Raw genomic sequence first — 72,089 nt, forward strand, 5'->3', positions numbered from 1 at the left:
TCTTGCAGACGGGTTTCTATAATACCGTCCAGGAAATCATAGAGGCACAGAGGACTAACCAGCTTCTGCGCCAAACCCGAACACCCACAGGGCGAAACCTACTCCGAACTCTGGAGTGTGGGCCAAGCGGCACAATCCCGATAAAAGAGCCGGGGTTCCCCATTCGTGTAAGACTAACATGCAACTTGAACTGTTGCGACGAAACATGAATTCGCACCGCTATCCGGGTTGACGTAAGGCGCGGGCTGTTTAGTACGCCCGACGTTACCAAAATCGCGAAGACGTCCTTTTTGTCGACGCCGCGGCTGGTGCGCTCAAAGGAACGGTCACGGCCACTGCCATGACGGAGGACGGACGCATTAACATCTCTGCCTCGATTAAAACAGCGCGCACCGATGTGGCTAAGGGGGTCGCACTCGCTCTAGCAGTGGCGCATGCGGCTGCGGATACTACCAATACAGAAATCTGCACCGATTCACAAAGTGCATACTGTTAGTTCCTTCGAGGCGTAGCACCTAAGACGGTCACACACATTTTGAAAAATATGCCTTCGCTTCCCCACCAGGTGACTATCACGTGGGTACCTGGGCATGAGTGTGTCTCTGGAAACGAGTGCGTTAATGCGCATGTCCGAGGTCTTTTCCTCCAAACACTGGACGACCACTTACCCAATGCCCTGGAATAACCAGGAGTGGGGATCTGCACCTGCCACCTGATTACCATGTATTACAGGGATGGTAGACAAGATTTACCTCCCCTAACCATTCCCTTACCGCCACTCCGAGTTCAATCTGGCGTCGCATCCAGACCAAAGCATTCATTTCTCCCTATCTGGCACATTTATTTTACCCTGGTCTATATAATCCACAATGTACCACCTGCCGAGCGCCCCGGGTAGATTTTTTCCACTGATTGGGGAGCTGCCCCACGCCCATGGCGGTAGAGCCTATTCCCAACCCTTCTTTTTCCTCGTGGGAGGCTGCTCTTCGGGCTACTTAGTCGGATGATCAGCTCTGGCTGGTGGACCGTGCTTGCCTAGAGATGTCGGCCAGGGGGCTCCCGGACGTCTAGGGGCCCAACCACATTTAAATAGATCCAATAAAATTTTATCCATCCATGCATCCTTCAGATGCCGTCGCCGACTCCACCAGCACTGAAGGGAATGGAACTTGAAACACTGCACTGCAATGTTCTTCCGGCTCCCCCGACGTCTTATTCGTCATTACAGAGACAACAGGCGATACCACTACCACAACCTCCACTGGAGAGTCGACCTGTTTAGTTTCTTTTTGCGTGGTTGGTGTTTCAGGCTCAGGCACCCACGAGGAAAGATTAATGTTGCGAGGCTGCAATGTTTCTACAGCTTCATCCTCGTCCATGAGCGCATCTGTGTGGTCGTTCTCGCCATCTTCTTGTGTCATGGTAGCGTAAGTTCTGCTGTAGTCATCAGCTTCATGGCCAAACTTGTGGCATGCAGAACACCGCGGGATAGGACAATCCTTTCTTATATGGCCCGATCGCTTACATCTTAGACACAGGGAAGGTCTTCCAGGCACAATTACAAGAGTGCTTTTGCCCTGAATACGAACCTGATACCGGAGCGATTCGACAGTCAATCCGTGTCTCAGTCTCAAAATCATCGACCTAGATAAGGTTTGCGCTCCCTTGAATTTTCCGGTCAGCCACTTCCCTACTTATTTCCTCAGTTTTCCCATATGGTTCCAACGCTTCTCGTACGGCGTCGTCACTGATATGGTAAGGACGCCAATGAAGTTTGATTCTTACCTGACTGTCGTTGGGATGTTGACAAGACATCTTTACCTTTGATACACAGTTCGTTTCCTTCTCCGAGCACTTGCTTTGCAGCCATTGAATATGTCGTTAGGACAAAGACATGGTTCATCTGGTCGGCACCTATCGACGCTACATCCTTGACTACTTGTAGGCCCTCAATTCCTACTTCGAAATGGTTGATTTGCTATCGCCTAGCAGACACATCACAGTGAAGAAAAATATTGTTCTGGGAAGCGTTTCCAGTTAGCAGTTGGGGCAGAACAACCTTTTAGTTCTCAGCAGATACAGTAGAACGACGGTCTGCTTACTTGTTTCGCCCAGGTCAAAAAAGAACATAAAAAGAAATGAGGGGGTAAGCCCGTACCATCCGGAGGTATAACGGGCTGAGCAAGTCAATCAAAATATAAATGATGAACGGCTCATCATGAAGGACAATCCAAATGAAATATATTTACAAAAATTGCCTGTGGCTTGGCCCTGGTTAACCATGCTTGAATTGCGAAAGCAAAAGCTGCATGGCTACGCTTCTTCTGGCGTCTCTTGAGCGCATAGTCTCTTCCTCGCTTCGTTCTGTCGTTGTTGCGTCTCTTTCGTGCTCTCATAACGACTAAGTACACTGAGCCAAAGAGCATATATATATATATATATATATATATAAACCCCCACGAGCCGACACCTCCTCTCCCTCTACCCCAGCGGAGCACATCCGGTGGAGCGCGGCTGTGACATTGCTAGGCAACGGTGGCTTGATGTCGTTCGTCTGCCACGGCATATGGCATACGGCATACGGCTGCCTGCATACGGCATACGGCGCGGGGAGCCGAGATCGCTCGCTCGCTGGCGTAGTAAAGCTTTCGCTTTAAAAGTGAATAAGAAAAAAAGGTTTACGGAGCAGGAGCCAAAATATTATTATGCCAAAATGAGGTGAGGCGTGCAGACCGGACTCAAGAGTAGAGAAGTAGACAACACGAACGACGACTAATAACTGAAGGGAGCACCGAGGAGAAAAAAGAAAGAAGACACAAAACTCATCTGCCATTTGTGTCTTCTTTCTTTTTTCGCCTCAGTCGACCGGTTTAACTGGTGGTTTCTTGCCGCGCTGACAATCGCGGCAGGCCTTCCCGTACCATTGCACAGAAGAATAAAACCGTGGCCAGTGTTACTTCTGTCGTATCCTTGCTAATGTCTTAGTGAATCCCAGGTGTCCCGCGCATGGCTCATTATGGCAGGCTTGCAAAATGTCTTGGCGCAGCGCCGACGGCACGACAAGGAGGTACATATTGAGACCACTTCCGCAGTTTTTTCTGTAAAGGACGTTGTTATGCAAGTAGTATGATTATTGGCCGCGCACGAGCGAGCGGGGTAAAGCACCTTCCACTCCTTGAAGGTGGCCGATAAGCGGCAGCAGCTCACGGTCTGCGCGCTAGTGCTCAGCCATTTTTATGGCGTCGATAACGGCGACAAATGGCAAGTCATGGCCAAGGCCTGATGACGTCGTAGGGAGTGGTGCGCGTGACAGACAGCGTCACTGTGGTTCCTTCCAGATCGCTAGACAACTGTAATGTCGCACTCTTGTAGGCGCAGGCTCCAATGTGCTAGTCTGCCTGAAGGATCCTTGAGTTTGGCAAGCCAGCACAGCACGTGACGATCGTTCGCAGTCTTAAAGTGTCTACCGTACAAGTAGGGTCGGAATTTACTAATTGCCCACACAACCGCTGAGGATTATTTTTTATTGGTTGAGTAGTTTTTCTCAGCCTTGGTGATGCTGCGGCCTGCATAAGCAATGGGGATTTTTGTACCAGCTTGCCACTGCACAAGAACTGCGCAGATACCAAAACTGCTGCCGTCAGTATGAATTTCAGTGTCAGCGTCTTCGTCGAAATGAGCAAGTATTGGGGCCTCTTGCAACCACTTGCGCAATTCATTGAACGACTGCTGCTCCTCGTATGCCCAAATGAAAGGCACATCGTCGCGCGTAAGCTGTGTCAGAGGCTCAGCAAATCTCGAGAATCCCTCGACGGGACGTCCATAATATGCGCACAAACCAAGAAAGCGCTGGACAGCCTTCTTGTCTGTGGATGGTGAAAACTCGGCGACGGCAGCTAACTTGTCGGGGTCTGGTCAGACGCCTTGAGAACCAACGACATAGCCAAGAAATTTGAGCTCTTGGAAGACGAAGTAGCATTTTTCAGGCTGGATGGCGAGGCCGGCAGTACGGATCACAGCGAGGACACTCTCGAATCATGCGAGATGTTCGTCAAACGTGCTCGAGAACACGACGACGTCGTCCAAGTATCATCATCATCATCATCATAATCATAATCATCATCATCATCATGATCATCATCAGCTTGGGTATGCCCACTGCTGGGCAAAGGCCTCTCCCATACTTCTCCAACTACGCCGGTCATGTACTAATTGTGGCCATGTTGTCCTGCAAATTTCTTAATCTCATCCGCCCACCTAACTTTCTGCCGCCCTCTGCTACGCTTCCCTTCCCTCGGGATCCATACCATAACTCTTAATGACCATCGGTTACCTTCCCTCCTCATTACGTGCCCTGCCCATGCCCATTTCTTTTTCTTGATTTCAACTAAGATATCATTAACTCGCGTTTGTTCCCTCACCCAACCTGCCCTTTTCTTATCCCTTAACGTTACACCTATCATTCTTCATTCCATAGCTCGTTGCGTCGTCCTCAATTTAAGTAGAACCCTTTTCGTAAGCCTCCAGGTTTCTGCCCCGTACGTGAGTACTGGTAAGACACAGCTGTTATAAACTTTTGTCTTGACGGATAATGGCAACCTGCTGTTCATGATCTGAGAATGCCTGCCAAACGCACTCCAGCCCATTCTTATTCTTCTGTTTATTTCAGTCTCATGATCCAGTGCCTCACTACCTTCGTAAACTGCTGCTCTCTTGCGAGACTTTTAAACATTACTTTAGTTTTCTGCACATTAATTTTTAGACCCACCCTTCGGCTTTGCCTCTCCAGGTCAGTGAGCATTCATTGCAGTTGGTCCCCTGAGTTACTAAGCAAGGCAATATCATGAGCGAATTGCAAGTTACTAAGGTATTCTCCATTAACTCTTATCCGCAATTCTTCCCAATCCAGGTCTCTGAATACCTCCTGTAAACACGCTGTGAAGAGCATTGGAGAGATCGTATCTCCATGGTGACACCTTTCTTTATTGGGATTTTGTTGCTTTCTTTATGGAGGACTACGGTGGCTGTGGAGCCGCTATAGATATCTTTCAGTATTTTGGGGGAAGAAGAAGTTCGCGAGACGCTGGTCGTGCGTTGCATGGGCTCCGCATTTTTCGACCAATTCGGACCGCTAACCATCAACGAGCCATCAACCACTGGTTGTGTCTGATACCGCTCAAGTTTCCGACCACCTGGATACTGGGTTCAAGCCAATAGGCCCGTTTTTGGGGTTTCCATCGGACTTTTGAGGCCTCCCGCGTGGCCTGGGCCTGATGTTAGGTCCAGCGCTTTGACGGTGCTTACGGGCAGCAAGACCGACACCATGGCATCGACGCAGCCTGAAATCGGTCTCCGCCACGCGAATTTGCCGAATTCTGAATCAACAGTGAGCGGAGTCGCCGAAAATCCGCTCGAAGCTCAAGAAATGGAAGCCGACCACCTCGAGGCCACCTCCGACCTAGAGCCAGCGGAAACCGAAGACTACGAAGGCGCCTCTATGCTTCATGAAGCAGCGGACCCAACAAATCATCCGAAGAGTGAGTACGATTGGACACTCTTCCTGACCAAGCGCCAAATTAAGGCCCAAAAACGCGGTTTACGGAACGCCGCCATTTTGAAGAACGGAGAGCCCCAGGCAGGGGCAAACAATGGCAAGATGGCGCCGGCGAGTGCCGCCACAACGAGCGACCCAGCTGCCTGCGCGGAAAGCGCGAGCGCACCAAACTCAATCGGAGGGAGAGCAACGCAGCGGCCTAGGCAAAGGGCGCCACCGCTCCCGAAAAATGACGCGAAGATTATTATTAGACCGAAGGATGGATTGCCGGTGAAGGCACTACAAGCAGCCGATGTAGCGAAAGCCATCGATGCGGCCTGCGGAAACAATATTAGAGGCGGCAAGGACTTTATCATCAGATTGCGACTAGGCTGCAACAACATAATAGCGAGCACACCAAGTGACGAGACCTCGAAGATAATTCGAGGAATCATCAGCTTGAGGTTCGGAGGACGCTCCTTTCAAGTCAACACCTACGTAGCGACACCTGAAGATTGCAAGCGTGCCGTGATCCACGGGATAGGCGCCAGGACCACGGAAGAAGAATTGATGGAAAACCTGACACTGCGCACCCAGGGTGTAACCATACTGGGGGCCAGAATGCTGGGGAAGTCGAAGACAGCCTTCATTACCTTCGACGGACCCTTCATTCCCAGGATGGTCAACTGGTGGGGAGGCGAATAGAAATGCCACCCATACCGACCGACGAGGCAAGTGTGCTACAACTGCGGACAGCAAGGCCACAGATCTGACGTATGTCCGACGCCGGATGCCAAGGCCTGCAGGCAGTGCGGAGCACGGAACCCGCCGGAAGGACATCAATGCCAGCCAAAGTGCCTGGTATGTGGAGGCGACCATGCCACCGGGTCCAGGAAGTGCAAGGAGCGCCTGAAGCAGTTCAAGGAGCTTCGCGGGCTGGCCTATGGTGGGCGGCAAAGCCGCCAAAAGAGCCGTAGCGGGCAGAAGCAGCATCGGAAGAGATGGCTCAGCTCAGAGGGCGACCAGAGCCAATCCCGGAACCAGAGCGAGGAGCGGAGGGGGAGTTCGCGGAGCCGCTCACGGAACAGTTCACGAAGCCGATCACGGACCAACGCTCCCCAGTCGTCCCAAGGCATCAAGGGAGGCAAGCAACAGCCGCAGCAGCAGCGGCACCAGAAGAAGCAGAAGCCCAACAACAACATTAACAACGGCAAGGTGAGCTGGGATGCAGGCCCTCCGAAATCGCTTGTTCTGCACTCGGGTAACAATAGTCGAAATAACATCAGTACACACGAGACTCAGAAAAAGAAAATAAGGTCCTCAGACAGAAGGTACAGGAGCAGGATAAAAAAATTGAAGAGCTAATGAGAGCAGTTAGGGACCTCCAATCGGGAGCCCCTCACAGGGCATCGCATTCACAAGAACAGGCATCAGAAGCACCCGAATACTTTGTCAAGTTCATGGCAGAGATGAGACAGAAATTCAACATAATAGAGCAACGAATTGAGAGGCAAAACACAGACATACGCAACATGCGTAAACAAGAAAGAACACAAGGGGTCAAAACAAATTTGACCAGCGACGTCCAACATTAGGCCTGTATTCAGATAACTAATCATGGCCAGACCCAATAAAGGAAAAGGCAAAAACGAAAAACTTGAAATCTGGCAGTGGAATTGCCGAGGCTACCGAAGAAAACAAGGGCAATTACAACAGTACATCAACAAGCAGCTAATTCCGCCCGACGTCATTGCTCTGCAAGAGACCTGGGGCTTCACGCCAAAATTAGAGGGGTATACATGCCAAGCAAATGAGGTCACTGGTCGAACAGCCATTCTGATCAGCAACACCCTTGCCGCCATTGCACACGACAAGATTGCTGACACAGACATAGATCATGAGATTACCGAAATTATACCGAAAAAGGAGAAGGGGGGAAGTACTTTTATTGTAAACGTATACAGTCCTGCAAAGCAGAAGAAGGGCAAATTCACGCACCTTTTCCACGGTGTGAGCAGGGTGGCTAAAAACAACACGCTCGTAATCGTTGGAGACTTCAACGCCAAGGATCCTAGCTGGGGATACAAGACCACCGATAAAAAGGGTACGACAGTCAAGGAGGCGGCTGACAACATAAACTGCCAACTCTTAACGGACCCAGAGGTCCCCACCAGGATGGGAAACAGCGTCCCGGAGGACACCAGCCCTGACCTCACCTTCGTAAGAAGAGCGAGACAGGCGGTCTGGGAAAATATGCTGGAAAGCCTGGGTAGTGATCATTACATCATCAAGACGCATATCGGAATGGCTCACGTAAAGCGTCGGATAGGTACAGTGAAAATAACGGATTGGGATGCCTTTAGACGAGCCTGTGATGGACATCCGCTGGGCGCGATACTGTCAATCGAGGAATGGGGGAATATGCTGAAGGAAAGGCAAAGCGAGTACACCAAGGAGATTGACCGCACAGAGCAAATACCGGAGGTTGACTCTAGACTGCTTCGGCTATGGGAGGCAAGACAGAGCCTGATCAAAAGGTGGAGGAGACAGAAGTTTAATAGGAAGCTGAAGCTGAAGATTGCGGAAATTACGCAAAAGACAGAAGAGTATGCGGAACAATTAGCGAGAGCAAATTGGCAGCAATTTAGCAATTCCTTAAGCGGAATCCTGAGTACCGCCCGAACGTGGAGCATACTCAAAGCACTCCTGGACCCGACTAAAACCAAGTCGGAGAACAACAAGGCCATACAGAGGCTGGTTCACCAGTTTCAGGGCTCAGAGTATGAGCTCATAGAAAGAGTAAGGCACAAGTGCTTCGGGGACGGTGACCCAGCAGCCTACACGGAGTGCTACAAGGGGAAAGAAAATTCTGATCTGGACAGGCCTATAACCAAAGAGGAACTATACGCAGCAATAAGAAATACCAGTAGGAATACGGTTGCAGGCGCAGACAAGATAAAAAACGCGCTGATTCGCAAACTGAGTGATGAGCTGGTAGTCGAACTTACTGAATATCTCAACAAGCACTGGGCGGAGGAGACAGTACCCGAGGAGTGGAAGCATTCGGGGGTAGTGATGATTCCAAAACCTGGCAAAAAACTGCAAGTAGAAAATCTTAGACCAATCTCTCTCACGTCATGCTTAGGCAAGCTGTACGAGCGGGTGGTTACAATGAGGCTACAAAATTATATGGAGGACAACGAGCTGTACCACCCAGCATGTTTGGATTCCGCGCTAAATTATCGACGCAAGACGTGCTCCTCCAGCTCAAGGAGGAGGTGCTCAGCAACGTCCCACGAAACAGCGAACACGTCATCATGGCACTGGACATTAAAGGAGCCTTCGACAATGTCAGCCACGAAGCCATACTCACAGGAATGGATAGCCTGAACTGTGGCAGAAGGATTCATGGCTACGTCAAGGCCTTCCTCTCTAACCGGACAGCAACAATCGGCTTGGGAGCAATCAGATCAGAGAAGTTTCGCACCCCAAACAAGGGAACTCCTCAAGGGTCGGTCATCTCCCCCATCCTCTTCAACGTCGCAATAATCGGGCTAGCAAGACAACTCGAACAACTTGAAGGCATGCGGCACGCCATTTACGCTGACGACATCACGCTATGGGTGAACCAGGGATCGCTCAGCGAAAAAGAAGAGTGCCTGCAAAAAGCGGCCACCTGCGTAGAAACCTACGTTAGGGCCAGGGGCCTCACCTGCTCGACGGAGAAGTCCGAGCTCCTAAGGGTGTGGCGAGGCAAACAAAATCGAACGGTCCCTACAAGCGATGAGCTCAGCCTCAACGTATACCTCGCGGGAGAACGCATTCCGTCGAAGACCACCATTCGGATCCTGGGGATGTGGCGTCAGTCCAATGAACGGTGCAATCATACTCTGACACTGCTGAAGACTGCCACCATGCAGGTAGCCCGTATGATCAACAGAGTATCTAGCAAGAGGCACGGTATGTAGGAGAACGACACACTTAGGCTAGTCACGAGCGTCGTGGTTAGCAGAGTGGTGTATAGCCTTCCCTACCACAAATGCATCAAGCAAGAAGAAGAACAAGCTGACGCCATACTGCGAAAGGCGTACAAAACTGCGCTTCACCTGCCGCAGCGCACATCAACCGAGAAACTGCTGGCCCTGGGACTGCACAATACCTTCAGTGAACTAAGAGAAACACTACTATGCTCTCAGGCACGTAGGTTGATGCACACCGCCACGGGAAGGGTGCTCCTGCGAAGATATGGCGGCGGCAACATGATCCAAGAGATCGAACGTACCGAGGCCATTCCGGACAAGTATCGCAGTACACTGCGAGTCGCACTGATACCCAAGCGTATGGACCGGAACCTGCACAAGGCGCGTAGAGAATCAAGAGCGGAGTACGTGCAGAGAACCTTGGCGAACAAGGACAACACAAGGTATACGGACGCGGCAACGTTCGTCAAAGACGGAAGACACAACAGCAGAGCAGTGGCATCGGTGGTTAATTCGGACGTCAAGGAGATCACCAGCGCATCACTACAGGACTGCACGGTAATCGAGGCCGAAGAGGCAGCTGTGGCTCTGGCAGCACTGGAGGGCTATCGTACTGGCAGGTCCCTAATAATAACAACAGACTCTCAAGCAGCATGCCGTAATTTTACAAACGGCAGAATTGGACGCAGAGCACGCCACATACTCTGCTCATGCGACCGGGGAAACAAAGTTCAGCATACCATAATCTGGGTACCAGGGCACACTGGCATAACAGGGAACCAAGAGGCGGATAGGATAGCTCGAGGGCATACCAACCGGGCGTCCGACACATCCAGCCTTGAGGAACCCGAGTCAGTACCCATGGGCTACTCAGATATCCTAAATTATTATAAAGGGGTCCGACTGAAGTACCCACCCCCGGATAAGGATCTAAGCAGAGAGGATGCTGTTGCATGGCGACAACTGCAGACGGGTACTTTCCCGAATCTAAACCTTCTGACTAAAATTTTCCCTACATAATATGAGGCAAAGTGGCCATGGTACGGAGAGAAACCAGATTGTACCACATATCATGGGCCTGTCAAAATATTGAGTCCCCAACTATCTATAAAATTAAAAACCCGAGTGCGGAACAGTGGGAGAGTATGCTTTCCAGCGTAAGCTTGAACGGCCAGAAGCGCCTAGTAGAGCGAGCTCGCGGGTTGGCCATACTCAGTGGAGCCTTGGACTAGGGCACCAACCCTGTGATTGCAGACAGAAGAATCTATCAGAAGATGGAAGAGGCCGTCTGAAGCCGCGAAGACCTCTTTTCTAGAGCCCAATAAATGTTTTCCGATCCGATCCGATCAGTATTTTTACATACGGCTCGTCTACACACTGATTCCGCAATGCCTCCATGACTGCTGAGGTTTCGACTGAATCAAACGCTTTCTCGTAATCAATGAAAGCTATATATAAAGGTTGGTTACATTCTGCACATTTTTCTATCACTTGATTGATAGTGTGAATATGGTCTATTGTTGAGTAGCATTTACGGAATCCTGCCTGGTCCTTTGGTTGACGGAATTAAGGTGTTCCTGATTCTATTTGTAATTACCTTAGCAAATACTTTGTAGGAAACGGACAGTAAACTGATCGGTCTATAATTTTTCAAGTCTTCAAGTATACGAAGCAGGTTTGCCATTTGAGTTCAGCAAGCAAGGTATCCATGATCCGATGAAAAGTGGCAGGTGTGTAACAGAGACCGAAGGGGAGAACTTCGAACTCATAAAGCCCGTCAGGTGTCACAAACGCTGTTTTTTTCACGATCCTGTTCATCAAATTCGATTTGCCGATACCCTGATTTAAGATCCAACGAAGAAAAAAACTTGGCATGTTGTAGACGATCCAGTGTGTCGTCGATGCGTGGCAATGGATAAACATCGCGCTTGGTGACACGGTTCAACTTTCTGTAATCTACACAGAAGCGCAGTGTGTTGTCTTTTTTTCTGACTAACACTACAGGGGAGGTGCACGGTCTGGTGGACGGCTGGATCACGTCGTGTTGGAGCATCTCTTTCACTGGATGCTTGATCGCTTCCCTTTCCAATAAAGATACTCTGTAAGGATGCTGACGAACAGGGTGTGCGGACTCGTCCGTAATAATGCGGTGCTTTGGGACAGACGTGTGCCCCACTTTGGATGACGTTGAAAAACAGTCCGCAAATTCATTAACGAGACTCAGTAGATGGTCTTTCTGGTGGTCTGGCAGAGTTCTGTTAACGTGAATCCGTTATTTTAGGCTGGGTAATTCAGACTGCTGAGACGCTGCAGTTCCCAACGTGGCACTGTCAGTAACATCAGTGATTTCGCGAAGGAATGCGATTGTTTTTCTTCGCGGTACATGCCGATACTCGTTGCTAAAGTTTGTTAGCAAAACGACTGAACATTTGTTTCGCACCTGAAGAAGCCCTCTGGCTATACAAATGTGGCGCTCAAGAAGCAGGGGCATGTTCGCCTCAGCAATTCCTTCGGCGTCGTTCTCCATATCCCATCGGACAAGGCTAAGCACACCGCTCTTGGGTGGCAAAGTGACCTGATCGTCAGGTACGCGAAGCGCGTTGTCACGGTCGTTCTCATTACTGTTCGCTATGGCTTGCGTGGTAGCGGAGTTGACTCTAGACTCTTGCAGGTCGATGATGGCACCACTCACCTGAAGGAAATCCATGCCGAGTATAAGGTCCTTTGAGCATTTAGGAAGAATGATGAAGTCACCGGTGTTCGTGAAGCCTGGAATGTTGACTCGTGCCGTGCACCGGCCCATTGGAATTATGAGATGCGCTCCTACAGTACAAATCTAAGTTCTGGTCCATTGCGTCGAAACTTTGTTCAGTATACGCGCGAGATTCTGGCTCTTGACAGACGTGTCCGCACCCGTGTCGACTAACGCCATGACTTCATGGTCATCTATGGTAACTGGTACGACGCAGGATACTGACACGGAACTACACTGCTTTCTCTGCGTATCAATTATGTCATATTGCGGTCGTCTAGCGGAGGATCTTTAGCGTTCGCAACGTCAGCGACCTCACCTCCGCAGGTGGCTGGACTCAGTTTTCCCGGGAGGCAGGGCTGGGTAAGCGACGCCTCGTTGCTCTCGGCGTGAGGAGGGGACTGGAAGACCTGTTTCGGGCGGGTGACGGTGACCGGGATTCACGGAATCGTGGGGCAAACGAGGTCTTGGCGTCCGCGAGCTATGCTTCAATCTCCAGGGGGCGTTCACCATTACGCGGGCATGGCGCTTTCAGTGAAAATCCACGGAGCCCAGCTCGGCGGTAAGGGCACGCCCTGTAGAGGTGATCGGCTTCCCCGCAATGACACACAAGGGCCTCCGGTCTGCGGTGCGCCATACGTCGCTCTTGCGGGTTGGTCGTGTTTCAGCCATGAATTGCGCGCGTCGAGGCCTGAAGTCACCAGTTGCTTGTTCAACGGGGCGCACATTATGAAAGTCCTGGACGTCGCTCACATCACGAAAAATCGGGGACAACGAGCTTCGCGCTGCTTCCGCATACGACATGCGAGGTTATGGCGGCCGTACCTCGTGCTGGGGTGTCTCGTTTTGCTCTGGCACTTGGACTGCGTGCCTGATTTTCTCCCGGACAACCTCAGCCAGAGCGAGTCACTGTACCGATGCTGGAGCCCCCTGTAGCTTATGGTGCTCATCTCGAACAACAAGCCTAATGTGCTCCCGCAAGGCGTCGGTATTGTCCAAGGGTATAGCGAGAGGGTCACGCAATAGCGTCGACACGTCGCGGTTGTACTGCCGTGTTCGCTGCTGCAGTTAGTTTTCCATTGATAAGGTTTCCGCGAGAAACTCTCCATGGTCTTTGGTGGGTTACGTATCAGGCCACCGACTAACTCTGGCTTGACACCGCACATCAAGTTCCTGAGCTTTTGTTTCTTCCGGAATGGACGGATCCGCGCGTCGGAGAAGTCGGGACATATCTTCGACAAACATTGCGATGCTTTTGTTCGGCCTTTGTACTCTCGCCCGAAATGCAGATTCAGCTCTCTCCTTGCGATCGAGGCTGGCGTATGTGTCATTTGATGCCGTCGGAATTTGTCCCATATCGAGAGGGCCACGTCACGGTTCTCAAATCATGCCCTCGCATAGTCCTCGAGGGCACAGTAGGTGTTGCGTTGCTTGCGCTCTGGCGTCCAGCCGTTGTATTTTGCGACACGCTCAAAGTGATCGAGCCAGTCCTATACATCCTCGAAGGTGTCCCCATGAAAGGACGTGGGGATTCGCGGCTGGTTGAGAACGACCTCGGTCGGCGTGGTCGAGGAAGAAGATGGAACAGTTATACTCATCCTTCTGACATGAGTGGGTAGGGGCTCGAGCTCAGGCGGCAGTCCTTGAAGTCGGCGGGTTGTCCGTATGTGCACGGGGGTCAGCTCGACTGGACTTCGTACTGGGCTTGTAGACGGTGTTCGATCTGGGAGTGGTAGCATGTACCCCGTACCTCCACCAGAAAAATGTAACGTAGATTGCAGACGGAGTCTTACAAAATAGACGCTTCTCTTTAATGGTGGGCCAGAACAAGAGCGTGCAGCTCATGCCCTTCATCGTCTTTCGTGGCGCCGACCTTTGCGCGCGCCGTTATGCGATGCGGGAGTCCATATTTTTGTGTCGATATTCTGCTTTGCCTTATGAAGGAGATAGTGGCACCACTAAAAGCTCAGCGCGAGCTACGACTTCGAACAGGTGGCATCAGTAGCTGTGATACGATTATCTTTATTTATAGCAGTTACATTTTGAAGATTAGCAGAGGCAACAGGAGGTTTGACATAAATAAAATACAACTTTGTCGGCCTTCCCGGTTAAAAAAGAGAACAGAAGGTTCTACCGCGGTTGGAGAAATTTTTGTCGCGACTATAGAAACTTAATCGTACGACAGAAGTTCTTGACGTTTCTGTAGTTGCGAAAGACATTTGTGACGTTACGACAGAAATTGTGAGCTCGCGACAGAAATGTTCCGTCGCGAAAACTAAGACTTTGGAAGTCGCAACAGAAATGTTCTCTGACTGAAACACAATTGATGAAGTCGTAACAAGAACCTTCTATGACGACAACGATTCTGATGTCACATCCAGAACTCTATGTCGCGGCATAAGGAATGTGCCACGTTCTATCGCAACCATATAAGTTATGACATCGCTACACAAGCGCTTCACGTCGCGACGCTTTAAAATTGTATGTCTCTTTCACACCGGCGGTGTACACTGTACTTTTCTCTTGATGGTATCCAGTGGTACGTTCTCTGAATCTATGAGTGCTAATTCCACCGAGAGCCGTAATAATGACGACGTAGCCAACAGTCGCAATATAACGATCGCCCTACGAGTCTCCTCAAAGTAAAACATTTTGTAGGGATAGTTGGTGCATTGCATTAAGAAACACCAGCCAAAAAAAGGCGTGTACAGGAAACATACAACATAGGAAAGAGGCTGCACTGCCAAGTGTTATGCGCCAGAATAGCGCTGTAATTTGTAAGCTGTACTCTGTCTCGTGACCATCCCACAATCAGCTTATACAACCAACCGTCAAGGAAAAACCAATGAATTCCAAAGGCCGTCTACACCTTCTATCGGCCAAGGGATCTCACATGTTTGCCTAAGCACTGTGATGAATGTCAGCAATGCCGATTTCGGATACTGGTAGCAAACCGGAGTCACAGTGAAAACCAATAAAACAACTATACAAAACCAACACTACAATAAAGCAGTAAAACAACACCCAGGTTCACTTATAAAGCCCAAGAAAGCTAACTGACCGAAAACGCCAAGCAGAACTGAACATTATGCCACATCTAGCGGTTTTCTATCTGACGCCAGAGCTCCTACAAGCGTGCACGTGGCGTGGCGGGTGCGGTGACGATTCCCTTGTACCTGCAGGCACGACTGTCAGCTCAGCCAGTCAGCTGCAGCATCGGCAACAACGTCACAGCATCAAAAGCTACAAAAACGAGTGCGCCACAGCAATTCACTTCACTTGGAAGCAGCGGCGACGTACCTACTGCAACGCTGAGCGCGTATCCGCCTTTTTCTTGCAGGTTTGTTCTTTCAGCTCATTACTACTATTGCGTACAGTTTCACAGTCGCAGCTGCCAGGCATTGTTTTTTACATCGTTTATATATTTTCTCTTTGTCGTGGATTGTTTCTCTTGATACAGAATGACTAAAGAAATGGCTAAACTAAAAGCTGAAATGAAAGCTGAACTTGTTCAGCTTAAGCAAGAGTTTAAAGATCAACTAAGGCAGTGTCGCGAGACAATGGCAAGGGACATGCGCAATCAGATCCGAGAACTGAAGGTAGAACGCCAAAATCGTACTTAGAACATGGAGTTCAGTCATGCCTCAGTTGAAGAACTGAAGGCAAAATTAATGGCTGAAGAGTCTGCAAGACAAAAACTAGAAAATGAAAATAATGTACTTGAAGAAAAATTCCAGGCCTTCGAATTCAGGACTCGAGAGCTTGAAAAGAGGTTTGTTCGCTCAGAACAGTACTCAAGGAACAAGAATCTTGAGACAAAAGGCGTTGTTGTGTCTGACAATTAAAGTGTGCCTAACATTGTTCGAAAAGTTGGGGATGCCATCAAAGAAAAAATTATAGACACTGACATTGAAGAATCTCATTGTATTCCAACTCGAGATCCCAAGAAACTGAACATTATTGTACAGTTTATGCCGCGAACCAAGCGTGACGCTCAGCTCAAGAAGGCAAAGAAAGCGCATCTTGTCAATAGAGTCATTAGTATTTATAGCTCCCAGAAGATATATGTGAACGAGCACCTGTGCCCTAGACTAAAGCGGCTGCTCGGAATTCCTATGCGTAAGAAACGTGATCATGAATGGAAATCCGTCTGGTCGTACAATGGCAAGGTTTTCGCGAAACAGTCCAATCCAAACCAATCAAACACTCTGATTCAAACCAGTCATAATGATAGAGCATGGCGAAGATCTTTCTAAGATATGCTAAATATCGCGTTACATTCCTCCACCTTCTGTTCAAATGGAATATCTGGATTTTGTATTACCGCAATATGCTCATCTGCCGGGTACTACACATATATCTGTTTTGCATTTCAATTCACGCTCCGCTGTTGGCAAGCGCGACAGGATTACTTGTTTTCTCAATGAATTTTCGTTTCAGTTTGACGTCATAATGATATCTGAAACTTGGTTTCAAAGCAGCTACAATGTAGTTAAACTGGAAGGCTATACCTCATTTTATGTGAACCGTCAGAATAGGCGAGGAGGCGGTTTCGCGTTTTACAGATCTTTTATTTCGCAAATAAAGAGTTAAGGAATTCGCTTACATCCATAGCGGCCTTGCAGTGCCACGAAATACCAGTAAATCTAAGAAACCCTGATCCTTGGTATGTACCACGCTTTCGCACTGAATAAAAATCACGATCCAATAAATACGATTTACCAAAAATGCTTAGACACTACTAATTTTTCTCGCAGGGAATTCAAGATGTGTTTCATTCACATGCGAACAGATATACTTCATGTTTAACGATTCTAATTCAGATTATCAGATATGTTTCAATGTTGTCTGTTTCTGTATCGCAAGACAATTATCCTGTCGATGCGCTTGTAGTTGAATATGTTACAATTGTTATTGTGCGAGTTGAACTGCTTTTGAAATGTTTGATGTTAGAAAGTACTCCCTGTTATCGCCCTGTCATGTACAACAACGTCTACTAGGTCCGGTCAAGCGGCTTATGGCAGCTTTTAGCCCAGGAGGACGTTTCTAGTGTATACAAGAAGAATTAATAAAGTTGAAGTTGAAGGAAGATAAGAAAAAACAAAAGTGGGGGGCCGCGATGCAGTCCCTCGGCTTTGGTATATACAGGAGAATGCAGGCATGATAAGTCGCTTGTGGAAGCTTGCCGAACGAAGGGAGTGTGTCTTAATTCCTAACCACGTGCACGCTTTCCGGTGCGCGGAAGCTCGCGCACGCGTGTTTCAGCTTGCCGCGCCTGCTGAGAAATGGGTGCTTGAACCTACAAGATGCGCGCCAGCATGCGCGCACTTGGCTCACTATTTGGCATTGGTAGACATCGTTTCGTGTCTTTATGAGGCAGCCAGAGCACCAATATTTGTCTGAAGGAGTTGTCCGTGGTCGCGCTGCCCTTCGATGCGTACCATCTGCGCCATCTGCGCATGTATGTATGCCCGCAGGACCGACCTTTCGCGCGCCGGCAATCGTACGAGTAGTTTGTCCTTCAGTTGGCAGTGCAGCTTCCCTTCAGGCAGCATGGAAACGCGGCATTTCAATTTCAACTACCTCCCCTAATGAACCCAGTTGAAAAATTCTCACGGTAACACTCTCTCTATTGGGCGCCCTAAAACATCCAGAGCGTATTCACAAGCTGTGAACTGGCCCGATGAGGTGCTTCTTAAGATTACAGTCGATGTGAATTCGCTAAATTCCTCGACCGTCCGAAGCCTGGTGGAAACTGCGGAATCCGCTACGTGTGCTGGCAACACTGTCCGAATAAACAGAAATGACTACGCAATCCAGGTTCACTGGCGCCTCTTTCGCTTGGTGGTCTGCTCAAGTTTCTTCTTTGTCTCGTTTAATCGGAGGGCTTGGTCGAAGGCAAAAGCGTTTGTGCTGCTGATCACATTATTTAGAACGGTCTGGAGGATTTTAGCGACGAAACCGCGGAATTAGCTGCGCGGAGCGTGCAAACGTCAGGCCTGCTTATGGAGAGATGCTTTTCACAGCTTGTCAAGGAAGCCACTTATGCCTCAATGCGTGCAAATTTTGCATTGCAGTTGCGTTGTGTACCACCGAGTGTCCCGACATGTATCAGCGCTACGTTCCGTGTAGCTGGACCTGGCCAACTCAAGCAGGGTAGGTGCGTACTTGAGGCTGCCTAGTTACGAAAGGTTGCAAATAAATGATCACGATGCAGATCATCAACAGCATCGCTTCGCACCACGGGTCAAAGGATGCGACATGTAGCCTTCGGTGCACATTATGGCGCCTCCTTGCAAGCTACGGACCCTATAGTGCGTACTGCCCAAAGTGGCGCTCCTATGGAGGTGCTCGTGCAGCTTACGTTGTACTGGGTGCTGTGTGAGCCGCGCATGCTTCTGACTTTTTTTTAAAGGTAGAGAGCCTTTCGAGCGAGCCGGAAGTTGAAAAAAGTGAAGTGTTTGCCCGTAGGAAGTCTCTCCGAAAGGTGCAAGCACTTGCTCGCGCCGTTGCTCCTCTGTTAAACGTATGACACTTCACTGTTTTCAACTTTTAGAGGCAATTCCGCACTGTGGCGCGCGTTGTAGCATATTATATATATAGCACCTCACAATATATAGGTGGTAAGACTCACCGTGCTTTCAGAAGCAAAATACGGATATTCTTCAACAATACAACCAGGCTAAGAATTGTAATACTACTTGGTGAGTTTGCGTTGGGATAACAACAAATGGGAGTTCCGCTTGTGAGTAGGCGTGCACCTTTCTTTTTATAGTTAGCCGGCACGTGTTATAAGATCATATGCACGTCTGAATGGGCACATGGCATTTGCAGTTACAGTAAGCAAATAAATACATTGTACTTTCTTGACAAATTGTTTTATTCAGCAAGATATGACGAGTAAGGCATACAAATGCAGCTTCTAACTGCTTTATAGCTGGCAATAATTTTCGTAGACCTTGTGTTTCCTTTCGCAGTATTTGTCGTAACATTTTTCACAGTCCGTCCTTTCGGATGCGTCAACTCGTTCGTTCCACACACGCATTTCACACTGTGTTTCACTATCTGCAATACAGAAAGAAAACAAACGAACTGGCTATTCTGGTTAAATGAATAATTAACAAATGTTAGAAGTATTCAGGAAAGGTCACTGCCTTCGTGCTGAGAAAACATATTTGCTGAGGAAATCGAAACCTGCACGGGTGCTTGTATACATAGAAGTTTTATTAAAAATCCCGAGCTTCCTTCTGCTTTTCAGGATTTGCAGTATGTGCGAGAGTGCTTGTGTGATGCCAAATACGGACATTGAGTGCATATAGCGTCTTTTTTTAGACCTGGCAGAAGTTTTAAATACAGTATAGAATAGTATAAGGGCCGCAACCATATAAGGGCCCCACCCCCAACATGGTAGCTCCCCGCCCCCCCCCCCCCTCCCCTACCCCAAATAAAGCTTTGCCATGCGCGCGCACCGGCGAATTTTCCCGCGCACGTTCTTCCGTGTGCTACTACTAGTTGGCTAGAGCTACCTAGTATCTGCGTATAGTATGTAGAGCCATCTAATAGCAGCCATCAGATGGGACCATACCAAATAATTCGGTGCCATGTTAGGTCCTTACACGGCACCGAACTATTTGGTTCGGACCGCGTCAGAATGTTGTAAATTAAAAAAGAAATTGTAAGAAAGCGCGGCCCTTACACGAGTCTATATTTTATCATCTGTGGAGGGTGGCATAATGCAAGTTACTGAGCTTGATTACTCTGAGGCGGAATAATGTAACTCATGTAGCACCGTGCAATATATTTTTTTTTCAATCCTGTTCTGCGTGGTGTTCTTTTCTAGATCATACAGAATTATCGAGCCTGTACCCCTTGAGCTTGATTACTCGAATTGGCGTTGATTAGTCTCACGAAAAGTTGAAATGCATATCGAATAATTAAGAAAATTTGGCTAACCAAAATAATAGTTAATTACCTTATGGCACATCTCGCAATTTAATAACTGCAGCCTGTGAGTTTGCAAGGCAGATACACTTAGAAGGACTTCTAAGGATCGCGTGGGTTTCGGCATATATGCAAGAAACTTTCGGTAAAAATGTACTAGTGTTGCACCTACTTTTGCAGCAAAGCGCTGTTTTAGGCATTGAAGCACAAAAGTAACTGCAACAGTAGTGTATTTTGTTGGACACTTTGAGAATGAATATCTCGAAAGTGGTGTCATCGAAAGTGATCTTGAAAATTCTTTCGAAGTGAATACGCCTTGCGAACTCAGCGGCTACAGTTAGTAAATTGCAGTATGGGCCGTGAAGTAAATAAATAAGAAGCTAATTAGTGAATGTGGGTAAATAATTGAGTGTGTATTTCTACACACTGAAGCGTTTAAACGGTTAACTTAAGGAAGATTATTGTTCATATATAAAAAATTTCGGCACAATTTATCTCACGACGATTATCGGCGGTAGTGCACTAGCATTTAATCAATATGGTGACAAAACGTATTGCCACCCTGGAAACGAGTTATGTATAATGCGTGACTGCAGGCGGGGCTCCCCTTTCGCACATCGGATGGACGAATGGATGCCATGAGCGTCCCTTTTAGTGGGTTGCGCCATCAAGTTCTTGTTATTGCACGATGTCCTACTTACGTTAAAAAAAGAAAAGAAAAACGCCACGATGAATTCAAATAACGTAATTTCTGAACCCGTACTGTGAAATTTGTTTTTTACGCCTCCGTTATATGTTGTTTCCCTACTTCTCTTCCAGCAACTTACCAATCGCCTCTTACTAATCTCTATAGACGACATGTTTACTTTCCCTCTGCTCTCGCTGAACCCAAGGGCTTCAAGGATGATAAAAACGAGAGACATCGCGAAGGACAAGGACTGCGAAAGACGGCAAACAACGCAGTGCTTGTTGTCTCACGCAGTCCTCGTCCTTCGCACTTTACGTCGTTTTATCATGGATTACCAACTAGCCCAAGCAACCACTCTAGTTGGCTTCAAGGCGGCCAGTGATTCCTAAATCGACCGCACGGCAGATATCTTCGCATTCTAATAAAACATGTTGCATCGCTTCCTTAGCTTTACAGCAGCAAGCACGTGTTTCTTCTTCCTTCGTATGTCTCACTTTATAAGCACATGTCCTAAGGCATCCTGGTGTCGCGTCGGAAAGTAGAGAGCTTCCCTTTGAGTTATCATAAATTTTTTTTCTTGATGTCATTTTAGAATACAGCTCGGAGGCACTTACCACAACGTCAAAGGCAACATACGAACTCCTGACGACGTCTCCCGAGGCGTCATCTATGGCCTCATACCAGGAACAAGCACCGCAGAACTTATCGCAGGAATCCGAGCACCGGCGCGATGCACCGTTCTTCATGCCCGAATGATAGGTCAGTCGACCGCGGCAGTCGTATTCTTCGAAGGACCGCATGTTCCCTACTACATCATCTTCCAGAGCGTAGACTTCCGCTGCAGACCATATCGCAAGTCAGTGCAGTACTACTGCACCTGTGGCAACATGGGACACCGCCAAGACGTCTGTCCGAAACTGATCCCAGATTTTTGCTACAAATGCGGCAAGACTGGACAACCAAAAGACCATGACTGTACACCGACCTGCAAGCTCTGCGGAGAAGCGCACGAAACTGCAAGTACAGAGTGCAAGAAGAGACTGAAGCCAAGTCCTCCACCCTACAATATGCGGCAACAGCGCCTTAACAGACTACAAGAAAGAGACAACCGCTGGAGCCTCAGCAGTGAAGAGTTCTTGGAGCTGGGCACCTCGGCCACCAGCTCGAGCAGTGTCAGTGCGAGCAGCTCCCCTAGACGCAGCAGCTCCAAGCCAATAGTGCGAAGTGCTTCGCGCTCACGTTCCCGCTCTCGCTCCCGCTCAGTCAAGCGCGCGAGCTACGCCGACGCGGTAAGCGGCTCCAGCGACTCGGGTGGTACGAGCAGCTTGGATGCATTGGCCCAAGCCGCAGTCATACGGGCCCTAGAAAACAAAAAGCAGAACCAGCAGAGCAAACTGGAGAATTAGCACAGCCAATTGCAAAGCCAGCAAAACCTCATAGACAAGCTACTCCGCAGTCAACAGAAACAGCAAGAGCTCACCGATAAACAGCTTCAAAAATGCAAAGAACAACAAGAACTTACAGACAAGCTGCATCAAAAATGCCAGGAGCTCGAAAACATAAACAGAGCGTCGGGAACGACGTTGACCCAGGCCGACGTTGAAGCCATAGTAGATGCAAGGTGCCTGATATTTCAAGAAGGCTTTATGAAGGACATTCACGCCAGAATGGAAAAAGTTGTACAATCAGCAGTCGGAAAAACAGCCGCTACCTTCGAAAGCAAGATCGCCACGTTAAACGCCAAAATAGATGGGATCGCACCACAGCTCAACACTTTTATCGCGCATGTAAAGAACAACTACATCACTAAAGCACAGCTCGACAATTCGCGCCCCACGACTCGGAAGAAGGCACGGGCGAACAGCCACAGCGACTATCACTCGGTCTCGCCCACTCGCGATCGCCGACGTGAATTGGAATGTATCGACGATGGCGATCCCTAACCACAAGGCAAAGAACCAGCATTTTACTATACGCACATGGCAATGGAACTGTCGATCATACCGCCCGCGACACGCCAATCTACAAGAATTCGTCAAGCTGAATCAACCCGACGTCATAGCACTACAAGAAACGAACATGCAGAACGTCCGACTGCAAGGATACGCCACATATGCACAAACCTACGAACTACCATACTGGTGAAGAAAACTTTCACAGCCCAACAACATGACGTAGAGAACACCCAGACCGAACACACCTTAATCGAGGTTTTACCGGAACGAAAGACGCAGAAAAGCCTATTCGTGGCCAGCGGGTACAGCCCGCCTCGCGACCAGCTACCGGACTTCGATCACTTTGTACGAGAAATGAGGAAATCCACGAATGGACACCAACTCGCCATAGTGGGAGACTTTAACGCCTCGCACACGGCATGGGGCTATCATACCACCACAAAGAAGGGTGCTAGAGTGCACGATGCCGCACAGCAACACAGACTCACCCTCTGGAATGATCCCCTCCAGACCACGAGAATTAGAAACTGCGTCTCCAGGGACACAAACACCGATCTTACCTTTATTGCGGACGTCCCCTGGGCAGAGTGGAGTCGACTCCAGGAAGCCTTAGGTAGCGATCACCATATTCTCCAATTAGATGTAGCACACACCCGTAAACAGACCAAGACCGGAATTGCACGGCTAACCGATTGGAAATCCTTCAGGGACAAGCTAGATTCCGGAGCAAGCATAACTGACATTGACGAGTGGCTCAAAAATGTATTAGACACAGCAGAACGTCACACCAAGATCCTACAACTCGATGCCGATACACCAGCGGTCGACGCGCACCTCCTACATCTCTGGGAGGCAAGAAGTGGCCTCCTGAAGAGATGGAAGCGACAAAAGCGTAACAGTAAGCTAGAAATACGTATCGCTCTCTTTACCAAGCAGGCTCAAGACTATGTGGAACACCTCGTCAGGCAGAACTGACACGCTTTCTGTGACAAACTACAGGGTACTCTGAGCACGAAGAGGACCTGGCACCTCCTACGTGCACTCCTCGCCACTGAACCCACCAAAACGAAACAGAAGCAACATCTTCACAGTCTTATCCACAACCACGCCGGATCAGAAGAACACCTCCTGCGAGAACTACAAAAGAAACTATGCACAGACGCACCCTCTACCGCGTCAACTCGCTGCAAAGAATACTCTGGAAAACCGAACCCAGAACTCGACCGACCCTTCACGCAGGCCGAAATCCACGTAGCCCTATCCAAGCTGACTAGAAATACTAGCCCAGGTAAAGACAGGATCGTTAACAAACACCTACGCAACCTACCGCAGCAGGCCACCGAGGCTCTCCTCCGTTACTACAATGAGTGCTGGGAGAAAGGAGGACTGCCTGCTGTGTGGAAACACTCGGACATCACCATGATCTCCAAGGCCAACAAACCTCTCAGCTTGGAGAACCTACGCCCGATCTCGCGCACCTCGTGCGCGGGAAAGCTTTTCGAACATATGGTGCACGACCGCATTACCCAGTACCTAGAAGACAACGACCACCTACCAGACACCATGTTCGGTTTCAGGCAGCACCTCTCAACGCAGGATGTACCTTACAACTAAAGGAAGGCCTTCTAGATCACCTAAACAATCGAAGCAAATACTCCATAGTGGCAATAGACGTCAAGGGAGCCTTTGATAGCGTTAGCCACGACGCGATCCTCAACAATCTCGAAAGCACCGGCTGCGGCACTAGGACCTACGCATACGTCAGAAACTTTCTGATGGGCCGCACGCCAACAGTCGGAATCTGCAACATCCGCAGTAAAAGCTTCCTACTTCCAAACAGAGGTGCCCCGCAAGGGTCGGCCATTTCACCGCTACTCTTTAACGTAGCTATGATCAACCTACCCCCACTACGCGAGACCATGCCAGATCTGCGTCACGCGATGTATGCTGATGACATCACGCTTTGGACCAGAGCTACGAACGTTGGAAGGCAAGAAAGTAGCTTACAAGAAGCCGTCGACACCATCGAAATCTATCTCCGAAACTGCGGCCTCCACTGCGCCCCAGAGAAGTCTGAACATCTCGTCCTGAAAGCAAGAACGAGAGGCCGACCACCCAACTACGAAGAGCCAGACCCCAGCATGCGAATACTTGGACTCCACATGCACAAAGACGGATCGGGAGCTGCCAGCCTACCAAGACTAGAACGCACCCTTTCGCAACTAACGCAACTCGTCAAGCGGATCGCAAGCCAAAGAAGCGGGCTCAAGGAGCAAGACACTCTAAGAATAATACAAGCGCTCCTCACCAGCCGCATCACATAGGGGACGCCGTACGTGGCTTTAAAGAGCGCTGAAATAGAAAAGCTGAACATCATTATAAGGAAGGCAATCAAAGCCGCCCTGGGACTCCCCGCCATGGCCTCTACATCACGTCTCCTTAAGATGGGCGTCCACAACACGTGGCAAGAGCTCGCCGAAGCGCACAAGAACAGCCAGCTGGAACGACTCAAGCTCACGCCCACAGGGAGATCAGTACTCCGACACCTAAACTACAGCGAGACGTATGTCGCAGACACGGACAAGAAAGAGCGAATACCACCGGACGTTCGAGAGTGCATTTGCATCGCACGTGTCCCGCGCAACATGCATCCCATATATCACAAGAGTAGAAGACAGGCTAGAGCCAACACCATCAAACGAAGTTTCAAGCATGACCCGAATGCCCGCTACACCAACGCGGCCAAGTACCCGCATCGAAACTCGGACGCTCTGAGCGTCGTAGACTCCCAAGGCTCCGAGCTAGCATCGGCAACCATCAAGGCACGCAACCCTGAAACGGCTGAAGAAGCGGTAATCGCTCTCGCCACCACCACATGCACAGACGCAGCAGTTATATTCACCGACTCTCAGGCCTCCTGCAGAAACTTCTTGAGGGGCCGCATGTCGGCCGATGCACTCAAGATACTATAAAGACGAAGCACTCCGCTCCGGTACACCTGCGTAACGTGGGTACCCGGACAGGAGGGACTAGAGGGGAACGAAGCGGCCCACGCCGCTGCCCGCGAGCATGTCAGCCGGGCTCCCTACTCCCCACGCGCTCTCAGACCCGTGACAGAAGAGGCGGAGGCCGTACCCACCAACTATTCGGCCATATTGCAACATTACAGGCTCGAGCGTCGAGTGTACTCTCCACCGCACCCTAAACTCGACAGAGAAGAAAGCCTAATCCTTAGACGCCTGCAAAGTAACACTTACACGCACGGAACGATAATGCATCGCCTCTACCCGACGCTCCAGGGCTACCTCTGCCCACATTGCAAAGCACCCGACACTCTGGCACACTTGCTCCTGGAATGCCCGTGGCAGGAAGGCAGCGAAATGAAACCAGAAACGCACGCAAAACGAGCAATAGAAGCAAACGACCTATTCGAAACGTGGGAGGCCAAGCTAACCCTCGGGGACTTGGAAGACCAATGACAACTCGTCGCCAGGGCCAAGAGGGCAGTCGAAGCCGGAGGGTTCCTCGACTAAGGAGCCCTCCCACCTTAGGCTGATACCCGGCCTCGCTCGGGACACTGCTTCGTTTAATAAACGTTTCTCTCTCTCTCCCTCTCTTGATGTCATTTTTTCCTCTTAAGTAGCTAGTCATAGCAGGTTTCTTTTGCACTGCCGCTGTCCAAGAGGTTACCTCAGTCTCTCCGATTTTCCGCCTGACGTTGTTTGTTGACATGTCGCCCACTATTCATGTCGCATACTTGCTGGTAAGCTTCCTAGTTCTTTTCCTATTTTGAGTAAAGGTTTTTACCGTAAAAATATATGAATACTCTCCCAACCAATTTACTTCCTTCCGTATTCCTCAGTCGCTCTTCATAATCAATTTTACTGTGAGCTTCTCTCCAAAGCTTGTCAAGCCAACATCAGCCTGCGCAGCTTCATTTGTAGTCTTTCCTTGACCGCCCAAAGCTAGGCGTCCACTGACCTTTGGTTGCCATCAAGTCCTGATCGTACCCCTGATTTCAAGCAAACAACCGCGTTTCGAAATGTAATTCCTGGAACCGCTACGCCTTTCCACATACCCCGGAGCACCTCGTACCTGTTGTATCACCATAGAACCCTGTGTTGCATTATGGTCCCTAAGAACACTGGGCGCCAACTAGCACCGTCGCCACAAATCGCACGCGCTGCTTCCGAACTGCCATGCGGCATGTCATGCGGCAACCAGGCTCTTCTCCCGTGCTTCCTTCTGGATGCGCTGCACCATCTAGTGGGACTGGAGAAAAGTCCGCACGTGGCATCCGAGACGAAAACGGTGGCGTGCCGGCATCTGCGAACGCTGAGGAAAATTGTTCCTTCGCTTACCGCTCATTAAGTGGCACGTAAGCAGGGACGCAAGTTGACGAGAAATTCATTGAAGAGTGGCACACACCCAATGCGTTCATGGCGCAGATCGTTAATGCATTGGTGTGAAATGCGTTTATCGAAAAGCGACAGATGGTCCAGTAGGTTTTTGACGCAGTTCTGCTATAGTGTCGGCTTGCTGTGCTCGAGGAACAAATGTGAAGCATCGTCGATTCCGCTCATGATTAGATAAATTTAAGGGATTCTTCTCATCAATGCAGAGGGGCACATTCCCAGTGAGACATGCCTAGTTGCCCAAGTTGGCGCTCAAGAGATGGTCATTGAAGAGCGGCACATACACAGTGTCCTCAAATGGCTTCAAAGACGTTCATTCGAAACCAGCACAGACAGAGGGCCAAATATGCAATACTCAAAGTCGGCGTCAGAGTTTCTTGGAACAGCGGTAACGTAGATACAGTCGCGCATCTACCGTGGCTCATGTCCACATGAAAGAGGTTTGCTGAAGAGCGGCACGTATGTAAACATTTCGACATACTCAGCAACCTAAGATGCAAACCCTCTTCCTTCGTCACAGCAGCCCAATGCGGCGACCATTCAACCACGACCTATCCAGTGACCCAAGTAGACGAGAAGACGATTAGCTACAAACATATATAGATCGATAGGTAGATAGATAGACACATACATACGTAGCCGCCGGAACCTGTGGGAAGGTTTTAAGAATGCTAGTGCATTAAAAAAGGTGAACTGTTGTTTGAATTTCTCCAGACTTCGAAGTTATTGACATAAAGTGTCAAATTGGCGCTGTCGGCCAAAGGTGATATTAAAGGACTCTAATCCAAAGTAATATAATATAACAGCCGAACGCAGTTGCACTAATTGCCATTGAAGGCGTTGCTGTTCTACTTTTTTGTATGTGTAAAACATAGTGCACCTTCGGAAGCTTTAAAGTGGGTGAACAGGAGCATCTGCAAATTGTGTAGAAGGTAAGGCGACCTCGCGGGTGCTCGGCTGAGATTCAGTGTGGTGTAACACAAACGCTGGGACCACTAAGGCTGTCGTGAGAACTTTCAAGAGCACCGTTAGAGCTTTTCTGACCGTTGCCATTAGCTCCCTGAAGAGCGATCTTTGGAAGCCGTGAATTGTCAGCTGTCCCGATAGTTTGTAGCTCGCTGATAAGTCTTCAAAAAGGGGCTTTTTATTTTGTACTCAGTAGTTTTACGTTTTGAATATTTATGTTATTTTTTGGGAAAGCAATGTTCATGCATACACTCTTTAGAACGGAAATATCGGCGTGTACCGATCCACTCACTCTGTTTATAAGTGAAGATTCCACACCATTCATTCGTGTTAAAATATTTAAATGTGTAGGTGACTTGTGCCCCACCTGAAAAAAAAAGGCCCATGTAAATCTCTTCACATGGTTGTGGAAGCCGGCGGCAAACAATCAATCTCCTAGGCTATAATTTTGTTATAGGTCAAAGTTTAATTGCCTCAGCGAGTATAACGAACTTATACATTGGGAGACGAAAAGAAAATGTATCAAAGTAGACTGCCTCTATATCTTAACCATTCGCGCAGCGTGCACAGCAACGAGCAGTGTCAGATGCGAAGGCTTACGCATTTCCAAGAACATCAAAAATCACATTTAAAGAGCAGCTTACTAAAATAAACAATAATACGTTTACTGCATCTAACCAAGGTGACGAGCTTGCTTTCTAGTAGTCAAAAGATAAGCCGTCCTTTGTGTTCGCTCATTCGTGCTTGTTGGCTGGGTTTAACTGTTTGAAAATGTCACCACCTTTAGAATGGGCCCTAGGAATGACATTGTTCGCGGAATGTTATGTGAACAATGTAGAAATTACTCAGACTGAAGCTCAACTATACGTCGTCAGTACGGTATCTTGGTTCAATTGCACTAACGATTCCATGGGGTAAGTTTGGAACAGGTCAGCTAGTTTTATTTTCTGCAAAAATTCCAGTGCCGGCTGTGTTTTTTTCATAAAGTTACACATCGGCATAGTTAATTTACAGCTTTAGAGGAGAATTTCATGCATCTGTGTATTCCAGAGGACATTTTAAAAAAAATACTGGTTCTTAAACAATAATTCATTACACAACTATTGCGTTATTCCGTCTTGGTCATTGCTATTAAAGCTTGTGTTTCTTCCAGTTGCAGAAAATTTTTCTTTCGTCCATTTCTGCCAAAAGGCCATGCACAGAATGTAACTGCGCTCCTTCCTACATCACCTACAGAGAAGGTGCTTCATCGTTCAAGTCAATACAGAGAAAGTATGCTTATTGAGTTGTACTTGACTTCTAACAATGGTAGCAATATGACTATTAGTCATGCTTGATTGTGTGGTATTTATCTAGGAACGCTCTTGTTTGGGCTAGTCGGTGCGTTCTCGAATACACTTCTGCGTTGCACGCACGCACTGTAACGCTGTTGGGGCTATGACGATAAATAAATAAATAAATAAATAAATAAATAAATAAATAAATAAATAAATAAATAAATAAATAAATAAATAAATAAATAAATAAACAAACAAACATTTTGTTGCAGAAATAAACTTTCTGTATTTTGTAAAACACATTCAATGTGCTCGCGAAAAGGTTACCTCATTTTCACTGGAAGATTGTTCATTCCCTATATGCGAACTGGGATAAGTTCCAATACTTGTTCAGAGATGAGTGCGCGTGCGCGCAGCAAGCGAAGGAAATTCTTTTATGAGCTTTCACTCAAATGAATGCTTAAGGCAGGTAAGTAACATTTAATAGGGAAGGCGTTATGATGGGGGCGCGTTTTACCTTGCTTTGTGACAACCATTTCCGGGTAAGTGCCCTTTCTTTGTAGAGATGCGCTTTCTTGCTCTGTTTTTCTGTAAATGGGTTTAAAATAATAAACATGCGGGCAGGTTCGGTCTGCAGGATCAAACGAAGAAGATGGAGTTATTGATTGCATATATCGACAGTGCACTAAGGTGGTTGCCACACACAGATTCCCCTGATTACTTTCGCTTAGTACAAAACAAAGTTTGCGGCATGGAAAAGATTGATGCGAAAGAAACGCGGGTTTTGTTTCTTGCAAGCGTTCTGGAAATTGATATTGCAGCCCAAAAGTTGCTTCACCAGAGCGTACTGATGTGTTCACGAAAACTACGCTCAAAGAAATGTGAGCTGCTTTATTTGTGACAGATACCTACGCTTTATATGTGCTATACTCCGAATTATGAATATATCCGTGGGACAAATCACATACATCACGTGGCCTTCAGGCTCAAGCTTTGCGTTTGGTTGAGAGGACAACCGTGAGAACGCGTTAAGGCGTTCGCATGTAAGGGCGTTGGGCCGAGCCCTCCTTCACCTCTCGAACTCTCAAACTGTTCTGTGATTCGCAATCGAAATAGATGGCGCAGTGAATATTAACTTTTAGTTTACAACAACCACTCAAATCGTTATATATGGAATGCTGCTCAGACGCTGCGTGTTTTTTCCCGAAATTTTTTGGATACTTGCATGGATTCTTCTGCGGTGACGCTGCCTTATCTTCCGAGCTTCTTTTTCTCCGTCATGTGGATGCGGTCGATGGTGTGCCTATGGACTGCCCTGTCACTCCTGTTGGTGATAGCCCTGCTGTACCCCGTGGCTTTCCCGACCGCCTCCCGCGTGCGCCGCTTCCGGCTGATGTCATCGTCGTTTGACCGATCACCGCTAACCTGAGGTCAGCGACGTCTACACCGGATGATATAAAGGTATCCATCACGGCACCTTCCTTCAGTGTGGAGAACAGTAGCGACGCCAGAATATTACTAAAACGCTGCCTGTTTTTCACGCAGATATACTATATTCAAGGTGCCTATAGCTACCGTTCTAATGACCACTTTTTGCTGCTTCTGTTCTGCGCGAACAGTGTTGCTACTTGCGGTTTTCGTATTTTAAACTGTTACGATAGCCTTCTTTTGAGTGGGGACTTTAAACATAACCCTGGAGCTAGTGGGGTGCCTTCAGCAAGTACATCAAAGTGAGTGTAATAACACTTGTACAAGTAGCAGTCAGTGCTCCACTAGTTCCCCTCTAAAGAAGGCTAATCATCTCGCGCAATCTTTTAATTCGCGCTTCAAAACCCTTGAAAGACGTGTATTTTCGCTTGAATCTTCTGCAGCAGCTGTTGACTGTGACCGTGATGTATAACAAGCTTAACTTCGAAATTGCCTCACTTAGGTAATCTATCACTAAACTTACTTCAAAATCCGATCAGTTAGAAGACCGCTCACGTCGGAACAATATTCTTTTGCATGGTTTACCGGAGACACGTGATGAAAATACTGCTTCTTTGCTGCATACTGTAGCACAGGTGCTAACAAAACATTTTACATCAAATGTCCGGATATTGAGCACTGTCACCGTTCGGGGAAGTCAAAACAAGGGCGATCAGGTCTTGTCATAATGAAGATTTTTGGACTTTAGGGAAAAAATTCGAGGTATGAAAAATCTTACGAAACTAAAAGGGTCTGGTTTGTACATCACTGAAGACTTAGTCCTGAATGTGCGAACCTTACGAAAGAAACTGTGGGACGCAACTGCAAGTTTTCGTGATAATGGATCAAGAGTAAATCTATATATGCGACACTGGTAAAGACAGTTTAAAGCGCGATTCTGGTCATGCTCCTAACACACCTTTTGTATCTAAAGCCGGAGCAACTACTGGTTGACTTCCGCCAAGTACTGGTAAGCTAAGCATTCTGTATTTTGATGCTATAAGTGTCGTTAACAAGCTCGTGCCATTATTGGCTCTTGTTACGTGACCTGTATTGGCCATAACAGAGACCTGGCTGCATGATGGCGTGTTGGACTGAATTTAGCCCATCCGCCTAGGTAGCAGTGTGCAGTACGGAATACGGAATGACCAATCAAGTGGTAAAGGTGGTGGTGCATCGCTGCTTATTCGCTCAGACCTAAAATTTTATGTGCTGCCTAACGCACCTAAGGTTGAAGTTGCTTGGTGTAACGTATATTGAACTAACTTTCTATAATTCTTGGTGTATGCTATCGCGCCAGGTTCCTCATTACAAGATTTACACAGGCTTAGCATCTCGAACTTCGGCACCTCGAACCTTGTATTCATGGGAGATTTTATTGCAACGGGCATTGACTGGCGAAACCTGACCTGCACTGGTCGTGACCTTTCCATTTTTCAGGAAGTTCTTTCGCTTTCATTATCCCTTGGTCTTACTCAAATCATACAAGCTCCAACCCGCCATAATTCTCTCTTAGACCTAGTTTTTCTCAGTTCTCAGCTCGTCCAACCAGGATTTCAGTGCAATGTAATGAGTAGCATTCCCTATTCACTAATTAAGCTGCAGTCTAATATTACACAGTTTTTCGACTTCATTCATGATGATGACACATCTATAACACAGACTTTAGCACCTAACATTCATTCCTTTCAAGCACTTGGTCCACATAATAACGTTGACTCATTAGTCTATGCATTCGGTGCATCGTAAAACTATGCATTGATAATTTTGTTCCCCTCAAGACTAAAAATACAATACAAATCCTAAGATTCCATGGATCAATCGCTGCATACCGCAAATATCGCATCGTGTTCCTAATCTGCGCCGACTGAAAAAGACATGTAATCCTGACAGTATCATTCGCTTTAACACTGCAAAGGAAGAACTACGTATCAAAATGAAAACAGCTAAAAACGTTTATTTTCAAGTTGAACTGCCAGGATTACTACTCTAACCCGCGCAAGTCATGGACTTCTGTCACACCAACTAAAGCTACTGCAGTTTCTTTCATAGTGACAAAAACATGTGGGGCTCCCGCACCGCAGGACGCCGCGCGCAAAGGTCGGCGCCACGAAAGACGATGAAGTGCGTAAGCTGCACGCTCTTCTTCTGGCCCGCCAATAAAGAGAAGCGTCTATTATGCATCATCATCATCATCATCAGCCTGGTTACGCCCACTGCAGGGCAAAGGCCTCTCCCATACTTCTCCAACAACCCCGGTCATGTACTAATTGTGGCCATGCCGTCCCTGCAAACTTCTTAATCTCATCCGCCCACCTAACTTTCTGCCGCCCCCTGCTACGCTTCCTTTCCCTTGCGATCCAGTCCGTAACCCTTAATGACCATCGGTTATCTTCCCTCCTCATTACATGTCCTGCCCATGCCCATTTCTTTTTCTTGATTTCAACTGAGATGTCATCAACTCGCGTTCGTTCCCTCACCCAATCTGCTCTTTTCTTATCCCTTAACGTTACACGTATCATTCTTCTTTCCATAGCTCGTTGTGTCGTACTCAATTTGAGTAGAACCCTTTTCGTAAGCCTCCAGGTTTCTGCCCCGTAGGTGAGTACTGGTAAGACACAGCTATTATATACTTTTCTCTTGAGGGATAACGGCAACCTGCTGTTCATAATTTGGGAATGCCTGCCAAACGCACTCCAGCCCATTCTTATCCTTCTGATTATTTCCGTCTCATGATCCGGATCCGCCGTCACTACCTGCCCTAAGTAGATGTATTCCTTTACGACTTCCAGTGCCCCGCTGCCTATTGTAAATTGCTGTTCTCTCCCGAGACTGTTAAGCATTACTTTAGTTTTCTGCATATTAATTTTTAGACCTACTCTTCTGCTTTGCCTCTCCAAGTCAGTGAGCATGCATTGCAATTGGTCCCCTGAGTTACTAAGCAAGGCAATATCATCAGCGAATCGCAAGTTACTAAGGTATTCTCCATTAACTTTTATCCCCAATTCTTCCCAATCCAGGTCTCTGAATACCTCCTGTAAACACGCTGTGAATAGCATTGGAGATATCGTATCTCCCTGCCTGACGCCTTTCTTTATTGAGATTTTGTTGCTTGCTTTATGGAGGACTACGGTGGCTGTGGAGCCGCTATAGATATCTTCCAGTATTTTTACATATGGCTCATCTACACCCTGATTCCGTAATGCCTCCATGACCGCTGAGGTTTCGACTGAATCAAACGCTTTCTCGTAATCAATGAAAGCTATATATAAGGGTTGGTTATATTCTGCACATTTCTCTATCACTTGATTGATAGTGTGAATATGGTCTATTGTTGAGTAGCCTTTACGGAATCCTGCCTGGTCCTTTGGTTGACAGAAGTCTAAGGTGTTCCTGATTCTATTTGCAATTACCTTAGTAAATACTTTGTAGGCAACGGACAGTAAGCTGATCGGTCTATAATTTTTCAAGTCTTTGGCGTCCCCTGTCTTATGGATTAGGATTATGTTAGCATTCTTCCAAGATTCCGGTACGCTCGAGGTCATGAGGCATTGCGTATACAGGGTGGCCAGTTTCTCTAGAACAATCTGTCCACCATCCTTCAACAAATCTGCTGTTACCTGATCCTCCCCAGCTGCCTTACCCCTTTGCATATCTCCTAAGGCTCTGTTTACTTCTTCCGGCGTTACCTTCGGGATTTCGAATTCCTCTAGACGATTTTCTCTTCCATTATCGTCGTGGGTGCCACTGGTACTGTATAAATATCTATAGAACTCCTCAGCCACTTGAACTATCTCATCCATATTAGTAATGATATTGCCGGCTTTGTCTCTTAACGCATACATCTGATTCTTGCCAACTCCTAGTTTCTTCTTCACTGTTTTTAGGCTTCCTCCGCTCCTGAGAGCATGTTCAATTCTATCCATATTATACTTCCTTATGTCAGCTGTCTTACGCTTGTTGATTAACTTCGAAAGTTCTGCCAGTTCTATTCTAGCTGTAGGGTTAGATGCTTTCATACATTGGCGTTTCTTGATCAGATCTTTCGTCTCCTGCGATAGTTTGCTGGTATCCTGCCTAACGGAGTTACCACCGACTTCCATTGCACACTCCTTAATGATGCCGACAAGATTGTCGTTCATTGCTTCAACACTAAGGTCCTCTTCCTGAGTTAAAGCTGAATACCTGTTCTGTAGCTTGATCTGGAATTCGTCTATTTTCCCTCTTACCGCTAACTCATTGATCGGCTTCTTATGTACCAGTTTCTTCCGTTCCCTCCTCAGGTCTAGGCTAATTCGAGTTCTTAACATCCTGTGGTCACTGCAGCGCACCTTGCCGAGCACGTCCACATCTTGTATGATGCCAGGGTTAGCGCAGAGTGTGAAGTCTATTTCATTTCTAGTCTCGCCGTTCGGGCTCCTCCACGTGCACTTTCGGCTATCCCGCTTGCGGAAGAAGGTATTCATTATCCTCATATTATTCTGTTCCGCAAACTCTACTAATAACTCTCCCCTGCTATTCCTAGTGCATATGCCATATTCCCCTACTGCCTTGTCTCCAGCCTGCTTCTTGCCTACCTTGGCATTAAAGTCGCCCATTAGTATAGTGTATTTGGTTTTCACTCTCCCCACCGCCGATTCCACGTCTTCATAGAAGCTTTCGACTTCCTGGTCATCATGACTGGATGTAGGGGCGTAGACCTGTACAATCTTCATTTTGTACCTCTTATGAAGTTTCACAACAAGACCTGCCACCCTCTCGTTAATGCTATAGAATTCCTGTATGTTACCAGCTATATTCTTATTAATCAGGAATCCGACTCCTAGTTCTCTTCTATCCGCTAAGCCCCGGTAGCACAGGACGTGCCCGCTATTTAGCACTGTATATGCTTCTTTCGGCCTCCTAACTTCACTGAGCCCTATTATATCCCATTTACTGCCCTCTAATTCCTTCAATAGCACTGCTAGACTCGCCTCACTAGATAGCGTTCTAGCGTTAAACGTTGCCAGGTTCATATTCCAATGGCGGCCTGTCCGGAGGCAGTGATTCTTAGCACCCTCTGCAGCGTCGCAGGTCTGACCGCCGCCGTGGTCAGTTGCTTCGCAGCTGCTGGGGACTGAGGGCCGGGGTTTGATTGTTGTGTTCATAGGAGGTTGTGGCCAAGTACTGCACCAGGGTGGCCAATCCTGCTCTGGTGAGGGAGTGCGTTACCGGTTCTGGTCACCGGGATCAGGCCACACTCCAGGCCTGTTTGGGCAATTTTATCAACACGCGGCTTTTTTTTTTAATCCGGTGGAAAATTGCCGGCACCTGGATTCGAACCACGGACCTCTTGCACGCGAGGCGGGTGTTCTACGTCTACGCCACCGCTGCAATCTTTATGCAATCTATTATGCGAAGCATATTAACGTAGGTTTCGGGCCTTCGCGCGACGCCCGGCGGTGGCCACCATTGACCCTGAAGTGGGGTCACGTGACGTGACGTCACGTGATGACGTACATAGGCTGCAGATGGGGCCTCATATCGCGCCGTCGGTCGCCTCCCGGTGGTGGCCACCATTGACCTTCAAGTGACCTCCAAGTAGGTCACGTGACATGACGTCACGTGATGACGTCACACCGCCTGCAGATGGGGCCTCAGATCGCGCCGTCGGTCGCCTCCCGGCGGTGGCCACCATTGACCCTGAAGTGAGATCACTTGATGTGACGTCACGTTATGACGTCACACCGGCTGCAGATTGGGCCTCATATAGCGCCGTCGGACGTCGCCCGGCGGAAGCCTCCACGCTTCGGTTTGCGCCGTCGCGCGCGACGTGGCGGCGGCGCCACCATCGCTGCATCACGTGATATGTGACGTCACGCCAGGGATGAAGCGGCGCGCGCCCGCCGTCGCGTCAGTCTCTGTGCCCGCAACCACGCCAGCGTCTTTGCGCTGGGCGTGTATGCGGTCAAGATGCCTCCAAACGCTAAGGATACGCTAAGGTTAAGCCCAGCGGATGTTTCGCATCCACTGGGCTTAACCTTGATAAGCCTCCAATTTTTCGTAAGACTCCGTCTCCAATCTACGTTACTTTTTTCTGGTGGAAATGCGGGGTACATGCTACCACTCCCAGATCGAACACTGTCTACAAGCCCAGTACGAAGTCCGGTCGAGCTGACTCGTGTGCACGCACGGACAAGCTGCCGACTTCAAGGACTGCCACCTGAGCACGAACCGCTGCCCAACCAAGTCGGAAGGATGAGTACGTTGCTTCCATCTTCTTCCTCGACCCCGCCGACCGAGTTCGTCCTCATGATCTTCATCATCATCATCATCATCATCATCATCATCATCAGCCTGGTTACGCCCACTGCAGGGCAAAGGCCTCTCCCATATTTCTCCAACAACCCCGGTCATGTACTAATTGTGGCGTCCCTACAATGCCGTCCCTGCAAATTTCTTAATCTCATCCGCCCACCTAACTTTCTGCCGTCCCCAGATACGCTTCCCTTCTCTTGGAATCCAGTCCGTAACCCTTAATGACCATCGGTTATCTTCCCTCCTCATTACATGTCCTGCCCATGCCCATTTGTTTTTCTTGATTTACACTAAGATGTCATTAACTCGCGTTTGTTCCCGCACCCAATCTGCTCTTTTCTTATCCCTTAACGTTACACCTATCATTCTTCTTTCCGTAGCTCGTTGCGTCGTCCTCAATTTGAGTAGAACCCTTTTCGTAAGCCTCCAGGTTTCTGCCCCGTAGGTGAGTACTGGTAAGACACAGCTATTATACACTTTTCTCTTAAGAGATAATGGCAACCTGCTGTTTATGAACTGAGAATGCCTGCCAAACGCACCCCAGCCTATTCTTCTTCTTCTGATTATTTCCGTCTCATGATCCGGATCCGCAGTCACTACCTGCCCTAAGTAGATGTATTCCCTTACGAATTCCATGCCTCGCTGGCTATTGTAAATTGCTGTTCTCTTCCGTGACTGTTAAACATTACTTTAGTTTTGTGCAGATTAATTTTTAGACCCACTGTTCTGCTTTCCCCCTCCAGGTCATTGAGCATGCATTGCAGTTGGTCCCCTGAGTTACTAAACAAGGCAATATCATCAGCGAATCGCAAGTTACTAAGGTATTCTCCATTAACTTTTATCCCCATTTCTTCCCAATCCAGGTCTCTGAATACCTCGTGTAAACACGCTGTGAACAGCATTGGAGAGATCGTATCTCCCTGCCTGACGCCTTTCTTTATTGGGATTTTGTTACTTTCTTTATGGAGGACTACGGTGGCTGTGGAGCCGCTATAGATATCTTTCAGTATTTTTACATACGGCTCCTCTACACCCTGATTCCGTAATGCCTCCATGACTGCTGAGGTTTCGACAGAATCAAATGCTTTATCGTAATCAATGAAAGCTATATATAAAGGTTGGTTATATTCCGCACATTTCTCTATCACCTGATTGATAGAGTGAATATGATCTATTGTTGAGTAGCCTTTACGGAATCCTGCCTGGTCCTTTGCTTGACAGAAGTCTAAGGTGTTCCTGATTCTATTTGCGATTACCTTAGTAAATACTTTGTAGGTAACGCACAGTAAGCTGATCGGTCGATAGTTTTTCAAGTCTTTGGCGTCCCCTTTCTTATGGATTCGGATTATGTTTGCGTTTTTCCAAGATTCCGGTACGCTCGACGTTATGAGGCATTGCGTATACAGGGTGGCCAGTTTCTGTAGAACAATCTGCCCACCATCCTTCAACAAATCTGCTGTTACCTGATCCTCCCCAGCTGCCTTCCGCCTTTGCATATCTCCCAAGGCTTTCTTTACTTCTTCCGGCGTTACCTGTGGGATTTCGAATTCCTCTAGACTATTTTCTCTTCCATTATCGTCGTGGGTGCCACTGGTACTGTATAAATCTCTATAGAACTCCTCAGCTACTTGAACTATCTCATCTATATTAGTAATGATATTGCCGGCTTTGTCTCTTAACGCGTACATCTGATTCTTGCCAATTCCTAGTGTCTTCTTCACTGTTTTTAGGCTTCCTCCGTTCCTGAGAGCATGTTCAATTCTATCCATATTATACTTCCTTATGTCAGCTGTCTTACGCTTGTTGATTAACTTCGAAATTTCTGCCAGTTCTATTCTAGCTGTAGGATTAGAGGCTTTCATACATTGGCGTTTCTTGATCAGATCTTTCGTCTCCTGTGATAGTTTACTGGTATCCTGCCTAACGGAGTTACCACCGGCTTCCATTGCACACTCCTGAATGACGCCCGCAAGATTGTCGTTCATTGCTTCAACACTAAGGTCCTCTTCCTGAGTTAAAGCCGAATACCTGTTGTGTAACTTGATCTGGAACTCCTCTATTTTCCCTCTTACCACTAACTCATTGATCGGCTTCTTATGTACCAGTTTCTTCCGTTCCCTTCTCATGTCTAGGCTAACTCGTGTTCTTACCATCCTGTGGTCACTGCAGCGCACCTTGCCGAGCACGTCCACATCTTGTATGATGCCAGGGTTAGCGCAGAGTATGAAGTCTATTTCATTTCTAGTCTGGCCGTTCGGGCTCTTCCATGTCCACTTTCGGCTATCCCGCTTTCGGAAGAAGGTATTCATTATCCTGATGGTATTCTGTTCAGCAAACTCTACTAATAACTCCCCCCTGATATTCCTAGTGCCTATGCCATATTCCTCCACTGCCTTGTATCCAGCCTGCTGTTTGCCTACGTTGTCATTGAAGTCGCCCATTAGTATAGTGTATTCGGTTTTCACTCTACCCATCGCCGATTCCACGTCTTCATAGAAGCTTTCGACTTCCTGGTCATCATGACTGGATGTAGGGGCGTAGACCTGTACAATCTTCATTTTGTACCTCTTATTAAGTTTCACAACAAGACCTGCCACCCTCTCGCTAATGCTATAGAATTCCTTTATGTTACCAGCTATATTCTTATGAATCAGGAATCCGACGCCTAGTTCTCTTCTCTCCGCTAAGCCGCGGTAGCACAGGACTTGCCCGCTTTTTTTTAGCACTGTATATGCTTCTTTTGGTCTCGTAACTTCACTGAGCCCTATTATATCCCATTTACTGCCCTCTGATTCCTCCAATAGCACTGCTAGACTCGCCTCACTAGATAACGTTCTAGCGTTAAGCGTTGCCAGGTTCATATTCCAATGGCGGCCTGTCCGGAGCCAGTGATTCTTAGCACCCTCTTTTGCGTCGCAGGTCTGACCGCCGCCGTGGTCAGTTGCTTTACAGCCGCTGGTGACTGAGGGCCGGGGTTTGATTGTGTCATCCTCAACCAGCCTCCAATCCCACCGTCCTTCCATGGGGACACCTTTGAGGATGCAGATGACTGGCTCGATCACTTTGAGCGGGTCGCAGAATTCAACAGCTGGACTCCAGATCGCAAGGTACGCAACGGCTACTTTGCCCTCGAGGACTATGCGCGGACATGGGTTGAAACCGTGAGGCGGCCCTATCGACATGGGACGAATTCCGACGGCAGCTGATCGGCACATACGCCAGCCTTGATCGCAAGGAGCGAGCTGAATCTGCAATTCAGGCGAGAGTACTGAGGCCGAACGAAACTGCCGCAGTGTTTGTCGAAGACATGTGCCGACTTTTCCGACGCGCGGATCTGTCCATTCCGAAAGAAAAGAAGCTCAGGAACTTGAGGTGAGGCGTCAAGCAAGAGTTATTCGGTGGCCTAATACGCAACCCACCAAAGACCGTTGCAGAGTTTCTCGCAGAAGCCATTTCAATGGAAAAGGCACTGCAGCAGTGAACACGGCAGTGCAACGGCGACGTGTCGACCCTATTGCGTGACCCTCTCGCTATACTCTTGCACAATACCGACGCCTTGTGGGAGCTTATTAGGCTTGTTATTTGAGAAGAGCTCCAAAAGCTACTGGTGGCTCCAGCATCGCTACAGCGACTCGCTCTGGCTGAGGTTGTCCGGGAGCAAATCAGGCAGGCAGCCCAATTCCCAAAACGAAGCGGGACACTCGAGCACGAGGTACGGCAGCCGCAACCTCGCATGTCGTATGCGGAAGAAGCGCGAAGCTCGTTGACCCCGATGTATCGCGATGTGAGCGACCTCCTGGATTTTCATGGTGTGCGTGCCGTTGAACAAGCAGCGGGCGACTTCAGGCCTCGCCGCGCGCCATTCATGGCTGAAACACGACCACCCCGCAAGAGTGACGTATGTTTCACCACAGACCGGACGCCCTTGTGTTTTAATTGCGGTGAAGCCGACCACTTCCACAGGGCGGGTCCTTACCGCCGAGCTGGGCTCCATGGATTTTGCCTGAATGCGCCGTGCCCGCGCAATGGCGAATGAAGGACCCCTCGAGATTGAAGCATACCTCGCGGACGCCAGGACCTCGTTTGCTGTACAATTCCGTGAACCCCGGTCACCGTCACCCGCCCGAACCAGGTCTTCCGACCCCCTCTTCACGCCGAGAGCTACGAGGCGTCGCTCACCCAGCCCTGCCTGCCGGAAAACTTAGTCTAGCCACCTGCGGAGGTGAGGTCGCTGACGTTGCGAACGCTGAAGATCCACCACTACTATGAACGCGATATGACGTAATTGATACGCAGAGAAAAGAGTGTAGTTCCGTGTCAGTATCCTGCGACGTACCAGTTACCATAGATGACCACGAAGTCGCGGCGTTAATCGACACGGTTGCGGACACGTCTGTTATGAGCCAGAATCTCGCGCGTATACTGAACAAAGTTTCGACGCAATGGACCGGAACTCAGACTCGTACTGCAGGTGGGCAAGTGATAAGTCCAATGTGCCGGTGCACGGCGCGAGTCAACATGCGGGGCTTCACGTATATCGGCGACTTCTTCATTCTTCCTGAATGTTCAGAGGACCTTATACTCGGCGTGGGTTTCCTTCGGGCGAATGGTGCCATCATCCACCTGCAAGAGTCTAGAGTCAGCTTCGCTACTACGCAAGCCATAGCGACCGTTACATTGCGCTTCGCAACAATGACAACGATTGTGATATCGCGCTTCGCGTAGCTGACGATCACGTCACGTTGCCCCCCAAGAGCAGCGTGCTTACCCTTGCCCGATGCGACATGGAGGATGACGCCGAAGGAATTGCTGAGGCGAACATGCCCCTGCTTGAGGACCCCGAGGTCCTCTACGCGGACGCCTCGCTTCCCAAGCACGGAACGAGAGCAAGGGCGGTGGTCACCACCATTGATAAACTGGTCACAGGTGCGTCGATACGGACGACGAATACAGCCGAAGCAGAAGAAGTGGCTGTGGCCCTCGCACTCGCACAACCGGGAGTGAGGACCATGGTCACAGACTCCCAGACCGCCTACGCAAGCTACCGCAAGGGGAACATCTCTCCCGCGGCACTAGCGATCTTCACCAAATGCAAATCACCGGGACGGGCCGTTGAGCTCGTGTGGGTGTCGGCTCACTCGCAAGTGGAAGGCAACGCACTCGCCGACCACTATGCTCGAGAACTTTCAATCCAGGCCGAGGACGAGCCAGAGCTACCGCACCCCGTGACAAGCTACAAAGAAATCACGCAAATGTACAGAAGCGGCAGATGTAGGCTTCCCCGTCCGCATCCGCAACTCAACCGAATCCAGCACACGATCGTGCGACGCACGCAAGCGGGGTCGCTAGCGCATCCCGTGCTCTTGCACAAGATGTTCCCAACAGAGCATGACACTTCATGCCCTTTTTGCAGACGGTCAAAAGGCACTCTAGCACACGTCCTTGCAGAGTGCACTAAGCTGAAGAACCCCCCACCATCCCTACCCCCCACCCTCCCCAGTCCCAACCCCTCCGAGCGATGGAAGACCTTGTTGTCCAGCCCCGACCTACCGACTCAGCTCGCGCTGGCGGCTAGGTGCCAGGAACTACTGGACGCATATGGGACCTGAGAAGAAGGTTCCAGCCCATCTGGTGCCAGCGCGCACCAACCGTCGCTAAGGGATCAGCACAAAAGTTGATTCTCTCTCTCTCTCTTGAGCGGCACATTTGTATAGCCAGAGGGCTTCCTCAGGCGCGAAAGAAATGCTCCGTCGTTTTGCTGACATACTTTAACAAAGAGTATCGGCATGTACCGCGAGGAATGCCAATCGCATTGCTTGGCGAAATCACTGATGTTACTGATATTGCCACATTGGAAACCGCATCCTCTCAGCAATCTGGGCTACTCAGCCTAAAAGAACGGATTCACATTAACGCTGCTCTACCAGACCATCAGAAAGACCGTCTCCTGAGTCTCGTGAATAAATTTGCGGACTGTTTTTAACGTCATCCAAAGTACGGCGCACGTCCATCCCAAAGCGCCGCATCCTTACGAACGAGTCCGCCCGTCCTGTTCGTGAGCATCCTTACAGAGTGCTCCCAGTGGAAACGGAAGCGATCAAGCATCAGGTGAAAGAGATGCTCCAAGACGACGTGATCCATCATCATAATCAGCAGCAGCAGCTGCCTGGTTACGCCCACTGCAGGGCAAAGGCCTCTCCCATACTTCTCCAACAACCCTGGTCTTGTACTAATTGTGGCCATGCCATGCCTGCAAACTTCTTAATCTCATCCGCCCACCTAACTTTCTGCCGCCCCCTGCTACGCTTCCCTTCCCTTGGGATCCAGTCCGTAACCCTTAATGACCATCGGTTATCTTCCCTCCTCATTACATGTCCTGCCCATGCCCATTTCTTTTTCTTGATTTCAACTAAGATGTCATTAACTCGCGTTTGTTCCGTGCACCAACCCGTGGGCCCCCCTTTAGTGTTAGTCCAAAAGAAAGACAACACAGTACGCTTCTGTGTAGATTACAGAAAGTTGAACTGTGTCCCCAGGCACGATGTTTATCCATTGCCACGCATCGACGACACACTGGATTGTCTACAACATGCCAAGTTTTTTTCTTCCTTGGATCATAAATCAGGGTATTGGCAAATCGAAGTTGATGAACAGGATCGTGAAAAAAAGCGTTTGGGCACCTGACGGGCTTTATGAGTTCAAAGTTCTCCGCTTCGGTCTCTGTTCCGCACCTGCCACCTTTCAGCGGATGATGGATACCATGCTTGCTGAACTCAAATGGCAAACCAGCCTCGTATACTTGGACGATGTCGTCGTGTTCTCGAACACGTTTGACGAACATCTCGCACGACTCGAGAGTGTCCTCGCTGCAATTCATACTGCCGGCCTCGCCATCAAGCCTAAAAAATGCTACTTCGGGTTCGAAGAACTCTAATTTCTTGGCCATGTCGTTGGTCCTCAAGGCATCCGTCCAGACCCCAACATATTAGCTGCCGTCGCCGAGTTTTCACCACCCACAGACAAGAAGGCTGTCCAACGGTTTCTTGGTATGTGCGCATATTATAGAAGCTTCGTAGAGAGATTCTCGAGAATTGCTGAGCCTCTGACACGGCTTACACACAACCATGTGCCTTTCATTTGGGCGTACGAGGAGCAGCAGTCATTGAATGAATTGCACAAGTGTTTAAGAGGCCCCAATACTTGTTCATTTTGACGAAGACGCTGACACTGAAATTCATGCTGACGCCAGCAATTCTGGTCTCGGCGCAGTTCTTGTGCAGTGGCTAGCTGGTGCGGAAGGCACCATTGCTTATGCAAGCCGCAGTCTTACCAAGGCTGATAAAAAACTACTCAGCTACTGAAAAAGAATGCTTAGCGGTTGTGTTGAAAATTAGTCAATTCCGACCCTACTTTTACGGTTGACCCTTTAAGGCAGTCAGTGATCACCACACGCTGTGCTGGCTTGTCAGCCTCAAGGATCCTTCAGGCAGACTAGCAAGTTGGAGCCTGCGCCTACAAGAGTACGGCATTGAAGTTGTCTACCGATCTGGAAGGAAGCAGAGTGACGCTGACTGTTTGTCACGCGCACCACCCACTCCAACGTCATCGGACCCTGTTCATGACTTGCCGTTTGTCGACGTTATCGACGCCATAAACATGGTTGAGCACCAGCACGCAGACCCTAAGCTGCTGCCACTGATCGAGCACTCTCAAGGAGTTGAAGGTGTTTTACCCCGCTCGCTCGTGCGCGGCTTTTCAGCATACTACTTGCACAACAACGTCCTTCACGGGAAAAACGGCGGAAGTGGCGTCAATACGTACCTCCTTGTCGTGCCGCCGGTGCTAGGCACATTTTCCAAGCCTACCATGATGAGCCATGCGCGGGACACCTGGGATTCGCTAAGACATTAGCAAGGATACGACAGAAGTACTACTGGCCCCAGCTTTATTCGTCTGTGCAACGCTACCTGAAGACCTGCTGCGATTGTCAGCGCCGCAAGAACCCACCATTGAAACCGGCCGGCTTTCTTCATCCTGTGGACCCCTTTCAAGCACCATTCCAACAAATTGGAATGTATTTACTTGGGGCATTCCCACTGACGTCTTCGCGCAACAGATGGGTAGTCGCCGTTACCGACTACTTAACCCGGTACGCCGAAACCGAAGCTATCCCTCAAGCAAACTCGTATGAAGTGGCCAAGTTCTTTGCACGCCACATCGTCCTACGAGATGTGTACCGTCTGTTCTCATCACCGACCGCGGCACAGCATTTACAGTGGAACTTTTGCGGGACGTTCTCCAGCTGACGCATAGCTCTCACCGCAAGAGCACAGCGCATCTCCCTCAAGGCAATGGATTAACGGAATGTCTGAGCAGAACACTAGCTGATAAGCTCTCCATGTATGTCGACGTAGAGCACAAGACTTGGAACGAGATTTTACCCTATGTGACTTTCGAGTATAACACTGCTGTACAGGCGACTACACAGTTTACGCCGTTCGAACTTCTATAAGTGCGCCACGTCACCTCAACACTTTACGCCATGCTACCTCTGGCTGATAATAGCCCGAACAGCGAACACGTGGAAGAGATCGTACGAAGAGCCGACGAGGCACGCCAGCTTGCTCGGCATCGTATCCGGAGCCAACAGCATACCGACACCCTTCGATACAACCAGGGTCGAAACGACATCCATTACAATACCGGCACCTGCATGTGGATTTGGACGCCCGTCCGTCGCCGTGGACTCTCGGAAAAGTTGATCCGCCGGTATTTTGGTCCCTACAAGGTTACACGCCGCCTCAGTGACGTGACCTACGAAGTCGTCCCCTGCAGTTCTGACCCCGGTTTGCTCCGTCGTCGTCCTCGCGCTGAAGTTGTTGATGTAGTGGCCATGAAACCATATTATGCGCGTACGTTAGCGCCGAGATGCACCTGAGGGGCTCCATTTCTTATTTCGCTGAAAGAACTTTTTGACGTGACCGAGACGGTCGCTTTTCGCATGGGGGGCAATTGACAAAAAGATGTTGCACTCGGGCACCGCAGGACGGCGCGTGCAAAGGTCGGCGCCATGAAGGACGATGAAGTGCTTAAGCTGCACGCTCTTCTTCTCGCGAACCATTAAAGAGAAGCATCTATTTTGTAAGACTCCGTGTCCAATCTACGTTACAATATTAGATGGTACTGCTATTTCAGACCCATCCAGTATTCCTAACGCTTTTAGTGTCTACTTCCAAACAGTGTTCACGCATGACAACTCTCTTCCCCCGTTCGCAAATAGTAATCCTGAGCTCTCTATCGGCGATATGGTAATCAGTGAAAACAGCATCCTAATATTGATTCTCAGTTTAGACACAAAAAACTGCACTGGTCCTGACAATATTTCAAATAGCTTTCTAGTAAAATGCTCTTTCTGGTGTTCCTGTTATTTGGCAGCTATCTTTCACAAATCTTTGACTTTAGGCATCGTCTCCCAGTCTTGGAAGCTAACCAAGGTCCTGCCTCTGCATAAATCTGATGAAAAGCAATTATTTTAGAACTATAGACCTATATCGCTTACCTCCAATTCCGGAAGGCTACTAGAACATATCATAAACAAACATATAACAGAATACCTTGAATCGAGTAAAATTCTTTCTAACATACGACATGGATTTCGTCGGGGTTTCAGCACAACACAGCTGGTGGAATTTTCATATGACATTACTAGAAACCTTGATATTGCCAATCAAATTGATGCGGTATTTGTGGACTTTTACAAAGGTTTTGACACTGTTATACAGAACAAGCTACTAAGTAAACTAAACGTAATTTTAAATAATGCTCGACTGATCGACTGGATAGCTAGCTTAACTCTCGCTCTCAATTCATTTCATATAATTCCACTTCGCCCTCAACCGTAAATGTAACATCAGGCGGTCCACAAGGATCTATTCTAGGAGCTTCGTTATTTTAAAAATTGATAAATGACCTTCCCAACAATATTAAGTTAAATGTCCGTCTTTATGCCGGCGAGTGCAACCTATGGCAGATTATTTGTTTTTCTAGTGATCACGAATTACTTCAGGATTCCTTCAACAGATTTTGAACCTGGTGTATGGACTGGCAGATGCGCATTAACTAAACAAAAGCTATAGTTGTGCCATTTACAAGCAGCCATCTTCTTTCACAGCATGTGCATGCATTCAGTAACACAATAGTTCCCTGGGCACAGGTGTACAAATACCTTGCAGTTACCTTCACGCACAATATGCAGGTGTCCCAGCATATTGATCATATTATATCTATAGCAGTAAGAAATTTAGGTTACATGATACGAATATTATCTAACTAAGCAAAGCACACTGAATTACTAATGTATAAAACGCTCATTCGTCCTGTATGGGAGTACGCTTCATGCGCCTCGAATCCGTATAAAGCGTGCGACATTAACAAAGTTGAATTGGTACAAAGGAAGGCTGTTCGCTTCATTTGTCATGGCTAGGATCGTTATTTTTCGCCCTCATCCGCAATGAATTGCTTGAATTTATCTCTTCTATGCACAAGGCGGCATATAGATTTCATGAAGCTATTGAATTCAATTATTCACTCGTGTTGTCGAGTGCTGGAACGAGTCACCCGGTTCTGTACGTGAATTGGTACTGTGTGATTTTGTAGAAGCACTAGTGTGATAAGATTGTTGCCCCTTTTTTATCTATTATGTTCAACTGCCTCCGTTTGTTTCATGCGTTTAGTGTACTCCACTCCTGAAATAGCCATGAATAGGGCTGGAGTAGTCCAAAGCAATATATATATATATATATATATATATATATATATATATATATATATATATATATATATATATATATATATATATATGCGTTTGTGTGTGTGTGTGCATTGAAAATAATATATAGATCTGGAGGACATCGAAATTTTTGTTTTTACTCGTGCTGTGCGGGTAAACTTACAATCACAGGTGAAAAGCAAAACGAGAACAAGGCAAACGCAGTAACCAGCATTTGGACAAGTGGCCTTGAAAAAGACGAGTACACTTGTCGAAACGTTGGTTACCGCTTCTACCTTGTTATCGTTTTGATCATCGTCTTGAATTTCGAACTGCCGCCTTCCCGGTGTTTTCCCTTAATGGCAGGTAAAGTGTTGTTTAGTGTAGCTGCCTCTGTGGCGAGAAGGTAATAAAGGTAATTTAATTTCGTAAAGGTAGCCGTATTGTAAATAATTCGTGCGGGAATCATTTTTATCTTCAAGAATATATTATATACATCCTGTTACCAGACTGAAATACATGTGTGCTGCAGTAATACTGTTCAGAAAATGAGGGCGGTAGCTGTTTATATTGTTTGTTGTTTCAGCTGTCTAAGAAATAGTTATGCTAGCAAGCTTTATTCGGGGATTCCTGTTAGATACAGAGCGGTAGATAATTATTAGCTGATCCACACTTACTGGAAGTTTTCTTTGTTAGTCGAAAAGATAACAATACTGGCAGTATTGAACAACCCTAGAATTGCCCCAAAATACTTTTTTAGAAGTTTAAGTGTACTTAAAGCCACCTTTGTTGTTGTTATTGAAGTATGTACAACGAAGGCACATTTGACTATTAGAGTTGAGCGCTGAGCCCGTGTTACTTAGAAATACAACTGTATGTGGATGTAATAACTCTGATTATTGTGTCTAACGAAGAAGCGCCTGCTAACCAGGCGCATCGAGAGCCTTTCTGAGGGGGTCACTTCACGCGACTCGGTAGGATTGACCACCGCAACCCGTTGGATATCTGCAGCCTTTTCTAACGCAGAAAATAAAAAGTTTACAACTGGGGAAGATGTGGCTCACCAAGGAAGCTTGAACTCAGACATTTAATATTTATTTTTATCCTCTTTTTCTCCCACTCTCACCTGGAATCTTTTCATCCCGTTCCCCGTCCCTATACAGAGTAGCATGCCAGCGGTTATATACGCGCCAGCAAAATTCTCTGTTTTGCTAATAATGAGCGCTCTCTCTCTCTCTCGAACTTAAAGGCCGAAAACTTCAGCCCTCTCGGATAATATCGCATAAATAGACCTCGTACGAAATGACGCCGATGCGCCTGGCTGACCAGCGCGTCTTGATTTTTTTGTGCCGCGTAGACTACTCTATGTTGTAGGGCTTGTGTCTCGGCGTCCGGAATAGCGCCACGGTGTTCGTGACAATGCCCATGTAGGTCGACTCGGGCCCACTATTTATTACACTTTGTTAGCGCATGCTTACTATAGTTTCTTCTTGCATTTTGTATTAGGAACAACTACCAACTAGCCCCACTCATGGCTCTTCTCGACACATGCTCAGATGGCCAGAACAGCGTGATAACTTATTTTTCTTTTCTGCAGGCGAAAAATGTAACCAAAAAGTGTCGGTAAGCGAGACACAAAGTAGAAGGCAGACTCGCACTGCTCGTAGGATTGAAGCACCGCAGCAGTAAGATATAAACCCCTTTGCAACTGAAAAATCTGTACCGCGTGAAATGTCTAGCAGTAACTAAGATTATTACCAAGTCTTAAGTATGACCTTTAACATCTGATTAGTTTCTGTGCTGAAGAAAATAAAAGTACTCACTGAGGATAACGAGTATGTAGACGACACTCATAGTTTGATTGCGTCAATGACGTTCTCGTTCTACTGATGCACTTGGGAATGTCCGAGTTGCTCTGCAGATACGTCCAAATCTTTTCAGTCGTGTTCAAGAACTGTAAAGAAGTTTTGTGACAGGTTCTGTAGTAAGTAAGAACAAGTTTTGTGCTACATCCCGTTTCATTTGTCATGGTGAGACTTTTGATTAAAATTTAACAAAGAAAGCGTAAGAAATGTGGTATACGCTCACGGCGAAGCGCGAGAAGCTAGTGGCGGTGTCTCCCGTCGGAAACCATAAATATTTTGCAAGAATTTACTTCCGATGACACGTGGGCCGGCCCTCGAGCCGACGATATTGTCATTAGGCTGAATGCGCGCAATTGATCGCTTGTAACCACACTGCTGGTGGTGTTGGCGGAAAGAACACAGAAGGAAAGCTTCCAGAACACACTGGGCGATGGCGAAGCACGTGTGGCTATTCGAAGTACGCTAGCACGTTGAAACGCCGAAACTTACTGGCAGCTTTGGCACCCCCATAATAGCGAGCCGCGATGGTGTAACGAGACTAGCAGTGGCAGTTGAAGCGCCTAGCTGTCCAGTGCCATGTTTCCAAGCATTGCGCCATTGGACGTTGAGTTTCCTGCAGCCGCCTACACCCACAGCATTCGCCAAATGCCATAGATGAGTAGGCCTTGAGAATGTAGTGTTCAGCGACGAAGAAGCACCCGGGAAGCCTTGTGCAGCTGATGGAGCTGTTCCTACGCATCGAAGGCGTTCCCATTCAGGTGAGGTCTAACGACGACGTTGAATCCTCTATTATAACCATCGCTGCGGTGGCCAACTAACCAAAAGTGTTCGTCATGTGGCGCCTATCTCATGTCAAAATATGTGGCAATATCGTGTGGCCCAGTTAGCATTACCTTGCCAATGAGAAAATTTCGTTGATTATAAGCGCTCTGCTTGAGCAGATGTCCATCATTGTTTGCTTCTGACATGCGCTATTTCTCCTGTCTACACAACTTAAGTGTATTCTTTATGTATGTGGGGTAAATCTGCTAGGATACCTGAGCCCATTCGGTGAAGGTGAGACGCGGTCGACAACGTCATCTCCCTTAGTCGCAACGTTGCTTTGGGTCGATCAGTTCCACACATGAGCTGTCAATATGTGTGGTTAGAAAGCCGGCATGAAAGAAGGCAAGAATGTAACAGTATCTTGGCAGTGAATCAGATTTTGTTGGCTCGAAACGTTCTTGCGCCAATTTAACTGCTGGAGATGCTAGCTATTGTAAGGTGAAAAACAAATTCATGGTGTTTGGTAAAACGTTATTATCTTCAGATATTTTATGGCGCTTGCTTTCGCCTACTATAACTGCTCTAAATTTAAACGGAGGCACGCATCCATGGACGCCCTTACTGGATTATTTGCGCAGTAGTGACGAAACCCCATTCAATTGCCTTCTACTATATAAAGAATTACTAGTTGTGCCAAAAATTTTGTTACCTTGCTTGGTAGGTTATCTGTTTGGCACTGCTTTAATGCGGCAAAAAAGAAAGAAAAGAAAAAGAGGCGCGTCCAGCGACGGGGTTTGAACCACGGCTTCACGAGAACAGCAGCCTAACAATTAGGCCACAACCTTTGTTTTCTTTATTGCCGCTAAATCACAGTGAAATATCACAAAGCAAGCGGTCACACCTACGGTATGCGAACGGCAGTGTTCACGTGAAAACTGCTTTCAGTTTACCAAGTCATCCGGCAGAGCCACCCTGTGGGGTGGTTCAGCCTGTTTCTTAAACACTTCTCCCATGTATCGGAGATTGTCTATGAAATTTCCCCCTTCGACGTTATATGTATGTCTGCCTTTCGAACAGTCATTCTAGTTTTTCAGATTCTGAAGACGTAGAAGCAATATCATATCAAATTGTGCACCTCCTTCGTTCTAAACTGGTAGAAACCACCACGGCGTGTATACATCATCATCATCATCATCATCATCATCATCATCATCATCATCATCATCATCATCATCATCATCATCATCATCACCACCACCACCACCACCATCATCATCATCATCACCACCACCACCACCACCACCACCACCACCACCATCATCACCACCGCCACCACCATCATCATTATCATCATCAGCAGCAGCAGCCGCAGGAGCAGCAGCAGCCTGTTTTATGTCCACTGCTGAACGAAGGCCTCTCCCTGCGATCTCCAATTACCCCTGTCCTGCGCCAACCGATTCCAACTAGCGCCGGCGAATTTCCTAATTTCATCGCTCCACCTAGTCTTCTGTTGTCCTCGATTGCGTTTTCCTTCTCTTGGTACCCATTCTGTAACCCTAATGGTTCAACGATTATCTAACCGGTACATTACATGCGCTGCCCAGCTCCATTTTTTTCTCTTGATGTCAATTATTATATCGTCTTTACCCGTTTTTCTCTGATCCAAGCCGCTCTCTTTCTGTCTCTTAATCGTATGCCTGGCAGTCTTCGTTCCATCGCCCTCTGCGCGGTCCTGAACTTGTTCTCAAGCTTCTTTGTCAGTCTCCAAGTGTCTGTCCCATATTTCCGCATTAGTAAAATGCACTGATTGCACACCTTCCTTTTCAATAATAATGGCAAGCTTTTAGTCGCGAACTGACAATGTCTGCCGTATGCGATCCAACCCATTTTTATTCTGTGAATTTCCTTGTCATGATCAGGGTTCCCGGTGAATTATTGACCGAGGTAAGCGTACTCTTTCACAGACTCTACAGGCTAACTTGCGATCCTGAGCTCTTGTTCCTTCACCCGGCTTTGTTCTCCTGCATAGTGATCTTCAACTCCACTCTTACGCTCTCTCTGTTAAAGGGAAGCTGAAGAGTCTGTCGAATTCAATAAGACGCTCATATACGGATGCGGGAACCTTATAAACCATGTAGGTAAAATCAGGGGGGGTTTTTCAATTAGGAGCGACGTAATCGTCGGTTGAAATTGCGCTGTAGCTCCGCCCCCCGTTGAGTGAGCGAGCGGAGCGGAGACCGGAAACCGCCGTGTTGTGACGTCAACTCTGTTTCGTTCCTTCGCAGCGTCCGCGACTGTGCCTGACCGTGATTGTTTCTGCGCGCGTGCCATCGTAATCTGCTTCGATCAACGTGAGTGGTAGTCAACGTGAGTGGTAGTCAACAGATGAAGGTCACTACACGTACTGCATGAACCGGGAAGCTTTTCACGCGTTTAAACCGTAGTTTGTAGATTGCCGACAGCTTTGGAGAGCGCACAAATGCCGACGATCGCATCCCCGCTTACGTTCCATGAGGAGGCATGCAGGAACACAACACTACAGTTGTTTGACCGGAAACGAGCTCACTAGATCGGCGAAAGATCGGCGAGATCACTAGATCGCTTTGCAAAAAACATACTCACCAAAGAGCATTTCCAACGCGAAGAGATCCCAAGACTTTGCTTTCGTTCGCGTCGAAAGCACTGCTCGCACCATCATCGTTTGCTTCTTCGAGAGGCCCGCTTTTCGCAGTCGGCTCGTACATGTAGGGAGTAACACCGAACTCCTCAGAAAAACGCAGTCTCTCTGAATTTTCCATTACCGTCTCAGAAAAACAGCACCAAACTACCTGGCACCATGCTTCATTTGTAGCGGCAGCGGTCGGTTACTAGAGTTGACGTCACAAGGTGCACCGACCAATCACAGGCGGAAACGAGACGCGCGAGCTGGGCGTGTCCGCTGCTGCACTTTTCGTCGAAATAAACTATATTTGCGCTTTCTTTCGCTCAATTTCGTTACGATATTCGAATTCGGAGGGCTGAAAACCATTATGTACAGATGTTGACTCATTTTTTCTGGAACACCTTTCAGCTTCCCTTTAGGGTCCTCAACCATTTGTTGTAACTCGTCTGCATTGTTGCTGAATTAGAACAATGTCATTGGCAAACCGAAGGTTGCTGAGATATTCGTTGCCGATCCTTACTCCTAAGCCTTCCCAGTTTAATAGCTTGAATACTTCATCCAAACACCTAGTGGATAGCTTTGGAGGGATCGTGTCTCCCTGTCTGACCCCGTTCTTTATAGATATCTTCCTGCTTCTCTTGTGTAGAATTAACGTAGCTGTAGAACCTCTGTATATATTTTCCAAGATATTTATGCAAGCATTCTGTACTCCTTGATTGCGTAATGCCTCTATGACTGCTTGTACCTCTATTGAGTCAAATGGCTTTTCGTAATCTATGGAAGCCATATAGAGAGGCTAATTGTACTCTGCAGATTTCTCGATAACCTCATTAATGACATGGATGTGATCCCTTGTACAGTATCCCTCGCTGAAGCGAGCTTGTTCCCTTGGTTGACTAAAGTCCATCATTGCCCTTATTCTACGGGAGATTAGTTTGGTAAATATTTTATATATAACTGGGAGTAAGCAAATGGGCCCATAATTTTTCAATTCTTTAGCGTCTCCTTGTTTGTGGAGTAGTACAATGTTTGCATTCTTCGGGTTTTATGGGAGCCTTGCAGTCGATATACACTTCGTATAAAGAGCCGCCAGTTTTCCAAGCACTATGTCTCCTCTTTCTTTGATTAAATCGACTCTTATTCCACCTTCTCCTGCCGCTCTTTGTTTCATGTCTTGCAATGCGCTCCTGACCTTGTTGCTAGATATACGAGTTTCTGTATCCTGTTCATCATTGTTTCTAATGGAGGTATCCAGACTCGTCTTGGTATTGTACAGGTCAGTACAGAATTCTTCCGTTTCTTTTACTATATGTTCGATATTGCTGATGATATTACGCTGCTTATCTTTCAGTGCACACATCTAGGTTTGTCCTCTGCCGAGTTTCTGGCTCACTGCTTCTCAGGCCGGGTCAATTTTTTATGGCTTTTCAGCCTTTCTCACATTATAGCTTCGAATATCACTTATTTTCACCTTGTTGATGAGTTTTGACAGTTCCGCGAATTATATCTTATCTCTTTAGTTCGACACTTTCATTCTTTGTCGTTTCTTCATTAGGTCCTTTGTTACTTGGGAGAGCTTGCCTACTGGTTGCCTTGGTGCCTTGCCAAGGCACCAAGGCAACCTCTGCTGCCTCTGAAGGCAACCTCAATTGCTGCCTCTGAAGCCAGCCTAGTTACGGTTGCATTCATTAGCTCTATTTCATCATCACCTCTCTGTTTTAAAACTGCATATTTGTTTGCGAGTACCAGCCTTAATTTCTCTGCTTTTACCCTTACTGCCTCTAGGTTGACGTTTTTTTCTCTTGCCCAATTTTGCTCTTCCTCTCCTCCAATTGAGGTGAATCCTAGTCCTCACTAGCCTATGATCACTGCACTTTACCCTACCTATCACTTCGACATCCTGCACTATTCTGGGATCAGCAGAAAGTATGAAGCCAATTTCATTTCTTGTTTTGGCACTAGGGCTTTTCCAGGTCAACTTTCTGTTGTTACTCTTCCTGAAAAAGGTGTTCATTATTCAAAGCTTACTCTTTTCTGCGAATTCTATCAGGTTGCATTGACAGCTAATTTTTAATTTTTTCTTGGAGTAATTACCAGTGAAAGGCGGCTTCCCAACAATCCTTAAATACATGTCCTGAAATCTTTGGCTTTTTGCAGAGGAAATGGTTTATTGTCCATTTTATGGTAGTTGTAGCTTCAATACCTGCCGCTGATGCTTAGTGGCTTTGGTGTTGCGCTGCTAAGCCCGACGTCCGGGGATCAAATCCCGGCCATGGTGGCTGCATTTCGATGGCGCCAAAATGCAAAAACACCCGTTTGCTTACATTTAGGTGGACGTTAAAAAACTGCAGGTGGCCAACATTAATCTTGAGTGCCCCACTACCACGTGCCTCATAATCAGATCTTGGTTTAGGCACGTTAACCCCCTAATTTATATTTATTTTTTGTTGTGGCTACAGTAAAGTCTGGGATTGTACCACTGAATCTAATTTGTATCACTGTATGTAAAATTCGCACTTACACTGCTCTCATGCCAACGCCAACGAGCTCTTTCATATGACTGCCAGATGTTGATTATTTCTTTTGATATTATTACTATGACGCGTGCCCACAACAGGGGATCGGCCAGAAGCGGGTGGTTCATGTGAAAGAAATGTAATCAATGAATAACAAATCAATATAAGAGTTGTGACACAGCGTAGCACGTATAGGTGAGAGCAAATGCTCATGCGCCCGTGTCCGCCATACCAAAGACGCAGGAACGAGATGAGCAAATGTATGGCGCTTCATATTAACCGCTTTATGAAAGCTTCATTTCACGTACACTCGTAAATGTTCGTTACACATGCGGAGTTTTTTTTTCTATGGAAACGTCAATCCACGTATGCGCATGCACATGCTAGTAAACATATACATACTTCCAGCAGCTCCTGAAAACTGGGTGCACTGGACGCCATGGCATTTTCTGCATAGGCGCTAGATAAGAAACCAACCAGAAAGACAGTCGCTAGGGAACTCATTATTGCTGAGCTTACGGAGTAAAAGGAGGTATCGTTTATCGCGTCTCAACTGAGTTTGGACGGGAAGTGCCTTTCCTATTTATACTTGCCCAGCGACTACAGGTAATTGATGTTTGCAATTGTGTTTTAGTGGATCACAGTTGCGTAACTGTTTTGCGATGACAATGCGCTGCGGTGATGACGGTGGTGCAATGTGGACCTGCTGCCGTGTTTTCTGATTGCTATGACGCATTATTTAATTGCGACAGGAAATCTTACGGGCAGTCCGGTTGCAGTTGTGCCGTTGACGTCATTTACGTGATGTCGACGACGTCATGTCGACGCAAGCTTTTGACGATGAACGCCCGCTGACAGCGACGGAGGAGAACTCAAAACTGGAGCTCTGCATACACCACACGATGTCCCGTGAACGCAGCCTCCCCCCCGTACTAAAAAAAAGAAAAGTAATTACAATATTTGATTTCTCAACCAAACTAAGTTGCCGCAGAAGGTGCGCCTGCAGAGTGTCATCGGAACACAGACGCAGTCACTGTTAGGTATAAAAGAATGCAGCATTTTAGTGTTTATTATCCGTGGAAGCTGAGTGCATGCCGAGATCATCGACAAGAAGGCGATGAACACTTCTTGGCCCAAATAAATATATATTTACTTAAGCGAAGAAATGTACGGTGATCCGTCATTCACTGCACGAGACTTGAAAACACCGTTACACGTACAACTTGGCGAAGAATTTAAACAAACTATTAATAAGCAATCGCTTATATTTTCTTGAGGTAGTTGAAGTTAGCTTACCTAGCTTTCATAAATGACATCATTTGCATTCCCGACAAAAGAGCGCTAATTCAAGTCTCGTGAACAGCTGTTGATCATACAGCATTGCCACTATTGGAATGTTTCATGAACATTAATATTTTCATGAACATTATAAGCCGACAAATATCTAGCTTTGATATATGAAATCATCATATGAAATCAATGTCATCGAAATTATATGAAATCAAATATCATCGGTGCTTTGTGCAGTCCGGTGTCGCTAACAGAATCGACGAGGCCTTTTGGGAGACGTGGAGAAGCCTGTACAATTTAAGAGGTCTAGGATTCGCTTTCGAGAAATACTTCGGGAAATGTATACTCCGGGAACGAACTTGTGGCCTATCATTGGTGAGCTGATTCTTAAATACGTACTTCACTGAAACATAGATTGAAGTTCATCCTCAAGCTCAGACATGAAGGATACGTTACAGGGTCGCGACAAAATATTTATAGCAGTGATTTGACACAACCGAGCGTAGATGCAGAAGAAAGGGAGCCACATACCAGATATTTCTTTTCGCAGAGTATACATATGATTTATAATATGGCTGTGAACAGTGCGAACGTGGCGTTATTGCAAAGAACTTTTAAGGTGAAGCGGACATACTTTTACTGTGCCCGCAGTGTTTAGGTGACGTAGGCTAGAAAAAACCGTTAAGGACGGTCGCTGTTCTTTCTCGTCCGCGTCGCTTAATCACTATTGTGGACACAGCTTTCCGCTAATAGCGCAAGCTCATTAGTACAGTTATCAAATACGCGTTCGTTAACTTATTCGTAATTGCTTTGGGGGTAGATATGTGTCTGGTAAATTTACTTAGCACGTTTTGAAGGCCGGCACATTTTATTGCCACTCCCAATTCTCAAAAATAAAAAAGCGCACCTAATTTGAGATATTCAGCATCGTCCTTTAACCGATTACATGCTGACTCCAGGCAGTATTGAAAGCGAACCCACCGTGGTTGCTCAGTGGCTATGGTGTTGGGCTGCTGAGCACGAGGTCGCGGGATCTGATCGCGTCCACGGCAGCCGCATTTCGATGGGGGTGAAATGCGAAAACACCCATGTGCTTAGAGTTAGGCGCACGTTAAAGAACCCCAGGTGGTCAAAATTTCCGGAGTCCTCCACTACGGCGTGCCTCATAATCAGAAAGTGGTTTTGGCACGTAAAACCCCAAATATTATTATTAGTGTTGAAAGCGAATGCACCGGGAGTGCAAAAGAGGTGGCACTGTTATCATATCAAACTGAAATACATCTGTGTCTTTAAGCGTTTTGCAATAACACGCAGGTGCGTAGATCACAACACCTGTGCCGTTGTGTTCTTGCTCATATTGCACAATTTTATCTAATGAAACTAAGCGTCTGCGGGCGTTCGCCGGTAAATGCGTGCGGGGAGTGCCATGTGGTTCGCATCGATATGGAGGGCGCCTTATCATCAATGTTGGGGTTCGGATGCTTGTTTAGTGCTCGTTATTTTTTGATACGAATGCTGTTCTGTATGCTGTATGCAAGATTCCAAAGAATGTATGCAGATTTCGCTTCTCTTTGCTGACTGCTCGTACATCTATGTCGCGGGTCGGCCCGGAATTCCACCACCTCTGACATTGGCTCATATTTTTGCCCATGGACATGGGCACGAAAAATTCCAACCAGCAAGAAACTAAGAGCTTCGCTGTAAAGCAGCTTCTATGGTAAAAATGTTTTGCATGCAATCGTATATTGATGCCTTGCGTGTAAGCGAAAATAACGCGGGCGAAGTGTCGCCGCCAATTTTTCTGATGTTGCAAGGTTATTAACCATGGTGTACTTTATTCTTTTTTGTTTTTTTTATAAGTAAGCCCTCTGGAAATGTAATGCCAAATTTTCTTAAGCTTTTCTTTTAGATTGTGTGCTATTTAGGTATCTTTGTGTCTTGTTGTGTGCACTTTTATTTACCCCCAGTATGTACAATTTCCCTCGGGGGTACGAGCCATGTCCTAGGCCTCGACATCACCAAGGCATTTGACAACGTTAGCCACAAGGCTATCTTGACAGGCCTCGAAGAGGTAGGTGTGGGATATAGGGCTTATGCATATGTCAAAGATTTTCTGTCAAAAAAGGAGGCGAATATAAAACTTCTGGATGTAAAATCCCCTCCCATCACACTTGCGAGCAAGGGGACCCCACAAGGGTCGGTGCTATCACCCTTCCTATTCAACATAGCGATGAGGAGTCTCCCGGCGGAACTGAATAAGATTAAATCGATAAAATTTGCATGTACGCGGATGATATCAACATGTGGGTTAACAGTGGGAGTGGCGCAGCCATCAAACTTAAACTACAGGTCGCGGCGAATATGGCGGAAGTGTATGCAGCAAGCAGAGGCTTGGCGTGCTCGCCACGAAAATCGGAGCTATTAATCATTCAGCCAAAACATCAAAGGGAACACCCTGGAAGCAGTATACCCATCAATGTTTTCGTAAACGGAAATGAGGTTCCCAAGGTGGAAGAAATCAGAATTCTTGGCATGTATATCCGGCGAAATGGATACAGTCTCACGACAAGCAAGAAGTTAGAAGGATACGCGGTGCAGTTCACGGCATTCTTTAGGATAGTTGCACTCAAAGACAGGGACCTCCTCACGACAAAGATAGAGAAGAGCCTCCTCAAGCTCATGGAAGCCTTTATTACCAGCCAAATAGCGTATGCCACACTGTATCTTGTGTTTTAACACGAAGAAAAAGAGAAAATAGATGCGATCATTAGGAAGAGTGTTAAGAGAGCCCTAGGGCTCCCAGACTCGACCTCGACAGACCTCCTTCTGAAAATTGGGGTTCACAACACGCTAGTTGAGCTCATAGAGGCAGTACGAGTGTCGCAGTTGGAAAGATTAAGGCAGTCTAAAACAGGGAGATAAATCATGGAATGGGAAGCAATTCAATCCAATGCGACAGGGGTTCTCTGATTGGCAAGAAGGACATTCCGTTGGCCATGCGTAAACGCTTCAGAATTGCCCCTTCTACCCAAAAATATGCATGCTATCAACAACAAAGAGAGAACTCACAGGGCTAAGGCTCTAGTAAATAAATTTAAGAACACACCGGCGCATAAAGTAGCGTACGTGGACGGCGCTTGAGGCAGACACGGGGCTTCGGTATTGACGGTGGTTGATGGCGAAGGGTACGTTAAAAGAGCGTGCTCCACATGCACGAAGGATGCCTGTACAGTCGAGGAGGGTGCAGTAGCGCTCGCTTTTGCGGCTACAAAAGCGGGAGTCATATTATGCGATAGAAAAGTGGCTATTCAAAATTTTACAAAGGAAGAATATCGAAAGTGGCCCTCCAAATTCTGCTCAAAAACCCTCTTTCGAGGGACAAAACCTTTATTTGCGTTCCGGCCCATGAAGAAGTCCCAGGTAACGAAGCCGCTCACGAGCTCGTCGGAGAACTCTACCACCGGGTAACTCTAGAGCAGCCAGTTCCAGGGATCAAAGATAACATCATCACGTACAGGGAAATCGCAGGTCATTACAAAGCCGATAGAAGAACTTTCCGTCTCCGCATCGGTCTCCCTCTTTGGGGGCCGGTCGCATTTGACGGCATCTCTAGGGAAACGATTATACGTCACCATATCGGATCTACTTAACTCAGGCGATGGGCTATAACGACGCCTATAGAAAGGTACGCTATAGACCATGTAATATTGGAGTGTGCTGGCTGCCCAGGGGCCAAGGAAAATATTGACAGCAGAAAAGGCTGGCAGACCTTGCTCCAGAGCGGCGCTGAAGACGACCAGCGTCGAGCAATCAGCTGGGCCGCTGAGGCCGTGAAGACTCACCGTCCTCAACGCGCGGGGACTGCTTCATCCTCCACACCCCCCCCCCCTCCCCTACCTGCACGTAGGTTAAGAGGCGGGCACCCCAACTCGGTATAATAATAAAGTTTTCAGTCAATCAATAAATGGCGGCAACAATATAGCCAACAGGTTGCGTCGCAGTTGTCCTGTATTGTAGTCCATCGGCAAGTGTTCTAGTGAAACAAATGAATGGATCTACGATACTGGCCAGGGGCAAACGAGACCCGGCGAAGGAAGCGTGTCTCTATGGCGATACTAAAGACATCGTCTCAGACTTGTCTGCTTGAGCAGAGCGCCCAGAATTCTGCTATGAAGCCAACGACATCGTAGATTTTTGCATGAAGCGAGCGCTTCTCCTCACTCCGGACTGCACCAAAGAAGCGTGCCGATGTTGAATTGGTGGGCATCATTAAGTTAACCAGCCGCCATTTTGACTCTAGACCTTTGGGGTTGCTTGGACGATAGCGCTTCCAGAAACGGGACCAGCTCCTTAACGATTCTCATAGGAGCGAAGTTTTCATTTCTCCGGGGGGGGGGGGGGGGGAAGGGGAGCTGGGGCTCGAGCAGCTTTTCGAACACCCCCTTTTCACTCTAGTACCCAGACAGTGAACTTGGAGGGAAAAAATACGCAGCTCTTCAGGCTTAGTCATGGACAACCAGGTGCATTGTTCGGTGCGAAAATCAAGGAAAAATTTCGCAGTCGTTGGTGATCACTGCAATTCACAACACTTCCTATTTTGTAGAAGTGATCATCTACGCGTCACTAGCGATACATTGACATTTATAGCTTAATTATATTTTGCACGTATTTGCGTTTCGGAAACGAAGAAAAGAGCACAAGGACTTGTTTCGCAAGGAACTATACTAACGAATTTATGAAGTATAGTACAAATGTGTAATGTATGCATACCAAAGAAATTTTCTTGGAAGCCTATAACCCTTAAAATAAAGCACCAAACAAACGGACCTAAAGAAACCACTGCGAAACTAACGCAAGAACTAACTCCTCCATAGGCCCTAAAATTTCATTCGTCGAGAGTCATTCGTTTTTTGTTATCTGCAGCAAAAATCTAACTTTGTTTGCTCGCCATTCTACCTGCTCATTCTTCTGAACTGAAAAAAATAAATAAACGAGCAATAAGGGAAATGTCGCTTTTATCGAACCCACATTGAGTATGTGATGCCTCTAATATGGGGCAAAGGTTCGTGCACTCAATGGTTAGGTTAGTTCTCTTAGGCGGAGCCTCCGAGAAACCAATTGAGGACAAAGCCGTTGGTTTGAACGCACACACAAGGACTTTTAATGAAACTAAAAAGAGGCATAAAGCAAATAGAAGGAAATGGAAAGCATGCCTAAAACAAACACTCAAGAAGACATTGCGGCAAAGAACACGCATAGGGCTTGCATGAGGTTAACGGGTGCGCGAGTCTGGGCTTGCCACGAGGGCGGGGACGCGTAACAGTCTCGACGCGGCGACGCGGCGACAAGCTGGCGAAAGGAGTGGCGCCGGTGTCACCATAGGTCGCGGTGCAAGCTGACCGACCGAGCGACAGGAGCGCGCCAGCTCTGGCTAGGCGAGGTAAAGCGGGCGGCTTGGTGGCAGGAGTAGACGGCGGCAGCGTTCGGGCCGGGCAGCTGGATGTAGAGCTCCGGCCCGTAGCCCGACGGCTCTTGTCTCGCCCACGGGCGCAGAAGCTCGAACGCCGGCCCCGGGCAGCAGGTGGCACGACAGACGGGGGTGGCGTTCTGGCCAGGCAGCTGGCTTAGAAGTCGGGCCCGAAGCCCGACTGTTCTCGTCCTGCCCACCGGCGCAGAAGCTCACCGGCCTTGAGGAGCTGGCGGCACGCTCAGGTAGACGGGCGACGCACAGGAACAGGTTGGCAGGAGGCCCCGGTCGGGTGAAGTCGTGGTGGGCTCGGGTCCGGAACCCGACGGCCCGTCTTCAACGCCCGCTCCGGTGGTTGACCTCCTCCTGCCGTCGCTACCTGGGACTCTCCTGGCGTCTCCCCGGCGTCTCCCTGCGTGTCCTCGAGTGTCCGCTCTTTCTGCCAGCGCACCACGCTTTTTCTTCTGGTCTGGCCGATTCGGCATTCTCGGATTGGCTGCCTGACTCCCCGTGGTCTTTTCCGATTGGTTGCTTTTCTTCTTTTTGTTGTTTCATGCGCCGCGCGTTCTCGTGCCGGACGCTCTTCGGCGCCGTTGTTTTCCTTCTTCCACCTCGGCGCGCGTGCACTCAGTGTCGTCTGCTCCTGACCGTGCCGGTCATCGCACCATGTCGCGCACCACACATCACAGAGTACCACCATAGTTGGATGCTAACAGACTATGCTTGCCTTTAATATTCGCACCAGTACATTTCTATTATTTCATCTTATTACAATTCCCCTGTAGAACCACATCCAGGTGACAAGGCCGAATGTGATTCTAATGTCAAAGTTTACTTCTGCAACATTGAAATGTACCTTCCACACACTGAAGTTACATTTAGTAGGTATCCGGTCTATAGGGTACGCGCAAGAGCCATTCTCTTTTTTGGAAGACACACCGTCAAAGCTTTGCATTATAACGCCCAACTTCTAAGGACACATTTTACAAAGGTCATAACAGAAGGACTTTAATGCAGTCCGCAGAACTGCAAGCATACTCGTGTATCCACCAATACCGAGTGAATGGGAAAATACAGATATTTTGAGCGCATCATTCACCAGCGAGTTGGCATTGTTCAGGGACGTCAACTGATAATTTTCTGTTCTGCTGACATTGTTATTGGACCCTGAGGCAAAGCATAATGCGCATGCTAACTATAGAAAAGAGCTGGGATACTCCCGTAAACAAAAATGAAGCAACAAAAAGGCGATAACTATTATGTTCGTTTGTACGAAAAAAAACCACCGTGAACGCAGCCCTATTGCGCCACAATGGATGCAGTTGCCAGATTCACATAGTATCTAAGAGAATGCGAAATGTGCCCAGTAAAACAATGTTTAAGCTGAAACGCAACGTTCGCAATTTTTTCTGCTTTTTATATCTTCATAATTGGTATAGTGCGGTTCAGTTCTTTTTTTTCAATTATTGCTTTTTATCAGTATTGCACGTCAAGTAGCATAGAAAAATAGCAATGCTTGGGGAGGCAAAATAACACGTGGATATTCGTACGTGCGGCACTACTTATGGAACATTTCTGAGAAATCGTGCCAGAACCTATAAAGGCTGGCAGTACTGCAACCATGGTAAACATATTGTTATATGAATTTCGGGTTGTTGGAGTAATATTAAAAAAAATTTCGAGCGAGATGACGAGAGAAGCCTGGTATAGACCACAGATCGCAGATGCGCATTTAGCGGAGGCTTTCCAAGTGACTGGTTGGCGAGGAGTGTGCGAGTGACACCAGATGAAGCTGAACATATGTGCCAATGAAATGATTAGCTCTATGTAAGATCACAAGGCGCGGTAGTGTCATCGTACTTAAGCGGTTGTCCTTCTTTCAGAAAAAATTTACCTGTTAAGAACACATCATGCAGATGCAGCGACAGATAAAACACATAAGTTTAGTTTGTTTAGAAGTTATGCATAATTATTGAATAGTATATCATGGCAGCGCAAGCTGGACATCCCCAAAATGCTTTTGTGAGCGTTATCAGCGAGGGCGTGATGGAGTCATGCGCAAACAAATGTGTTTTCCCAAAGACGCGCCAAGACAAATCAACAATGCCGAAAGAAAATATACATATCTGATTGTTTCGCCTAAGGAGTTATATAGCGTTGAACTTGCCGGACGGTGTTTTGTTTAACTTCGACCTGACAATTTGGCACGACGTATTACGCAAGCCAACTGGTTCTCAACATGGGGAACATCTGTCTGACCACTACCACATGTCTGAGAGCGCTGTCATGATGGCGACAATGCCAGCGAGTATGCCACCGTTGGAACTTGATGGTGAACGAGGCGAGACATCTATGGTGTCATTCGACGTAATAGTTCTGCGGAAACCCGTAAGGTGGAGATAATTAATTAATAAAGGAAAAATCGGCCACCGACTTGTTCGTAGCAATTGCTACAAAGGAAACCCATACTGGTTCCTCGAAAGAAAAGCCTCGCAGTTGAAGAAAAATTCGTCCTGTTCCGGGACTCGAACCCGGGACCACCGACTTTCTGAGGCAGCTGCTCTACCATCTGAGCTAATGATGCTGCTAGCAGATGGTAGGGCGAAGTCGAATTTGTCAACAATTCGAAGCAAAGGCAAGAGTTAGACGTAATAGTTCTGCGGAAACCCGCAAGATGGAGAGAAGTTGCTCTTCTGCGTTCATTGAGAGCGTTGCGTGGGTAAATAACACCTGTTTGAGTTCCGAGGTCATTTCAATAAAGAGCTTGCCGAAGATGCGCAGAATCTGACCCTTCTAAGAAGACGATGAGCCGCAGGCGGTGTCGTGCACACACTAGGGCAGAATGACACCCTCGAGGCTGAATTAGATGAGGAAACGCCCTTTTCGCTCCTTTACTTCGCTTAGGCACGATGTGCTTTAGGAATTCTGCGAAAATTTAGTAACCTACAATATGGACTAGGTAGGAATTCTCTGCTAAGGGTTAAAAAAATGTACATGCGCCCAAAGTAGAAGTCGGGCGCGTATAATTCCCAAGCGGCCCTATATATAAAACAAAGCCTCTGGTGCTTTTGAAGCGGGAACCTCTGCGCCTGTGTCTGAGATAATCCAGGTCTGTTGCAAACAATGTAAATGCAAACAAGAAGCGCGCCTACTAACATTGCCCAGCAGATATCGCGACTTAAGGATTCAACCATTTGTGAAATTTTACAGCTTGCTGCATAGACGATCTGAATACGTCTTAATTATTGATCCCAATTACTTCTTCCTTGCTCATTGGCCTCGTTTGCTGACTACACTGACTGCATTTGGGAAAAAAGATAGTTTAAATGTGAACGCTTCAGTGGTAATTACATCAACTGTATTAAAATCAAAATAAGATAGAATTTGGTGAAGTTTCCCCCGAAATCGCAAGTGCAAGTTTCGATCCATCACTTTCTTAATCAAGCTGTTACAAGACCACCTTGACAGGCACAAAGAAATAACATAATTGCCACAGACACTTATGTCAGCAAGGTCAAGGCGGGCGTGGGCAGTTTCTCGCTTTCGCTTGGTTGGTATTTCTCATTGATACTGCCAGATTTCACTCCAGTTTTTCAAGCTTGTCTTAAAACGATAACTTTAGTGCTGCGTAAACTCCCTTCAAACGCAATAACTGTGGTTATTACAACAGATTCTCTTTGTGTCTGCATTCCGCTTACAGCTTCATGCAATTCGCCAAATCTAAAGATCTTTCTATCTTTACTTTATCCACAGTTGATTTTTCTAAAACTATTTTTGGGTACGAGGTCACTGTGGATTACATTTATATGAAACGGCAGAATCATTAGCGCGCGAGCATTGGGCCTCTAAGGCCGGTTCTTGCAGTACTGGCACTTGCCAGAGCAATTAGTTATCGAAAATATTCAATTAGTAGAGATGTCATTGAACCAGTACAAACATGGACTGAATTTCAGCATCTGAAATTTATGTGTGACGCACAATACTGTCCATTAAAGACAAGCGGAAGTAGTGATTACCTGATTACGCAGCCATGTCCTGCCTTGATACCTATGTTTGTACAGGACTCGTATGACGTTATCGCCTTTGTGTCGATACCGCGAAGAAACAGAATGCAAAGATCGCTATTTTGTTATGCCGCCTGTACAAATTGTTTAAGAAAAGCCTTCTAGAAAATTCACTTGTAAATTAGAATTATACTTATCATCAGAATAACATTATCTTTAGGTGCCTCACTGATAGGTTTCTTCCACAGGGACGTGTTTGATACCGTTTGCGATTACATACGATAAACTAAACGAAGATATTTTTGAATGGTATTTTTTATTTGTTTGTTTGTGTATGTTTTTGTATTGAATGTGTAGCTCTTCAAGAAGAGAAGAATTTATTGACAGGAAAGACAGAGAGGTGGACCTCAGCTAGTGCACTCTAGTCTGCTACTCTGCACGGGGGAAGAGGGAAGGGGAGTGAAAGTACTGGGATGTGTGATGATGATAAGAGAAGTGGTGAGTACTTATGTATATGAGATAGTTGCCTTCCTAGAGCCGCTCGTTGAGCTTGGTGTCCTGCGAAAACTTCAACACTTTAGTTGCACACATTGAAGTTGCAGTGTCAGGCCATGGGCCGAGGATAGCTTCCGCCGACAGCGGTTGTCTACCAGCGCTGGCTAGGAATGTTTCTAACGTCCTTCACTCCAGCATATATGCTGGACAATCGCACAGTATGTGTTCCAGTGTTTTAGGAATCTGGCAATGTTCACAATCAGGGCTGTTTGATTGGCCGATAAGGTGCGCGTAGCGACGGCTGAAAGGAACGCCCAGCCAAATTCTGTGTAGCAATGACGTTTTCCTCAGCGTAACCTTCGGGGGCAAACAGCATTTAGCGTCTGGGTCGATCATGTGTAGGCGTCTGTGAATGTTGTCATCGTGGGATATGTATGCCTTTGTAGGGTCCTACATGAAGGCCTCGATCATGGAGTTGGTGTCAGGTCCTTGAAAATATTAAGAAAATGTGTCACCACATATTCTTGGCCATTGCCCCAGGTTGGGTATGAGCCATTAACTGAGGGAATCATCATGAGCAGCAGTGGCTGCGAGCGCTCAAACTTTAGCAAACGGGAGGGTATCCGGGAACGATCGAAGGGTGGCGTGGTTTTCTGCATTCCAGCGACAATAAACAATATATGTTGGACTAGAAACACATCAATTCTCCCAAGCAGTAGTGACTGGGACAGTCACTACTGCCATTCTCCATCGCTTTCCGGGTGATGACAGAAAAAGCCATGAGTATCGTCGATTGCGACGGGTGATGGCCATATAACGACGCGACGCCCAGTCCCACAAACACCATGCTGTCGTAGCTATTATCAATTTACAGGAGTTCTGGCGATCGGACGCGAAACTCTGGTATCTCTGCATCGAGCAACTTTTCCGACGACGCCACGTGATATGACAAGCTTGGATGTAGGTGCGCTGCCCTCTGCTATCATCATAGCAACAGAACTTGCGGCTCTTCAATGTGCACTCAAGTACGTGCTACAGCAGCTACCAAATGGTTGGGCCGTTTTCGGCGATTCCAAAGATGCCCCACAAACTGCAGCTTGCTCTATGTCATGGGCTTCACGAATAGCTAGTGTATTAAATAAGGCTCAAGCTACAAAACACGTATTCGGCTTTAACTCAGGAAGAGGACCTCAGCGTTGGAGCAATGAACGACAATCTTGTGGGCATCATTAAGGAGTGTGCAATAGAAGTCGCTGGTAACTCCATTAGACAGGATGCCAGTAAGCTATCGCAGGAGACGAAAGATCTGATCAAGAAACGTCAATGTATGAAAGCCTCTAACCCTACAGCTAGAATAGAACTGGCAGAACTTTTGAAGTTAATCAACAAGCGTAAGACAGCTGACATAAGGAAGTATAATATGGATGGAATTGAACATGCTCTCAGGAACGGAGGAAGCCTAAAAGCAGTGAAGAAGAAACTAGGAATTGGCAAGAATCAGATGTACGCGTTAAGAGACAAAGCCGGCAATATCATTACTAATATGGATGAGATATTTCAAGTCGTTGAGGAGTTCTATAGAGATTTACACAGCACCAGTGGTACCCACGACGATAATGGAAAAGAGTATATTCTAGAGCAATTCGAAATCCCACAGGCAACGCCGGAAGAAGTAAAGAAAGCCTTGGGAGCTATGCAAAGGGGGAAGGCAGCTGGGGAGGATCAGGTAACAGCAGATTTGTTGAAGGATGGTGGGCAGATTGTTCTAGAGAAACTTGCCACCCTGTATATGCAATGCTTCATGACTTCGAGCACACCGGAACCATAGAAAAACGCTAACATAATTCCAAACCATAAAAAATGGTACGCCAAAGACTTGAAAAATTATAGACCAATCAGCTTACTGTCCGTTGCATACAAAGTATTTGCTAAGGTAATTGCAAATAGAATCAGGAACACCTTAGACTTCCGTAAACCAAAGGACCAGGCAGGATTCCGTAAAGGCTACTCAACAATAGACCATATTCACACTATCAATCAGGTGATAGAAGAATGTGCGGAATGTAACCAACCTTTATATATAGCTTTCATTCATTACGAGAAAGCGTTTGATTCAGTCGAAACCTCAGCAGTCATGGAGGCATTGCGGAATCATGGTGTAGACGAGCCGTATGTAAAAATGCGGAAAGATATCTATAGCGGCTCCACAGCCACCGTAGTCCTTCATAAAGAAAGCAACAAAATCCCAATAAAGAAAGGCGTCAGGCAGGGAGATACGATATCTCCAATGCTATTCACAGCTTGTTTACAGGAGGTATTAAGAGACCTTGATTGCGAAGAATTGGGATAAGAGTTAATGGAGAATACCTTAGTAACTTGCGATTCGCTGGTGATATGGCCTTGCGTAGTAACTCAGGGTACCAACTGCAATGCATGCTCACTGAGCTCGAGAGGCAAAGCCGAAGGGTGGGTCTAAGAATTAATCTGCAGAAAACTAATGTTTAACACTCTCGGAAGACAACAGCAGTTTACGATAGGTAGTGAGGCACTGGAAGTGCTAAGGGAATATATCTACTTAGGACAGGTAGTGACTGCAGATCCGGATCATGAGACTGAAATAATTAGAAGAATAAGAATGCGGTGGGGTGCGCTTGGCAGGCATTCTGAGATCATGAGCAGCAGGTTGCCATTATCCCTCAAGAGAAAAGTTTATAACAGCTGTGTCTTACCAGTACTCACGTACGGGGCGCAAACCTAGAGGCTTACGAAAGGATTCTACTTAAATTGAGGACGGCGTAACGGGCTATGGAAAGAAGAATGATAGGTGTAACGTTAAGGGATAAGAAAAGAGCAGATTGGGTGAGGGGACAAACGCGAGTTAATGATATCTTTGTTGAAATCAAGAAAATGAAATGGGCATGGGCAGGACATGTAATGTGGAGGCAAGATAACCGATGGTCATTAAGAGTTACGGAATGGATTCCAAGGGAAGGGAAGCGTATCAGAGGGCGGCAGAAAGCTAGATGGGCGGATGAAATCAAGAAGTTTGCAGGGACATGGCCACAATTAGTACATGACCGGGGTAGTTGGAGAAGTATGGGAGAGGCCTTTGCCCTGCAGTGGGTTTAACCAGGCTGCTGCTGCTGATGATGATGATGCTATCGAAATAAGGCACACACATGTTGACGCGTTCGAGAAAGGCCACGACATTGTATTTCAGTGGTTGCCAAACCACTGCGTAATTGTCGGGAACGAGAGCACAGACTAAACTGGGCGTTTGGCTCACCAAAAAAATCAGCGGGCTCCTATACCACTTTCAAGATGACGATGATTGAAGTTTATTGGCGCAAGAGCATCTAAGGCCAAAGAGCGCCATGACATGTGTTTTGGTTTAGTAAAATTGTGAGTTTAGGGCTATGATGCAGAGGCTGTATAGAGGCCTACACGTAAGACGAATCTATTTATACTAGTGAATGAATTCTAAAATACCTTCGAACATAAATATAAAGCCCTAAATGCATTGGTTATGGGCACACATAGGAAAATATTGCGGATTGCCGGAGTCCCTTGCTGTATAATCCTTGCTTGCGCAAGAAGTGCAAGAGCTCAGACATACTTTTGTGCATCAGTTTGTGGCTCACAGGTGAGGTACAATCCGAAGGTTAGGATGGTATGAGATGATGTCGAGAAAGTTAACTTCTGCAAGATAATTAAGCACTCTTTTAAAGTTAAAAAGTGCATCCTCTGATAAGAACATCGAGGGAAGGGGGTATATGGTGTGAGTAGAGTTTTCTACTCACACCATACCATTGGTAGAACCAATCGGAGTCGGTGAAGTACTGGACATTGAATGAGGACATGTAGGACGGTTAGGTGCTCACCGCAGCGTGTGCACGTCGGTGGGTCATTTGCTGTCAAGAGGTGCTTGTGTGCGCCATAAGTGTGTCCTATTCTGAGTCGTGCCAGGGTGACTTCGGTGTGTCTATCAAGCTTCAGTGGAAAGGATTTGGTTAACTGCGGTTTAAGCAGGTGCAGCTTATTTTTAACTTCTTTGTCCCATTCAGTTTGCCAACGATTACGGAGCGCCTTTCATACCACAGGTTTCATATCCACACCACGTACCCACCTTACATCAATTGTATCCCGATGAGCCGCTTGTCCAGCATTTTTGTCCGCCATTTCATTACCTGCGATCCCAGAATGGCCTGGCACCCAGCATGCAACAATAGCAAGGTTTTGTTTATACGCTGCGTGAATGTGTTTGAGGAGCTGGTTGATTACAGGGTTTCGGCTTGCTTTGCTGCAGGACAGGGCTATGACAATGCTAAGGGAATCTGTGTATATTATGAACTTTTGTATCTTTTGCTGTACTATGCACTCAACAGTGATCAGGATACCGTACGCTTCGGCTGTAAAAATGCTCCTATGGGTGCGCAAGGTGTTAGTGTTGGAGAAGTTTGGGCCATGGGCTGCACATGATACCGAAGTTGCAGACTTCGAAGCATCAAAGAAAAATGCGATCGACCTATACATGTCTTCAAGGGCCAAGAAGTGTTGCTGGATGAGGGCACTTGGACAACTCTTTTTGTCAATTTCTCTAAAGGACAAGTCACAGGCAACTGTACATTGCTCTCAAGGTGGGATGGGTTCAGCGTAGTTGCTTTCCTGTAGATCTGTGAAAACGACTCCGAGTTTATCCGTAACAGATTTTACTGCTAACGGGAATGGCGGAATTTGTGAAGGCCTGTTTAAATACAACTGATTTGTGGACTGATCACCTATGAGTGCTTTGCATGGATGTTGTTTTAGCGACAAGGTTCTTATTGCATAGGTGACTCCCAGATATGTACGTTGATAATCCAGCGGCCACTGATCCGATTCTTCAGATAGACTTTGGACGGGGCTGGTATGAAAGGCACCAAGTGCTAGGCGGATACCTAAGTGATAGACAGGATCGAGTAGCTTAAGTGTTGTCTGCGAAGCTGA

The 72,089-nt window shown here is 47.4% G+C and overlaps 1 protein-coding gene across 1 annotated transcript; it reads right to left on the reverse strand.

Annotated features, from left to right (window-relative positions):
* Positions 1-19,155: 19,155 nt before the first annotated feature.
* LOC142559666 (uncharacterized) lies at positions 19,156-56,374 on the reverse strand. The gene is made up of 5 exons (XM_075671235.1): positions 56,250-56,374; positions 49,863-49,993; positions 30,025-30,095; positions 28,523-28,597; positions 19,156-19,330 (listed from the first exon to the last, which is right to left on the reverse strand). Exons 1-5 carry the CDS (start codon positions 56,349-56,351, stop codon positions 19,197-19,199), a joined length of 513 nt encoding a protein of 170 aa, XP_075527350.1. The 5' UTR covers positions 56,352-56,374; the 3' UTR covers positions 19,156-19,196.
* Positions 56,375-72,089: the final 15,715 nt, after the last annotated feature.

The sequence above is a fragment of the Dermacentor variabilis genome, chromosome 10 (genome assembly GCF_050947875.1).
Source record: "Dermacentor variabilis isolate Ectoservices chromosome 10, ASM5094787v1, whole genome shotgun sequence".
Classification (NCBI taxonomy): Eukaryota; Metazoa; Arthropoda; class Arachnida; order Ixodida; family Ixodidae; genus Dermacentor; species Dermacentor variabilis.

Bases quoted from the DNA above. Each gene is read 5' to 3' on its own strand.
- LOC142559666 (XM_075671235.1), bottom strand. From the start codon at position 56,351: ATGAGTTCCCTAGCGACTGTCTTTCTGGTTGGTTTCTTATCTAGCGCC. The intron at 28,598-30,024 runs GTAAAACGCGCC...TTTTTTTTTCAG, and splicing joins AATGGTTGTCACAAAGCAAG to GTGGGGCACAAGTCACCTAC. The intron at 19,331-28,522 runs GTGAGTGGATCG...TCTGTATTGCAG, and splicing joins AATCTTCACTTATAAACAGA to ATAGTGAAACACAGTGTGAA.